Source organism: Peromyscus leucopus, chromosome 6, assembly GCF_004664715.2.
Source record: "Peromyscus leucopus breed LL Stock chromosome 6, UCI_PerLeu_2.1, whole genome shotgun sequence".
Lineage (NCBI taxonomy): Eukaryota > Metazoa > Chordata > Mammalia > Rodentia > Cricetidae > Peromyscus > Peromyscus leucopus.
The window spans coordinates 38,026,552-38,098,640 of NC_051068.1; the positions used below are offsets into that span (position 1 = coordinate 38,026,552).

At 42.2% G+C, this 72,089-nt stretch overlaps 2 protein-coding genes across 2 annotated transcripts in view; one reads left to right on the forward strand and one right to left on the reverse strand.

The window, feature by feature from the left end:
- Selenot (selenoprotein T) overlaps positions 1–6,299 on the forward strand; it is a 23,566-nt gene extending 17,267 nt beyond the window's left edge. Inside the window, exons 4-6 of the mRNA XM_028882170.2 lie at positions 1,034–1,121; positions 3,213–3,366; positions 3,776–6,299. Of these exons, the coding sequence (XP_028738003.1) occupies positions 1,034–1,121; positions 3,213–3,337 (213 nt within the window). The 3' untranslated portion in view covers positions 3,338–3,366; positions 3,776–6,299. The remainder of the gene's footprint in view (positions 1–1,033; positions 1,122–3,212; positions 3,367–3,775) is intronic.
- Positions 6,300–24,265: 17,966 nt separating this feature from the next.
- Positions 24,266–54,826, reverse strand: Erich6 (glutamate rich 6). Its single transcript, XM_028882171.2, has 15 exons — positions 54,592–54,826; positions 54,099–54,500; positions 53,455–53,512; positions 47,477–47,568; positions 45,850–45,912; positions 45,513–45,568; positions 45,301–45,417; positions 43,889–43,981; positions 38,131–38,288; positions 37,503–37,576; positions 36,244–36,380; positions 32,282–32,367; positions 29,392–29,547; positions 26,545–26,773; positions 24,266–24,530 (listed from the first exon to the last, which is right to left on the reverse strand). Exons 1-15 carry the CDS (start codon positions 54,824–54,826, stop codon positions 24,267–24,269), a joined length of 2,220 nt encoding a protein of 739 aa, XP_028738004.2. The 3' UTR covers position 24,266.
- Between the last annotated feature and the right edge of the window lie 17,263 nt (positions 54,827–72,089).

Consider the following 72,089-nt stretch of genomic DNA (forward strand, 5'->3'; position numbering starts at 1 on the left):
ATCTTTATACTTAACATCTTTTTTTTTTCCTGAGTCATTTACCATCATCAGAAATGGATCTAATTTATTTCTCTCTTGAATGAGAGTGTTTTAGATGCTTCCCTCATGAAGCGAAGTTCTCTGGGGAGTGCTCCAGCTCTGCCCTTTAGTTCTAGCCTTGGTACCATTAGCAGACTCCCATTTGGTGGTTCTTCTAGAACAGGCATTAGTTAACATAACCATCCTTAGGTGTCTCTAGGAGAAATACATCTTTGCCCCATTGTTAACCAGATGTGGGTTTGCAGTTCAGTGCTTGGGTGTTGTGTACTGTGCTCACTTATGTATAGCACATAAGTATAGTTGTCATTCTTGGTTGATCATAGAAGAGCCAAGAGGTAAAGATACAGATTTTGTGACAATGCCTTCTGTGTTCCTATGAAAAACTGTGACATCAAACACCACCTGGCTCAGTAGAATAGGCAGGCAAGCTCTTTCTTTCTCTTATAGACATTTACTTTCTGAAACAATGTGTTATAATTTATATCTTCACCATATCCAACTTTTCGTCCAGTAATTTTACTAAATTGAAGTACTTCTTTCTCTCTTTTTTAAGAAGGTAGATTTGCCTTTGAAGGGTAAATGCATGTGCTAGGGCAGTCTAAACCTACAAATGGTTTTAAAATGATTTTTTTTTTAAACTTAAGTAGGTTGTATGTAATCTACATAAAGTTGCTGGTGGTTGCATCACTGTTCTCTTGTGAAGACATTTTACATTATAAATTTGGTAAAGTGAACCATTCTAAATGGTATTCTTTTTTAATTTAACTTCAGTTATTGAAATGTTTTAGAAAGTCTATATATAAAATATGAATACTGTATGTAGGTTCTTTACCATATAAAGAGCTGTGAATTTTTCCTGGTATGTAGATAATTTGTGAGGTGATATTTTATATGGACACTTTTAAAGTATATTAAAAGAAAGTACTATCAAATGAAGGTTGAAACTGTCAAAACAAATGAATGTGTCTTATGTTTTGTGCTGTTTGATTTCTAGGTTTATGCATGTATGATGGTTTTCTTCTTGAGCAACATGATTGAGAACCAGTGTATGTCAACAGGTGCATTTGAGATAACGTTAAATGGTAGGTTCTGAGTAGTGTGCATTTGTGATGAGTTACATACTTAATAACAAACAGGCTTTTATTTTTCATGAGAAATTTCTTTAATGTCCATATAAAACAGTTTATATGATAGAGATTGAAAATTCAGGAGAAGAATCTTAATTGCTACTTGAGTTTCTAGAACTTCTAGATGATTTGGCTCCCATGTGTTTTCTGTCTGGCTAATAGTCTACTCCATAGCTTTAAAATAAACCTGTAGGATGATTCCTAAATGCATACCTTTAGGGTACTACAGACCTGTTTTGAGTGCTTTGCTTGGGAATCTTTAAGGTAACCTACTTCAAAATAAGCTCTTAGCTACCCCTTCTGGTTCCTGTGTGCTGCTTTGATTCTCCTCTGGGATTTTTTTTTTCTTCCTTTAATTGTTCCATCATTTGTCCTCCTAATTTGCTCAGAAACCTAGGGTAGCCTTCCATTATCCCCTCCACTCCATAGTTAAGGGATTACCAGGACCTCTCAAATCTGTCTCCTACATTGCTTACAAATCTACTTGTACTAATCTTCCCTGCTGGCAACCTAGTCCGTGTTACATGACTCCCGTTCTCTGAACAGCAGATTGCAAATAGACCTTTAACGATTTTCATTTTTGTTTTTTTTTAAGACAGGGTTTCTCTTTGTAATAGCCCTGGCTGGCCTGAACTTACTCTGTAGACTAGGCTGGCCTTGAACTTACAGAGATCCGCCTGCCTCTGCCTCCTGAATGCTGGGATGTTGTTGGTTGTTTATTTTTTGGCTCTGTTGGGGGCCTGCCACCTAGATCCCAAATAAATCACACAGAGGCTTATTCTTAATTATAAATGCCTGGCCTTAGCTTGGCTTGTTTCTTGCCAGCTTTTCTTAAATTATCCCATCTACTTTTTGCTTCTGGGCTTTTTCCTTTTCTTATTTCTGTATGTCTTACTTTCACTCTTACTCTGTGGCTGGCTGGCTGCTGGCTGGCACCTGGTGTTCTCCTCTCCTTGTTCTCTTGCTCTTTCTTTCTTTTCTCCCAGATTTCTCCTATTTATACTCTCTGCCTGCCAGCCCTGCCTATCATTTCCCCTGCCTTGCTATTGGCTGTTCAGCTATTTATTAGACCATCAGACACAGTAACACAGCTTCACTGAGTTAAGCAAATCCAATATAAAAGAATGTAACACATCTTTGCATCATTAAACAAATATTCCACAGCATAAACAAATGTAACACATCTTAATATTCTGCAACACTGGGATTAAAGGCATGCACCACCGCCCAGCTTGGGTTCTTTTGTTTGTTTGCTTGTTTGCTTTTTCTTCTTACAGTGATGTTTTTAATGAAGATTTCCTTGTGTCCCTTGAGTGACTAAAACTCCTTAAGCAAGTTCTTTTTCAAGATAAATGCCAGTGTATTAGTGTGAGCAAAGGTCCTGCAAAAATCTAGTTTGGGGATCAGCCAGCCGTGGCTGTGTATTTCATGTCCTGTTGCTTGTCTGATGGTTTCATTTGAACACAGCTATGCCCAGTTGTAAAATGCATTTCCATTGCTGCCCTCAAGATGCTGTGAGTTGAATGACTGACAGATACGCTTCCCTAGGCAGATGTTCAGTTGCTGCTGTGTTGCAGTTCGTTACCCCGATCTAAATTGCTGTGCCTCTTCAGTCTCTCATGCAATACTTCCTTGTAACAATAGCCTGTGTAGGCCCACACTCCTTTCTTGCCTTTACATTTCTTTTCACCTCAAAAGTTTTCTACGAGCCTTTCCTCTAGCTTAGTGGCCTGTCTTTATTTTTGTAGATCTAGTTTGACTGCTGTGCTTCCCTGGCCAGGCAGCAGGAGAGGCTGGTGTTTGCACTCCTGGCACTCTAGCGCTCTGGTTTTAATCTTCGGACATAGTATCATTTTGTGGTGACTTGGAATGCCCAGTGGTTCCTTTGCTGCAGTGAAAACCCACCAAGAGGAAGAAAGCAGTGCACTGCTATATCCCTAATTGTGTATGAAACTCAATAAATATTTGTGGGGTCGATGTCTATTGTGAAATCATCTTTAATGTGTTTTTGGGCCGGGTGGGGGTGCTGGCTGTTTGTTTTTGTAGATGTGCCGGTATGGTCTAAGCTGGAATCTGGTCATCTTCCATCCATGCAACAACTTGTTCAAATTCTTGACAATGAAATGAAACTCAATGTGCATATGGATTCAATCCCACATCATCGATCATAGCCCTACCTATCAGCACTGAAAACTATTTTGTAAGTAGTTTAAAAATACAGTAGCTATTTATAGGTTTCTATTAATTTTTACCACAGACACTAGTAGATGCTACATATATTAGCACTTCAATTTCCCACTTAAGATGGAACAGATGGATATTCCTTCAAACTTTGAACTCCTAGTAGCCAGAATTGATGTGTCTTATTATAGTTTGTAGATGCATAGCTTCTCCTTACTTTCAATTAATTAGTTCCTAAACATGCGTATTATTTTTAACATACATAAGGTATAAAATTTATGAGCAAATGTGTAAATGTGAAGAGGCTTGGTTGGCTCTTGCTTGGTAGTGTCATTCTCTTTTCCTTTCTGATCAGTGGGTTAGCTTCCCAAGAGTTGGTATAAGAGCGACTACTGAAATATAATCTTCTTTTTTTCTGTTTGTTTCAGACACTAAGGGATTTTGCAAGAGCAGCGTGACTGACATTATGAAGGCCTGTACTGAAGACAGCAAGCTGTTAGTACAGACCAGATGTTTCTTGGCAGGCTCGTTGTAACTCTTGGAAAACCTCAGTGCAAGACAGTTTTTCCATTGCTGGCACATGCTGAATTCTGCACATCCCTGGAGTGCAATGATACTGTGTAGCTTCCCCCGAGCCCACTGTTAATAGTTTCTTCTTCTTAATGTGGCATTACTACTTGTAACTCTTTTCTTGGTCATATTTGAGAAAATACAGAATTGAGTTACAACTTGAGTTTATTTCAAGATGTGTGTTAAGCTTGTTTGTTTTTATATGAATTTTCTTTTTCTTTACTTTCTTTCTTTTTTTTTTTTTTTATAGTTTAACGTCAGTTTTCTTGGGGAAACACCTGAAGTTCCCAAATAATTTATAAAAGTTTATCAGATAGCTCTAATTCGGTCATGCTTAATATATAGTTTTCAAAATACTGCAGATTGTGAACAATAAATTATACAGGATTGTGGGGGGAAATCCAATATCCAGAGTACTCTACTGTGTGTGTGTGTGTGTGTGTGTGTGTGTGTGTGTGTGTGTGTGTGTGTGTGTACATGCGTGTGCGCTCAAGTGTGCGTGTGCTTGTGTGTGTGTGTTTATCAGGAACAACAAAACCAACTGCTTTTAAAATCCTATTGTGTAGTTCAAATGTCTTGCCTTGACGAATCTAATGAATTGATTAATGGGCCTTTATACTAATAAAAAACTGAGCATATGTAAGGTAAATGAAAGTTTATTGCTCAGTGTACCTGTTAGCATTATTTTTAATAACCATCTGCCTAATGTTTTGTTTTTGACTTACAGATAATCTCGTAAAGGACATACTTTAGATTCACACAAATGAGCTAATTTACTGTTTTTAGAACAGTTTAAACTCACCTCACTAAAGAAAAAGTCAGTGAAACCTCTTTACAAAGTATGTATTATGTAAACAGAGATCACTTGTCTAGTAATTGAATTATCTTAACATCATATATCAGAATTTTATTGTATTTGAAAGACAAAATTAAAAATATTTTTAATGTTTTCATATTGTTCCAGAGTTCTAAAAAGAAACTTAGGGTTGATAAAGATAATAGGAATGATTTAGCAGAAATAGAAACATAATGTTGAATAGCAGCTACATAGCAGCCATGGTAACAGACAGGGGTGAAGTGGAAGAGCCAAATGTAACCCTGGATTTGTGAGTGAAGTTATAGAGCTAATGGAAGGATGTTGGTGCCACCTAACTCTTAGATGCTAAGAGCAGCTTGACTACTGGACATACCTTGAGGCATTCAGGCAGTGCCTCTTCATGTGACAGCTTGAAGTGGAGTCTACTGTGATCTTCAGATGACAGCAAGATAGTCTAGTGCTGAACTGAAGAAAAGGGATGCAATGTTACCCTCTGATTAGGATTATAGCACTGCTAGCCCAGGTGCTTCTGGTGATAGACATTGTCATTTAAACTCAAGTTCCTTAGAGGTTATTATTTATGTGTAAATATATATATTTTTGACTAGGTCTTAAAACCTTGTTAATATGGTTGCCTACTCCAGACTCCATATCTTGTAAAAGTTTAGCATCAGAGGGGCCTTTCTTCAAGTAATGGACGTTCCATTTATGACACAGTTAGCTCTATGGCACATAGACATTCAGAATCTAGGCCATGGATGTTCATGTGTACATGACAGGTCAAACTGTGAGGAACTTAAAGTCAGATCCAACTTTTTCCTTGTTTGCCTTAGATCGAGTCTGTCTCCTAGTTCATAGCTTTAACTCTCTGAAACATCTAGTAAAACTTAGCTGTTTTATCCATATCTCTGTTTTATTTTATGCTTAGTCATATTTAAATCCAGAATTTAATAGTCTACTCAACAAATAAATGAGATGCATGAATATAAAAATTATAAGGAAAAGGAGAAAGTAAACTATAACGTTATTATATTACTAACAATTCAAAATGCATTAGTTCCTTATAAATTGGTGTAGCTGTATAGTTAGAAAACGTCTGTGCTCTGTAAATCGGGAGACTGGACTTGTCAACAGGCTGGCTTTACTGCTGTTTTCAGCACAGTTGCCATTGTGGCAGGTTTTTGCATTAATTGGAAAGTTGGTAAAACATGGCTCTAAGCCTCCGTGTGTCAGATGCACAGAACACATGCTTTCTGCATGGGAGTGGTGTTGGGGACGGCACTAGCACTGGGTGACAGTTGCTTCAGCCTGAACAGCTGCGAGATGTGGTGAGACCCGGTGATGGTTCATTCTTACTTTAAAGGTTTTTTAGTTTGGAATTTTGATTGACTGGCACATTCTATCATTGTCATAACTTAAAATAATTCAGTTAGAGTTTTTTTAAACATGATTTGATATTCTAGGGCTTTTCTTTTTTAAAAAAAAATGAGAAGCAAGTAAGGAATTGTAAAGATTTGGGACTTCTTTGTGGCATTGTGAAAATAAATAAGCCAACGTGAAAGGAACCATGCTTTGTGTTATTAATTCTATACCAATGTTTTCCATAGTAAATGTGTTTAGGGAATTATGCATTGTAAAAGTTGTCATCCAATAATGTTTATTTATTTACTTTAATCCTGGCTTGATCATACACCAGACAGCTTGGGAATTGAACCTGGGTCCTCCAGATCATCAGTCACTGCTCTTAACTACTGAGCCACCTCTATCCGGGATACGATGTTTATTTCTAATGGCTCTTTTTGTTGGTTGGTTGGTTGATTGGTTGGTTGGTTTTTTGTTTTGAAGGAAGATTTCTTTGTGCAAACCTGGTTGTCCTGGAACTCATTCACTTTGTAGACCTGGCTGGCCTCAAACTAAGACATCCATCTGCTTCGGCCTCCCAAATGCCGGCATTAAAGGCATGCACCACCACCAACTGGCCTCTAATGGCTTCTTAAGCCAGCTAGTTTTTGTCCCCCACCTCTGACTCACACTAAGTCTTACCACTGTTAGACCTTAAAACTGCTTTCTTTAGCCTTGTAATTTGCAGGTATAGTGCTGAACTATCAACAGCTTTGTGATTTATTCCGGGCTGGAGCATAAAGAGATAGCATACATTGTCCATCTTTTACCCCCATCTTCCAGGTTTCCTGAGAAATTTACATGGTAACATCCCCAGATCTAAAGAGAAAACATCCCCTTTCCTGTCTCAACCAGCAGGTCTTAGAAGAAAATAAGGGTCACTCAGGGAAGAACACAAAGTAACCAGTTTTAGATGTAGTGTGAAGACTGGGAGCCTTGTGATCTCTCCCAGAGCTAGCAGGATGGGTTTCTGCTCTGCCTCTGTTAAGCATGAGCCAAGTAAAATACATTAAGCTAACTGTAGTGTGCTGCCCCACACTGCCTTTTCAGTTTCTGCCTAAGCATAACCAGGGTAGATGTCTGGCTGCTCATCACTGGAGATGCAGATTCCCCTGCTCTGAATGAGTCCAGTAATTTGCATTTCCTAATAGGCTTCAAGATAATGTTCATAATCAGTCTGAGCTACACACTGAGCAACATTGTACTTCAGGTTCATGATTGGGGGGCGGGGGAGGACACGACGGACGGACAGGGGAAATTGCCTGCTTTTTCAGAAGCACTTACTAAGTAATTTGGTAAAATGGTAACTTATATAAACAGAATGACAAGAATATTGTTTTTTAGAAAAAAGTTATCCCAATTAATATTTTAACTGCTGTGTATCCTTTCCTATGGGTTAATATTTAAGAGCTTTCTGCATAAAAGAATACAAATCTTTTTGTATGGATACATTTTTAAAGTGTATAAAGTGACGTGACTGTTCCATGGTATAGTTAAGGGGAAGGTTTTTATTGTAGATATAAGAGAATAGCCAGAGTCATCTAGAAGAGTCCAGTGCAGAGAGAGAAGTAGACTGAATGTAGCCAGGGGTATCTGCCGGAGGGGAGAATAACAGGGTATAGAGAATAGAGAAAACATAGTGAGAGGAGCAGAGAGAGAGAGATGGAACTGAGAAGAGCAGGTCTATAAGGCTGGGATGGAAGCATGGACTTTGAAATGTTTAACATGTACTTGTGATGCTGAGGGATCACAGAGGTCAGCATGTACTTTGATATGCTGATAAGTACCACAGGTAGCCATATGTCCCTTCTGCCAAAGATAAGGGAAATGGTTCCATTTGGTAGAGGGGAGCTGGCTTCACAAGTTCCTGAGGAATGCTGACTTTTATCTAACTGCCAGAAATTCTCCTATCGTCCAGGTTTATCTCATTTCTGGATATTTGGACTGCCCTTTTCAAGTTTGAGGACTTGGAGTTTTCTTTGGACCTAATAAAAGGAAATGGTCATTAAGTATAATTTAACTGGGTTGAATGACCAGGTTTTCTCAGAAAAGTAGGCAGCAGCATGCCTGCATTTGACTAGTGATGTAGTGACCTCAATTTTCATGTTAAAAATCTTTAAATTCTTTTGGTTCTGAGTATGAAAACATGCACATATTTGCTTTTATTTGAGTAATTAGCCATATTAGAACTCTGAATTGCTAGTGAACCCTAATCTGAACTATTTATACCCATCAGAAAGAAAAGGATTCATGTTTCATGTAACTAAAAAGTCTTATAACACTGACCTTGGAGACCTTGGGATTGTCAGAACTCCTTTCTCTGCTGGCCCAGACCTCCCCGTAAGCCCCCACCTTGGGCCTGCAGAGTGAATAAGGAACATAGCTGTGCTCCCTGTATGTTCTTTCCTGTCTTTGTTATTGGGGGATGGGGTGTTGAATTGGCTTGTTTTTTTATGCTGGGGATTGAACCTAGCTTTGGGTATGCCAAGCATACACCACCACCCAACTGCACCTCATGCCCTACCTTTCCTGTTTATTTCTTACTGGATATTCACTCCTTTGTTTGTTTTTGATCTGCTACTCCTTTACTTCCTTTTTCTTTTCTTTTCTTTCTTTCTTTCTTTCTTTTTTTTTTTTTTTTGTGGGGGAGACAGGGATTCTTTTTATAGCCCATAGCAGGCCTTGAATTCATAGAAATCTATTTGCCTGACTCTGCCTTACAAGTGTTGGGATTAAAAACATGTGCCCCATCACCTAGCCTCATTTCTGATTCTGCCTCCACCTAGCCACATTCCTAAATAAGATCACATTTCTATGGCTATGGTTTCTGGTTATGAGCTGCTCAAATCAAACATTCAGCTGTTACTCTATCCAACTGAGGGTTGTCTAGCACTTGATGGAGTCGGCACTTGAGTGCTTGGTTAAGAAAGGATTAGAGCCTCAAGGGCAAGTTGCTACTGACACTCCCTAGGGCCATCTGCTGGACTGTGTTCTGTGTCCTAGCAACTCTTAAGAGTATAGAAAACAATTGCAGGTTCTTTGTTTATTATTATTAAGTTGCTAAGAGCATATCTGTTTGTAGGAAACTTCTGATTTTACCTTCCTCAAAATGCCTAAACTATTGGAAAGTGCTGCTGAATTGTATCTTTTAGTAACCTGTAAAATCTAGAGGTAAGAGATTGTATTAAAGATACTAAATGAGGCTAGGGAGATAGATGACTCATCTCACTACTGTTGCAGAAGACTCAAGTTCATTTTCTAGCACCAACGTGGTGGTTCACAACCATCTGTAACTCCAGTCCCAGGGCATTCCAGGCCTTCTTCTGGCCTCCAAAGACGCCATAAACTCAGTGTGGTGTACTGCCATGTGGCAAACATACACATTAAATGAAAATCTTAAAGATAGGGATATATGTATGTAAATAATATTTTGTAACCCCAGCCTTAAGATTTAATGATAACACTAACTAGCCTGACCCCTGTCCTAACACTAAGCATTATCTAAGACTTAACATTAATGCTAACCCTCCCCCACACTTAGCCCTAGTTCTAATCTTAACTTAAAACCAATCTCTAACACAGATCCCTTAACCTTAACAGTAATCTTGGCCCTCGCCATATAACTCTGGTTCTAACCTTGCATGAACCCTATCCCATATCCTTAATCCTAGACTTGACCCTAACTGGAGTTCTAGATTGAACAACTTTTGGCCTACTCCTAACCCTAACTCTAATCCTGACCCTAGGAAAAAAGTTAATCCAAACCTAACCTGTAACCCTGATCATGATACCAGTCTTAACCCTAACACTAGTGTAGTTATGCTCTAATTCTAATGTTAAGACCTCCCATACTTTTCAGTGAAATCTCAATACTATTCCCTCATTTATTCCCCAAATTCACAGGCCCTAGCACCAGTACCTAACGTGATAGAAAAATTCCTTCCCAGTGTGCTTATGTGAGCTCCCTCTCCTCCCACTACACGTGTGTGTGTGTGTGTGTGTGTGTGTGTGTGTGTGTGTGTGTGTGCGCGCGCGCGCGCGTGCTGCAGTCTACTCTGGAACCAGTAGTAACCACACTGGTGGAGACATCAAATACACCATACTTAGGGGGTTAGCAATACTCTGGTGTTCAGGTAAGGTTTTCACCCCGAGGTTAGACTTATTCAGTGATCATCATATAAGGGGCCAAATAACCCAGGAGCAAAAACTCCAGGGCATTGGCCCTCATGAGCATTCATGAATGCTCTTTAGAAGTAAGTAGATAGATAGAACATATAATGAAAGTGTAACTGGAACTTTCTCATCTTGTCTACCTGTTCCCAAATACCTGGCAGCCACTTCCCAAATAATTGACTCAGGCTTAATATAACTTATAAATACTTGGCTGATAGCTCAGGCTTGTTACTAGTTAACACTTACACTTAAATTAACCCATATTTCTATTTATGCTTTGCCACTTGGCTCATGGCTTGTTGCCTCATTTTCTACACATCCTACTTGTCTGGTGACTGGCTTGCATCTCCTCTAACTCTCCTGACTCCACCCTTTCATCATTCTCTCTGCATCAAGCTGTCTCACCCAATCTCTTCTTGTGGTGTTATTGGCCAATCAGGTTTTTTTGTTTGTTTTGTTTGTTTGTTTTTGGTTTCTTGAGGCAGGGTTTCTCTGTGTAGTTTTGGTGCCTGTCTTGGATCTCACTCTGTAGACCAGGCTGACCTCGAACTCACAGAGATCTGCCTGGCTATGCAAGTGCTGGGACTAAAGGCATGCACGGCCACGCACAGCAACCTGAATTTCTTAATTATTCTAAACAGTTTGTAATAGCTTTTAAGGACTAGACCTTTACGTTACATTTTAAAATGAGTTGCATAGGTACAATACCTTAAATGAGTAGAGACATATACAGTATGTTGTAACAAAAATAACCTTAAGTTATATCAGCATACAAAAATTCATACCAGTGTAAAATATTTGACTAGTACTTGCTTTTTAGCTTAAAAGTTGATTCAGTAATTTACCCTTTTATCCTATAGTTGCTATATCATATCCCCCTTCATTTAGAAAGAGATCTCTGAATTTAACTCTTTTGTTTAGCCTTTTTTCCTGACTATTACTGATAACTTCTAACCAACCCCCCTTAAATGATAATAAACATCCATAACACATTTTGGGGGAATGTGGACATAGTTCTCTAGACTATTTCCTGTTGATTGTGGGTACTGGTAATCTTTGGGGGCCCCTGAGATAATGAGGATAATTGTTGTCTTGGCTGTAGTATATGGTGATATTTTGTGTCCCCAAAAATATTGTGCACTTTAATAAAGCTTATCTGAGGATCAGAGGAAAAAGCCAGCCACTATATTAAACATAGCAGACAAGCAATGGTAGCACACACCTTTAATCCTAGCATTCAGGAGGCAGAAATCCATCCAGATCTCTGTGAGTTCAAGGCCACACTGGGACAGAGCCAGGAGTGGTGACACACATCTTTTTTTTTTTTTTCTTCCTTCAGGACTGAGGACCAAACCCAGGGCCTTGCACTTGCTAGGCAAGCACTCTACCACTGAGCTAAATCCCCAACTCCGAAACACATCTTTAATCCCAGCACTAACTATAGAGGTCTGGAGGTCTGTACAGATAGACAGGAAGTGATGTAGCTGGGCAGAGAGAGGAAATGAGATGGCAGAACAGAAAGGCATATAGGTGGACATACAGGAAGTAGGTCTCTTTAGAGACTAAGGGCTGGTAAGGTGAAGATGGCTGTGGCTTTTCCTATTCCTCCGATCTCTCAGGTTTTAACCCCAATATCTAGCTCCAGGTTATTTACTAATAAGACCGTTGAGCAATTTGTTTACAGTAGTATTCTGTGAGACTGGATCATCTCAGTCAGCAGCCTGGAAGCCATTCTGGATGCTGGATCATCTGAGCCATCATTTTCTTTGGTGTCTGGTTCCCTTGCTCTGAAAATATGTAAACTTTTAAAAGTAACATACATATCTATATTAGTACATGCATAGAATGTGCATTGTACACAAGTCAGCAAAAGATACTTTTTGTGATGTGTTTGAGCTAGGATTTCAGGGGGTCTTCCTTGATCAAACCTGATTTTCCTTAACCCAGAATGAATCCATATCCTCTCATTTCCTATAGAAACAAAAGCATAACCTCTCTCCCAAAACAACATATCTTTTGACTTAAATTTTGAAATCAAGATACTTTAAAATATATAGGTTGGTTTAATCTAGCAGCTTCCATAATGCAAGGTCTCTTAGCAGCCAAAAAATTTAAAGACAACACAATAATATACATAATCCACACTCTGTATTTTCCATCTTTACATGACTTATATTTTTTTGTTAATTCTATTCCATTTTTAAGGACTTTCTCTACCTTTTTTTCTCTCCCAAGCCCATGTGTTGTTCGAATCTTAGATGGTCTTTTTTTTTTTTTTTTTTTTTTGGTTTTGGTTTTGGTTTTTCAAGACAGGGTTTCTCTGTGTAGTTTTGGTGCCTGTCTGTAGACCAGGCTGGCCTCGAACTCTCAGAGATCCACCTGGCTCTGCCTCCCTAGTGCTGGGATTAAAGGTGTGGGCCACCACCACCCAGGATGGTCTTTTAATAAAAACCCAGAGCCAGATATCAGGGTGAAAGCTGAAAGGTCAGAGAAGCAGAACAGCCAGCCACTAGTTCTTACCTCCATGAAATCCTCAGCCTAAAGACAGTGAGTTCCTTTTTCCTCACACCTTATATACCTTTCTCTGCCCTGCCATATTACTTCCTGGGATTAAAGGCATGTGTGCTTCCCAAGCAAAGGCATGAGATCTCAAGTGCTCTGATTAAGGTGTGTGCTACCACCACTGCCTCACTTCTATGACTAATCTGGTGGTGGGCTCTGTCCTCTGATCTTCAGGCAAGTTTCTTAGGGTACACAGTATATCACCACACCTATGTATATTTTTAAATATGCTATAAACCATTTAGATTTTTTTTTCTTCTGAATCTGTCTTTACTGCATATCTCTCTTTCTGACCACATGAGCCTTTAAACTGCTAAGCAGGAGTGGCTAGGACCAAAGCAGCAGCTTTGGTGGCTGGCTCTGCCCCACTCCTTGGACTGTGAGAGCTTTGTGGTGGATGGACCAGCAGGACCCATGTCTACTGCCCCAGCTCTGGGGAGTTTCGGGGTCCACACTGCCACCAAGTAGAATGGCGCTCACTGCTCATAAACCCCATTTACGTGTTCAGTAGCAGGACCTCCCAAAAGAGCTGCCAGTGCCACCAGTTCGAAGCAAGAAACTACATCTTAAAGAAGCCATGCCTCTGTTTGCTGGTAGCAAACAGGGCCTATCTGAGGAAAGACAATTACCAAGAAGCCATGTTTGACTCTGTTGTGTTCCTAGAATCCTTTTAGGCTTTGTCAGGTTTTATGTGGAAATTTTGGCCACATGTTGGAATGCCATATATAAATGGCATTTCCTGTCCCAACTATTTGTTCCCAAGTACCTGGCAGTCACTTCCCAAATTACCACACAGAAGCTTATATTAATTATAAATGCTTGGCTTCTATCTCAGGCTTGTTACTAGCTAACTCTTACACTTAAATTAACCCATAATTCTTATCTATGTTTAGCCAGTTGGCCTAATACCTTTTCTCAGTACAACATTCTCATCTTGCTTCTCTGAGTTTACTGGTGACTCTCTGACTCCACCCTTTTCCTTCCCATCATCCTTAGTTTAGTCACTCCACCTATACTTCCTGCCTGGCTACTGGCCAATCAGCATTTTAGTAAATGAATTGAGTGACAAATTTTTACAGTGTACAAGAGGATTATTCCACAGCAGTCATTAGCGTCATCTATTGTTTGCTCCTTTAGCAGAACAGGTTCTTTGTCATTAACAGTCAGGTATGGGTTCCGTCCCATGAAGCAGCCTTTAAATCTAATTTTTTTAAAGTGATGGGTTAACTACTGTATCATTTATACCACCATTGCACCAGTTTATTTTACAGACAAATCACTATTGTAGCTCAGAGGTTTCCAGTTGAGTACCAGCTTGTATTCTCCATGTTCTATGTCATAAATATGTGGTGGCTTCAGCAATAGGGTCTTACTGTCAGGCTGTGGAAGGTAACCAATAGCTTTGGCAGTAACCCATAATGTTTGGGGGGACATGGGGGCAGCTTTGGACTCCTCTGACCAATGACTTAAAAGGATGTAACCCATACTTGGTACTGGGGGTTTTGTTTAGTAGCATATGATGGTCTAGTTGGGGTATAGTCTCCCCTATTATATGGTAATTAAATTTAGCCTCTTTTTATATGTGTATATATTTTGAGCATCTTCAGTAGAAGGCTTTATTCTGGCTTTTCAGAAAGCATTTTGTGTTAGTTATTCCTCCTCACATTCCCTTCTCTCCCCTGCCCTCCTATCCCCCACTCCATTTAATCCTAATTTTCCTTTCCCTTTATATTACTCTATTTTGTTCACAAGGGGTAATTTTTTCTTAGTAAATATCTTTTTTTTAATAGTTTTTTTCCCTCACATAATATATCCTGATGACTGTTTCTCCTATTCCTCTTTGTTCCTCCCAGTTTCTCCTCACCTCTCCTTCCTTCTGGACCCACTCCTATTCTGTCCCTCCTAAGAAAATAAACAGGCTTCTAAGGGGTAATAATAAAATATAACAGAATGAAATATAAAACAAAAACTATCATATCAGAATTGGACAAGACAAACCCTATTTTTATTATGTACACATATTTTAAAAGTGACTCCAATGATTGAGTGGCTTATGTTAAGTGGTTGACAAATCTTTGCTTTTAATCTTAAGATTGAATCATACAATGTCACTAACATTTTACTTTGTTTTGTCAAAATTTACCCTTTTTTTATAAAATTTGTACTTTATATTGTGTGTCTGAATGCCTCTGTATGTGTCTGTGGTGTGTGTGTGTGTGTGTGTGTGTGTGTGTGTGTGTGTGTGTGTGTACATGCACATGTGGAAATCAGGACAATGAGCAGGAGGTAGTTCTTTGCTTCTACTTTCCGGGTACTGGGGATTGGACTCAGGTCATCAGACTTGGCAGCAGATGCCTTACCAGCTGAGTCCTCTTGCAGGCTGTATCATGTTGTTTTAATCAGGTATGTGCCACAAATAATGTTAACTCAAAATAGTTGTTTACTTTCTTTCTTTATACACAGGACCTTAAGGTCATAGGAAGCGAAGTAATAGATTTCCAGGCATAAAACCTATCACAGTCCAATAAATTGGAGGAAGAAAGAGGAAAGCATATGTTCAAAGAGAAAAAAATGAAATATTGCAATGTTTCCAACTTAAAGCAGAGTTGGGGCTGGAAAGACGACTCAGTAGTAAAAGGTGCTTGCTTCAAAGGTTTGGTGACCTGAATTCCAATCTCTGGAGCTTACCTAATGTGGGGGGCCAGCCCCCACAATTATTTACCCCAGGGACTCTTGAGGAATGAGGGATAAGAAACTTAGGTAGAAATAAAGAGAGGAGTGAAACAGAAAATACAGGATAGTCTCGGGTGGGCCTGGATCCTTATCCACCAGCCGTGAACTTTATTCCAAAGGGCTATTTATAACAATGCCAAGGGGAGGGGCAAAAGACCTCCCCCTTGCTAGTTACAGTCAAGTGTAGGCGCTTACAAACTCCTGGTACTGAGGCCCATGATCAAATCATCCTCTTATGCAGTCCTGCTGGGTAAAGCCAGTCGAAAGCCTCGATGGGCTCCAACAGCCCCCCCTTAATATTTAAAAAAGAACTCCCCATTAAGAACTTGGAGCAATCTTCATAACTGTCATACCTCCCAGTACAGGAGTAGAGGATGATAAGGATGGAGTTTCCCTTTTGCAATGGGTCTAAGGTGATTACAGCAGTCTTAGCTGCATCCAGCCCTTTCTAAACCAAAAAAAAATTCTTGATGCAACTATAACAAATTAAAGACTCTCCTAGCTTCACCATTAAAATTAACAGGTTAACACAATTATAACATAAATATTGCTATACATAGTTACAATACTCTCAATCTTACATCTTAAAGCAAACTCTTAATAGAACCATTTGAATTTCTAGCTAACAAAACATTTGGTAAACTTCTGATGCATTCACATCAAACTTAAATATTTCCTTAACTTCACCAAACCATGGTGCATTAATATCAATAGGTTAACATACTAACTGCAACATAAACATTACTATTAACAATTATAATTCCTACAAACTACATTCAACCTTAATTCATGCATAACTCGCCCTTTTCTTTATAATTTTTTAAACTAAATCTCAAACCTAGTTAGAGAAAACCCAAATTTTTCTATTTAAACAGTTCCATTTTTACATAATTGGTTCCATAAATCATCAGCATTAATAGAGTCTATATACATAAGTAAATTCAAACTGTCCCAATGTAATGAAATCATTACTATCCATTTCTGTTTTTTTTTTTTTTTTTTTTTTTTTTTTTTTTTTTTTTTTTTTTTTTTTTTTGGTTTTTCGAGACAGGGTTTCTCTGTGTAGCTTTGCGCCTTTCCTGGAGCTCACTTGTTAGCCCAGGCTGGCCTCGAACTCACAGAGATCCGCCTGGCTCTGCCTCCCGAGTGCTGGGATTAAAGGCGTGTGCCACCACCGCCCGGCACTATCCATTTCATAAGTTCAAAAGTTCAAAAAAATAAGTTCTAGTTGGGCGGTGGTGGCGCACGCCTTTAATCCCAGCACTCGGGAGGCAGACAAAACTACACAGAGAAACCCTGTCTCGAAAAACCAAAATAAAATAAGTTCTGGTACCAGGTCTAAAAGTTCCTCTGAGCACTTGAAATCAGGGCCTGGCTTGTCAGCTGCCCTTAAGTCTTTGTATAGCAAAAAGCTGCAAATATGAGGAGCCTCATAACTGAAACGTTTTTCAGTTCAGGCAAGTCTCTCTGAAACTTTTATTCAGGATTTTACAGTTTTTACAGTCCCAGTCTGTCTGTGCCTCCTATAACCGGGCCATTCACAGACCCCTGTGTTCTGAGGCCAGAGAGCCTTCAAACATCTCACAGCTGTACAGGTTCAAGGCTACTTCATCCTCTATGAGCTGAACCATGGCCCTCCCACAGCAACCCTGGCTCTGGGAGGGTCCCATTACCTGCTTTGTCATCATCCTACAGAGCTCAGCACCCTGGTCCCAGAATCCTCTGTTACTTGGGTGCTAAGAAATCACTGAAGCATCTTTTGAATTAAATTGATTTTTTTTCAGTCCTTGGAACCAGAGCCGCACAAATACTGGGCAACTGTTCTGTGAGCACCAGGCATAGAGGCCAAACACCCAGACACATACAAAATAATTAAAACCAAAACACAGCACCAGCCTTTTGAGGGAGGGATAAAGAGCTGGCTGCGTGTAACTAATTGCCAGCTCTGACGTGGCCCAGTGGATGTTGTTAGTCAAGACTCCTTCTGTTAAATCCATGCTGAATCTAGGCCACCCAGAACGGTCCTTAGGCAACTACATAAGGTTAAACCAAAGAAAATGAAGGTAAAGCATCTTCTTATTGCTTGGGCTCAGAAGGCCAGAAGGTTTCTTTCATGCTCAAAGACATGGCACCCTAGGGCTATTTTGGTTCCCTTCCAATAAAAGCTACCAGGAACAAAGGCCGTGGGCATCTTCTGCCACCCCCTTTCCCAATGTGCCTTCTTGGTTCTCCACTGTATCTTTTCATTCACAAAACTCTATGAAAGTGGGACTTTCTTTCCCCTTCTACTTTTCACCCTGCCCACACACAGATCTCCAGCTTGCCTGCTCTTTTTTCTCTCCTGGACTCCAGTAAATTGTCTTAAATTTTCTTCTGAACTCATTTTTAAGTTCTCTCTCTTCCTTTCTCTGTCTCTGTCTCTATTTCTCTCTCTCCTGTTTTTGTTTTTGTTTTTTGAGACAGAGTTTCTTTGTAACCTGTCCTGCAATTCACTCTGTAGACCAGGCTGGCCTTGAACTCACAGAAATCTACCTGCCTCTGCCCACCACGTGCTGGGATCAAAGGTGTGCACCATCACTGCCCGTCTCTGAGCTCATTTTTAAGTTCTTTTATTAATAGGACTAAGACTTGCAAAGGAGACGTGCCTTGGAAGAGGATTATTTTGCCCTATCTCTTGGTTCTTGTTTTGTTATAAAATAGGCAAACACACACACACACACACACACACACACACACACGTGCGTGCACAAAACAAACAAACAAAAACACCAATGTAACCATGATAACCACGATTTGGTGATGGCATAATTCAGGAACTGGATTATGTTTCTTTCTCTGTTGAATGTTAAAGAGTACCAACATAAAGTAGTGTATAGAACTGAACAATATCCTTGTCTAATTTGGGCACTGAGGAAAGATATCAGGTAGTATGGGCATAGGGAAATGTAACATATTAATTTATTTATTTAGGAGAGATTTCTTTTTGGGACAAGGCCCAGGCTGGCCTCAGACTTGTGGCAATTCTTTTGCTTTCATTTCTCAAGTGCTGGGAGTACAAGAGTACAGCTCTGTACCTGGCTGTAATTATTAGTGTTTCTTTAAAGACATGAACACTGCACTCCAGATCATCTATAATTGAATAAACAAACCCAAGCAGACAAATTTCTAGGCTACCACATTATTCTAGGTAATTCATTCTGAACCAATTCTCTATCTTTGGACAATTTCATGTGGATATAGTTAAAAATGTGTTTATTGTATAGTTTAGGAAGCTCATGTATTTTTAGGATAAGGACAAAGAAATTCTGAGTTCTAGTCTTGGTGATCTGATTCTCCTATCTACCCTCAATACTTCAGCTAAAGCCTCTGTTAAACCATAGAACTGCTTGCTTCTCACCAGTCAGTACCTGATTTCAGTGTGCTTTCTGTTTTCTTATTTGTTTCTGGCTAGTCTTTTTTAAGACAGAAGAATTTAAGATATTAAAAATATATGAAATATTTAGTGAAGGTGCTTTACCACCTTGCTTTATTAAATCCTATCTGTATGCAGCCCCATCACATTCACCTCCACTGGTATGCTCTAGTCTGGACTTGACATGGAGCATTCCCAGCCTGCCCTACTGTACTTACTCTGACTTCTCCAAGACCTTCCCTCTCTCCATAGCTGAACCTTTCTTTTTAGGTTGAATCTGGTTGGAGCCAAGCCACCCTTTTCCAACCCCAACCCCAGGAACACCTGTGAAGTGTTTCTTCCCTCACATCTTCCTGGGGACCAGAAGTAGTTGGCCAAAGTTGGTGTTGCCTGGTCATCTCCAGTTCCCTTTTGAGGACTTGATGTTATGAGCTTGTATTCATTTACTTCCAAAGATTCTGGGCATTTCTGGCTCTGTGGTCATCCTTTGAATCACCTGTGTCTCCTGAATCCAGTCAACATACTCAAGGGTTAATTGTTATGTCAGGGATGGAGTTCTGTGATTATTCCGAAGTCAGTTATTTGGTTGATTGGCCTTTTTTGCATTCATTTTCCTCTGCCTCAATCTGGGCTGGGACAGAGACTGTCATTTTGGTTTTCCTTGAACATTTTTCTTCCATTACACTTACCTCACTATTTAGTCACAGTCTCCTTTTTATATCTCCTTTTCCCTAAGGACAAAGAAGGAAGACTTCTAGTTGTGTGTCATTAGTAGGTGACACAAAATAGGCCCTGAGTAAATGTTTATTAAACAGATAACTACATGAGCGGAGTAAACTCCAGCCAGGGATAAACACACACTTGGGCTACATGACCAACATGTTTGCCATGTTTCTGATGGATTTTTTTTCACAACGGCATAACAAAATGAACAGAAAACCAGGTAAGATGGGTGTGTGTATATATGGAACAGCACAGACTGAGGTGGGTGCTAGGCTTTGAGATGGATTTTGGTTTATTTGTAGCCTATACTCTCAGCACTGAGGAAGAAATACATTGATTTTTGCTCCATTGTGGAGGCCCACAGAGGCTTCCTAGTAAGACCTAACTCAGGGTCAGAGAATCTGAGCTTGCTTTACTCAGCAGGGCTGCAAAATGGGATTATTTGGCCAAGGGCATGTTTACCAGGTATTTGGAAGTGTCTACGCTTGGCTGTATGCTTTGATCTTGCAAGGGGAAGGTTTTTTGCCTCTCCCCTTGGCATATTATAAAAAGCCTTTTGAATAAACTTCTGGATGACTGGGTATTGATCCAGGGCCCTCCCAAAGTTATCCTATGTCTCTTTCTATCTTTCTACTTAATATTTCCTCATTTCTCTCTCCTCCACCCAAGAACCCTTCACAGATCAGAGCTGGACTCAGACTCCCACACTCCATAACTGTGTGTATCTCTGTGCATACTTCACTTGGTTTATTCAGAAAATCTTGGGGAACAATTTAAAGTTTAGAAAGGCACACTTTTTTTTGTTTGTTTGTTTGTTTGTTTTTTGTTTTTGGTTTTTCGAGACAGGGTTTCTCTGTGTAGTTTTGGTACCTGTCTTGGATCTCACTCTGTAGACTAGACTGGCCTTGAACTCACAGAGATCCGCTTGGCTCTGCTTCCCGAGTACTGGGATTAAAGGCGTGTGCCACTACCACCTGGCAGAAAGGCACACTTTTAATAGTTGAGCAAGGGACTTGATGAGGTCAAGGAACAAGAACAAAGGTAGCCTGGTTATTACTTTCTTGCTAAAGATGGCTTGGTGACCAGAGGTGATGATTAATTTCGTGTACCCTTCCGCTTCCTAATATGATTTAATAAAAAAAAACTGTTAGTGAGTATGCACCCTGAGGAATTAAAGTAGAGATGACTGGTTGTTTCATATATAAAAGTTTAGATTTGTGATTCTTTTAAGATTTTTTTAATGATTATCTTTTGAGATAATTACCTTTTGAGATAATAAAATGATTGATCTTTCTTTGTAACCACAAAATGCAGTCTGCCAGTAAAAGAGCTGACTAAGAAAATTACCTTGTTTCCTTACACTTTGTTAATAAGTGATTGGACATGAATGTATGTGGGTCCTTGGGAATAATTTGTTTTTCACCTGTAATATGTAAAATGTTTAATCATGTAAGGGAAATGAGAAACATGCTGTTTTTAGTTGTATTTATTGTAATCATTCACTTAAAAAGTAGAACGTAACCACATTGTAATTTTTATATTCCTTGAAAGATTTTGCTGGGGTGTATAAGCTGGAAGGGGAAAAAAAATAGAGTTAGAAGGAAAACATCAGGAAATAGGTGAAAGGAAAACATCAGGGAATGTTTGCTGAAGGTGTGTGGTGTGTGGTGTGTGGGGTGTGGGGTGTGTGTGCGTGTGCGTGTGCGTGTGCGTGTGCGTGTGCGTGTGTGTGTGTGTGTGTGTGTGTGTGTGTGTGTGTGTGTTTTCCCCTTTCTTGCCAGCCCCAGGAAACTGTTTCACTCCCTCAGAGAAAAAAGTCAGTTGTGTGATTAGCTGCTGACTCCACACCTCCTCTTCAGTTCCTGGCCTGTTGAGAGCTGTCTTTTCAGCAGGAAAGGAAGTGAGTCTAGCTTGTAGCTAATGCATACTTAGGTACAAATTATTAAATGAAGTTTTAAAATGTAACTGATGAATTAATATTTGATCATTTGTTGCCTTTACATTTTACTAAATCATGTATTTCTAGTAATATTTTGAAACTGGCTGAATGTTTATTTTCTGGTAGGTATTTTTAAGAAAGATTTATTAATTTTTATTTATGTGTGTGTGAGAGAGAGTTTATGTGTGCCAGATGTGTGAAGGTGCCCACTGAGGCCGAAGTGTGTTGCTCTCCTGGAACTGGAGTTGTAAGTGGTTGTGAGCTACCTGACATGGGTGCTGGGAACTGAACCAAGTTCTCTGCAGGAGCAGTCTGCACTCTGTAGTTTGACTTTTCTTTGGGCTGCCAGCTCACAAAAAATAACACAGGGCTTATATGCTAATTATGAAAGGTCGGCTGTAGCTTGGGCTTGTTTCTAACTAAATTAACCCATTTCTATTAATTTACTTTCTGCCTTGTGGCTTTATTACCTCATCTCTGTACTGCCCATCCTGTTTTCTACATCTCCTGGTGTCTCCACCTTCTTCTCAGTGTCCTCTCTGCCCAGAAATCCTGTTCAGCTTTGTATTAAACCAATCAGAATGACACATCTTCACAGTGTACAAAATGGTTATTCTGCAGCAGTACTCTAAACTGATGAGATTGTCTCCAGCCTCTGTGGAGATATTTTAGAGGCAAAGTTTCATAGTGACCTATAAATTTGGCAGATGTGTTTACTTTTTGAGAGGCTGTATTGATTTTGAAAATCTTGCTTATTGTAAATGATTTTATGCAGAATATTGTCCAGTCCAAGTGATCAGCTTTGAAAACATACATACAAATAATTTTATATGGACTTAACAGGTTATAATTAGGAATATATATATATATGTATAAATATATATGCATGCAATAACAATTACTGAAAAAAGAGGCCATAAATTTGAAGGAGAGTGGGGAGAGACATTTGAAAGAGTCTGGAGAAAGGAAAGAGAAGGTAGAAGTGTCTTAATTATATTATAATCTCAAAAATAAAAACTTAAAAGCATAATAGTGGAAATTGTATAGTTACAAGCATTAAAAAAAAAAAGATGTGACTCTAAAAAGTCACTTTCCTACAAAGACAAGCAGTGGGAATTAGCAAGACAGAAATGAAAGAAGACAAAACAATCTCAGTCGTAACAACGTTACCAGAAAGCAAGCCAATGGCATATTTGGGCGTGGGGGCAGCAGTTAATGGGTTAACCAGGCCTCTGTCACCCACAGGCCAACTGGGATAGACCATGCTTCCTCTTATACTTTGAGAAGATGCAGGCCATCATTTTATGAAGTCATGGCAGAGTTTATGGTGATGGCAGTTTGTAGCTGGAACTTACTACCTGGCACCAACCAGGAGGCTGAGAGCTCAGGAGGGCCACCTGGAGCCCACAAGCCTCACCCCTGCAGTTCTGCCCATTAGGCCCCATGTTCAAAAGATTCTAAAACCCCCGGAACTGTACCCTTTGCTGGGGGTCAACTGTACAAAACATTCAAGTCATAACAGATTCCACTGAGTTTCTAGAAAAACAACCTGATTTGGTAGTTATTAATAGGGTGGGGGAAGGGTAGACTTAACTCCTTTTTGCCACACAGTGCCAAATCTGGTAATTAGGAATGTTACCTGAAACTTACTCCCTCCCACTCCTGAATTGCTGAGAAATCCAGGATGTTCAGCAGCTGTGGGGTCCAGATGTCCCTTATATGTCTTTAGAGTCCACAGTGATTGAGAATGGCCCCCATAGGCTCATATATTTGAATGTTTGTTTCTCAGTTGGTGGAGCTGTTCTGGAAGGATTAGGAGGTGTGGCCTTGTTGGAGGAGGTATCATTGGGCATAGGCTTTGAGGTTTCAAAAGCCCCCACTGTCTGAAACTGTAAGTAAGCCCTCAATTGAATGCTTCCCTTTATAAACTGCCTTGGTCATGGTGTCTCTTTGCAGTAGTAGAACAGTGGCTAGACAGGGTCCTCACTGATCTGCCTTCTGTTTTTCCCCCGATTGAGGAGAGGGGACTCTGCTATGTTATCTCTAGGGATTCAGTATTGTCTCACCAAAGCAAATGGGAAATAATTATTTTTGTGCAGTTTAGCTAGCTCGTTAATAGGTGAGTCTCAGCCTGATGCTGACCAGGTGGAGAGGGAGGAGACATACTTCTCTTTGGTGGGAGGCAAACATTCTGGCAGATGCAGGGTTTGCTTTCCTAGACTGCAGAATCAGGTGGCAGATCTTCTGGATTTCCTGTCTGTCCCCTCACAGGTGCCGTGGGCGGTGACTCTGAGAATTATTCCTCCTCTAGACATCCCTTTCAGGGGCTGAGAAGCACTGGTCCCCACACCATCCCTGGTGGAATGGGTGCCCAGTACCCTGTATCTCTTTATGCCATGCTTCTTTTCTGGGCTTGAGGAAGTAAGTTACATTTCCAGCTGGCAATACACCAGCAGTGACTCACAGTGTGTCCTAAATGTATACAGTAAAGCATTTCTTAATATTTCCTGGTCATTCGATCCAGTCTTTGAAACCTCATGTTCCTTAAAAAACTCTTAACAAAACAAAAGAAAGCCCCGTGACACTTCTTTAATCTTTTTCTTTTATTAGCTTTTTAATTGTTGCTATTATATTTTTCTTTATGCCAGAATTATGACAGAGGGTAAGTAGTTTTAGAGAGAGTGAAGAGAGGTAGGAAGGTTGCTTTAATTTTTCCCAAGCCTGACTTGAGGGGAAGTTCATGCACCCTTCCAGCTTATGGAACAGCCGCCGGATCTTTATTAAGCTGGCCAGCAGCAGCAGGTCGTCTCCACTCAGGAACCGCAGGGCTGGGATCTCCTCTAGGTTGTGCAGCTTGTTGGCAAAGAAAGAGAGAGAGGAAGCTGAGTGCCCAGGAGCAGAAACAGGCAGGTGGGAGGACCAACTGGAGCTGGGACAGTGGGACCATTTTACTCTGAATAAGGAAAGAAACTGTCATGCTGTGGAGTCTGGAGAGAACAAATAGTGCCCTTTAGACACTTGCAAAGCTTCCCATTTATTCAGGAAATTTAACCAGTGTCCACTGAAGGGGGCGTGAAGCTGCCTTAAGTAGTCTCTCCCCTAGAAAGTGTCTAGTGAGGCAGGTTGTTGAGGATTGCTCTGAAGGCCCAGGGGGAAAGGGCTGAGAAGGATGTCTTCCTAGAGAAGGTAGCAGGGGAATGACTAACACTCCTTTTGTTCTCTACAGTGTGTCTCAACCTCCAGGACTCCATTCAGTGGACCTCGCCACTTCCTCACAGTCTGAGGATTCAAGGCTGAGGTCTCCTAGCAGCTACAGAGGGACCTGTCAGCTTCAGAGCCACCCAGGAGGGCGCTCAGCCTCAGAGGAGCAGGCTAGAGAGCAGCAGAAACACAGCCTTCTGCTGTAGGGGGTGCAGGGGGACAAAGAACACAGTACCTTTGAGTTCCCACGTCTCCCTCCAAAGAAAGGGTAACCATGGAAACAATGGGAAAAGTAAAAACTCCTTAGCACTGTGTTCTTCCTTTGGCATCAAGAAGACTTTTCCATATTCAAATCCATTTCCAGTAGTGGAGGAGAGAACCATGGGGCTGCAGAGTGGTGGGGAGGGACGGTGCCTGAGAGAGGACATTTGTGTGTCTTAGAGGAGAATGGACTTGCCATGAGTGTGATGTACCAAAGGGAGGCCAGACATGACTGTGTACTCTGGAATAGCTGACCACACTGTACATTTTTCTGACCAAGAAAGAAGTTTGTTAAGAGCTGAACCAGGCAGATGGCCAGATTGATTAACAGGGCCTAGAATCATATTGAGCACACTTCAGGTTGCTTCTGAGGTCTCCATCTTGTTTGATGGTCCTGCCTGTGCTGAATATTGAGATTGTATTTTCTTATGAAATACATGAAGTTAGGGAGTTGAAGGCACTTGGGAAGTTCGGAGAAAACTCCCCCTTTAAAAGCAGGCTAAATGAAGCTTCTCAGAGTTTAAGAGGTGTGTTCCAAATCATTGTGCCTATGGAAACACAGCAACGTCTGTGACTCTCTCTCCACATCTATGGGGCAGCTTTGTTTGCTCAGTACATAGTCAATGCCAGGCACCATGGGTAGGATTTTACATTTCCACAGACTCCTCACAGCAACTGCGAGGCAGGAATCATTACTTCATAGCTGAGAAATGGGAGCTAAGGTTCACTCATATAGCCAAGGGACAGAGCTGAAATTTGAAACTACAGACTGTAACTTGATGTCTGTGTTTTTAACCCCTGCGTTATGGTCGTCATGGAGTGTGTGCCTTGATCAAGTCAGGGCAAAGCACAGGATAAAGGAAGAGGAGAGAGCCTGTTCTGTCCTTTGGAAGCTAATTGTCAATGGGAAAGGCAGCCCCAGTGGCCAAAGAGGCAGCCAGGCTCAGCCAGTGCAGGACAGGGGACAAGTTCACGGGCAGCTCAGAAGGTGGTAGATGATGACTGGGTGAAGACCTGGGCAGTCTAGCAGTGTCTCCTAGGAGTCAGGCCTTATATTTCCTCTTAACATGATTAGGACTCAGGTTTCTGGCCCACCCTAGTGCTTTCTGCCATAGCAGAGAGGAAACGGAAACCTCACAACACAGTCTCTAAAACAAAACTGGCAAGGCAGATGAATGTAGTCACACAGTGAACTCTGGGAACATGCTACTGGGACTTAAGTCGGAATTGAAAGAAATTTTAAGAGAGAAGAAAATGTAAGGTTGCTTCCATTACACAGGGAACCTTCATTGTGAATTCCAAAAATTCTCAGTGGACAGAATAGGCATGAATATGTTCGATCAGTAATAGCATTAACATAACTCTTAAAATCTAAATGATTTAAACTATTTTTTAATGCACTTACTATTACTTTGGTTCCAACGCTGATCCTTGCCTGTTGGCCCATGGCTAGAAAATTAATGGAGACCTTGTCTTGTTCTAGGATACGAATTCCAATGTAACGGTTCAAAGCCAGAAAGATGGGTTTAAATGAGACAAAGGATGGGGCGGGCATGGAACTTGACCAGTTCCAAGTTCGTATTCTGTTGCCAGCTTGATCTAAGTATTGGCCTCCTAAGACGTTGATGTATACCCTGGAAGGAAATTAGAATAATCAATAGTAGAGCTGTGTGTGGTGGCTCAACACTTAAATCACAGCATTCAGGGGGCTGTGGTGGGATGATTGCCAGAGTGAGACCTTGGTTTAAAAAACAGACACAAAAAAGCCCTACCAATAGTAGCTCCATAATTCAAGGCTGAATTAACCCTGTCACTTCCTAACCACAGCATATGAGTGGTGGAATCCTTAGAATAACTTTAGAAGTAATACACATTATTTGAAGTACTGGGTTCAAATTAAAGCATACTGATTAACTGAGGTGGGTCCAAAAAAGGCTGGGAGTATGAGGAGGAAGCCCTGGAGGTTTCATCTTGGAAAAGAAAGAATACAGAGGGGAAGCTGTTCCTGACAGAGAAGGGACCAGTGCTTAGATTCATCAGGCCAAAATGCAAGACCATGGATGTCAATTTAGGGAGTGCCTGGATTAGTCCTTGTTCAAGAGAGCTGACACAGCTAATAGTCAAATATGCCCTTCCTTTTATCTCAGTTTTTCTGGGGGTTAGAGGGTGCTGGCAACTGAATCTAGGGGCTTGGCCATGCTACACATGAACTCTCCCACTGGGCTGCACCACCAGCCAGTGGATATGAGGCTTTTGGGGTCTGGATGTGGAAAGCAGGGCTCAGGGGTACTTCTGAGTTCACTGCAATGGAGAAAAGTTCCACCGCAGAGCAAAGATGTGACTTAAATGAAGTGGGCTTCTCCAACAATGTGGCATTGCCAGGACCCCATATTTACTACATTACAATTAGTCATGCTTGCTCTGAGGTTTTGTGGCACTCATCACGATCTACTGCGCAACCTCGTTCCCATTCTCCCTTACCCTTTTCAGTGGAGGTAACCATCCCTTCCATGCCTTATAAAGTTTAACTGTGTGAACTGCCCGTGAGGTTCCCCATGAGTAAGGTAACCCTGTTTCTCCAGCACTCACTGACTGGATACTAACCTGACAGCAAAAGAAATGAAAAACCAAGAGGACACCTGACTGGATCTGAAAAGGGGGTGATTTCACACAGTAATATTTGACTAAGTTGCTCTGAACCAGTTCTTTAAGGATAAAGATTCAGGATATGCCTGCTGGGGATGTCTTTCTGTATGCTGTGAAAGTGTTGCTCTGATTGATTGATAAATAAAACGCAATTGGCCAGTAGCCAGGCAGGAAGTATCGTATAGGTGGAAAAAGCAGAGAGGAGAATCCTGGGAGGTGGAAGGCTAAGTCAGGAGACGCTGCCAGCCACTGCCACCACAAGAAGTAAGATGTAAAGCTCCCAGTAAGCCACGAGCCAAGTGGCAAGGTATAAATTTATAGAAATGGGTTAATTTAAGATATAAGAACTAGATAGCAAGAAGCCATGGCCATATAGTTTATAAGTAATATAAGTCTCTGTGTGTTTACTTGGGTCTGAGCAGCTGCAGGAGCCAGGTAGACACAGGAAAACTCCAGCTACATATGCTTTCAAGGAACTTCAGTCCACAGAGAAGACAGACTTGCACAGAGGCAGAGAGAAGGGGCTTTGGGAATGTCAGAGATCTGTCAAAATACCCAAGAGCTGAGGATCCAAAATACCAAGGGTTGAGGATCCCTGAAATTGTCTGGTCTCTACAGCTGATTGAATTAATATAGGTGATAATTATTATAACACTCCACCAAATGTGACACAGACTTACTATTGAATCCTGAAGGATAAGTAGACATTCCCCATTACACCTGGTGTTACTACCATGGACTAGAAATATAAATACTTCACTGTGTCCCCATTTTGTCAGCACTGCTAAGGTCCAAACTTTGCTAGTTATTGGCAGAGTTTCCCAATTGACATTATATCTATGGATAATTTGAAAAGCCAACTATAGTGACTTACACTTGTAATCTAGCACTCGGGAAGCTGAGGGTCACAAATTTCAGGCCAACCACTCTGTAGAGGGAATTCCAGCCTGGCCAGGGCTACAGAATAAGGCTGTGTCTTGTGTGTGTGTGTGTGTGTGTGTGTGTGTGTGTGTGTGTGTGTGTGTGTGTGTTTAAGCCTTTCTGAAAGGCTTACATTTTATTTGAAGTTAGAACCCAAATTTTTCTTTCAGATTAAATGAAATAATATGAACTTATAGAGGGTATATATTGATAAATTAAAGGGAAATCACGATCGTTCTATAGAGATTTAAACCTTTCTCTGTATTATTATGTGTGTATGCATGAGCTGCACATGGTGGGGGCTGCCTGTGAGCACAGCCTGCGTGTGGAGGTCAGAGAGAGACTCCGTGCTGTCAGTTCTCTCCTTTGACCTTTCTGTGGATTCCAGGGGTTGAACTCGGGTTGCCAGGCTTGCATGGAAGTACCTGTACAGGCTGTGTGGCTCCAGAGGGTGGCGTATTGTTGCCTGACATGGCTGCAGGAAGCTTAGGAGCTATGAATGTATCTCAAGCAGTAAGCAACACAGTGAGTGTGTCTCTGAGTTATATTACTATCCGAAGACCACTAACCTAAATCAATCTTCCTAAAGCCATTGTTATTATCAAAGAGAAAAGACATATGATTAAACAACAACAGTGAAAAAATAATCAAAAACCAAATTGGCACGGAGGACGGAGAAGCCTACCAGACATTCCCGTTCGGATGGTAGCAGGAACTTCTCCCAGAGGAGTCGAGCACTGCCAGGATAGCGGGGCTGCTGGGCGTGTCTTCTTGGACAACACAAGTGAAACCATTTGTCTTGTTGGGCACTTGGATAATGGCTAGATTTCCAGATGGATAGCTGAGGTCAGATAAGGTCCTGTGAGCATTTCTAGTGACCCTGGACTGTGCGTGGAATCAAATTAATTTATTTAGAGCTTTTTGAAACTATGAAGCATTCTGAAAAGGTCTCTATTTTAATACAAAAGAATTGTATGCTTTTATATGGATCAAAATATATTTATAAAAGGTAAAAATGCCCAACAAAATGGTAAGAAATAGAATTAGAAATATGGAAGAGGATTATGCATCATGATAAAATTAAATTTATCCCCAAAGATGTAAGGTTGGTTAAACATCTGAAAATTAACAAGTAAAATAAACCACATTAGTAGAATAAAAATCAAAAAGAGTGTGGTCATCTCAATAGGTAGAGAAAAATCATCTGAAAAACCTTTACTGCTTCATGATAAAAAGACTTAGTAGTCTTTAAATAGATTGGAACATCTTCAGCCTGATAAAGGGTAGTCACAGAGATGCCACAGGCTGACATTCTACTTAATGGTATGCTTTCCTGTTCAGATGAGAACCTAAACCAAGTCCATGCCCATGACATCCAATGACTAATATCCTTATTACAATTTTATTTATTTATTTGTGTGTGTGTGTGTGTGTGCGCGCGTGTGCGCGCCACAGTGCATATAGAGGTTAGAGAACAACTTGCAGGACTAGGTTCTCTCTCCACAATGTGGGTCCTGGCAAGTTGAACTCAGGTCATCAGACTTGGTGAAAATCCCTTTACCCATCATCTTGCTGGCCCCTTCTAGTCAATTTTACATGAACGTCCTAACCATGGAAAGTTTAGGAAAGGAAAATGTCTAGATTGGAAAGGGAGGTAAAAAACGTATTTGGGATCTGTGTACATAGCCTTAGGGATACCACAAAACAAAATTTTAGAGCCAGTGAGTGAGTTCAGGTGGACTGTAACTGTAAGCTGCAAGACGAAATCAATTTGATTCCTTCATGTTAGCAGAGACCATTTGAAGATGAAATTAAGAAAACTGTCCCACTCACACTAGCATAAAAAAAGCACACTAAGCATATCTCGATGGCAATCAGGTCTATATGCAAAGGCTGTTCAGAGACAAACGTAATTCCAGACTGATTCTGAATCATTCTGAAAGTCAGCCACAGTCTCTAAGAGAGTTAAGAATTAAAGTCACGACCTGAAACAATTACTAATAAAAGTTGAGCAAGTTATTTAACAAAAACAAAACCTCGATTCTTCCTCATGGGGGACTACAGCTTTGTCATTTGCGACCATGAACGAAATGTTTCTGGTTTCTTGTTAGGATTTGACTAAACATTTGGGACACTGACTGAAAATGACTTTGTTCCACAGGAAGCACTTGGTTCATGAAAAAGGTTTCTTTAGCTGGGCAGTGGTGGCGCACACTTTTAATCCCAGCACTCGGGAGGCAGAGGCAGGTGGATCTCTGTAAGTTCGAGGCCAGCCTGGGTTACAGAGTGAGTTCCAGGACAGGACAGGCTCCAAAGCTACACAGAGAAACCCTGTCTCGAAAAACAAAGAAACAAACAAACAAACAAAAAAAGTCTCTTTGTTTTTTTCTTTTTTCTTTTTTCCAGAGATACTGGGGGGCTTTTATACCAAAACTCCATGGCTTGGCTATCTGAGTGGCCTATGATGAAGTGGCTAATGACCTTTGGTTCATGAGTGTATAAATTGGTCTGTAGTTTGGGGGTAAAAAAATATCAGTGCTAGAAATGTCCACATTTCTTACCTAGATTTCTCCCAGGTATTTAATTCAAGGAAATGAGTTGTAAGTGTGCAGCAGGGGAGGCAGATAGCTGTCCACACTGCTGAAATGAGTTCACAGAGCTCAGCACTGCATGGTACAAAAAGTGCCGTGTCTCGATGTCTGCTGCATGTGACATCCTCTTAACATTACATAAAAGAACAGCTGCAGAGTGAAGTATGTGCTGGAGCTGATTTCAAAGAACTCTGTATGCAGGTAAGCAAATGGACTGGAGGGCAGCGCGAGGGGAGGTGCATCTCCAATGTTATCCGCTCTTCTCTGGGTGGTAGAGGTCCGGGAGGATGTATTTTTCTGTACCACCCCCATTCTCCTTCTTTTCTGTCTGTCTTTTCTGTCTGCCCCTCCCTCCCTCCCTCCATCCCTCCCTCCCTCCCTCCCTCCCTCCCTCCTCCCTCCCTCCCTCCCTCCCTCCCTCCTTCTTTCATTTTCTCTTGGGATTGACATTAAGGCCTAGCACATGTGGTCTGCCACAGACCTCCTCCTCAGCTCTTTTTTGATTTTTGACTTTAGGATAGGTTCACTTGAAGTTGCCCAGGCAGGCACTGCTTTATCTCCTACTTCAGCTCCTCCACCTCAGCCTCCCCAGCTCGGCCTCCTCCACCTCAGCCTCCCCCAGCTCGGCCTCCTTCACCCTTAGCCTCCCCACCTCAGCATCTCTCACCTCAGCCTCCTCCACCTCAGCCTCCCCCACCTCAGCCTCCTTCACCTCAGCCTCCCCCACCTCAGCCTCCTTCACCCTTAGCCTCCCCTACCTCGGCCTCCCCCACCTCGGCCTCCCCCACCTCAGCATCCTCCACCTAGGCCTCCCCCACCTCGGCCTCCCCCACCTTGGCCTCCCCCACCTTCGGCCTCCCCCAGCTCAGTATCCCACCTCAGCCTCTCAAGTAGCTGAGACTACAAGCCTATGCCATCAGGCCCTGCCTGTTTTTCTTCTTGGGAAGTAAAGCCAATACAATCAGGTATGGAAAGAAAGGATACAATATTTGTGTTGTCCCATCTGGAAAGGAGGTGAGAAACTTTCTTCCATTCTTGTAGTGCTTCTCCAAGAGCTCGTTCCTCATGACCTACGTGCGCAGCAAACAACAGTAACTGCTGGCTGCTGAGCTAACACAAGGAGCACTGTAGTGCACACTATGTCTTCACTCAATGTGCTTAGCCCTGCTTCAACAGTTACATGGGATGGTCAGCAGCAACAGTTCACAGGTCATCCTGAATACCTGCAGTATAACTTAATAAACCACTTCTCATCACTTACCTATTTGAAAGTTTTCTTTTTTGTATCACTTATATTACCATAAAAAACAAAAGGAGACAAGAAAAAGTCGTATCACAATGACAACATTCACATCCTTATTGCAACAGTTATACATATCTGTGGAACTGCTTAGCTGAACAACAAAGGGGTAAGTATTATTTTACATATCTGACCTACTTGGTTGCGGAATAATTGTTTTGTACACTGTGAAGATGTGTCTTTGCCAAGGAGCCTTCTGATTGGTTTAATAAAGAGCTGAATGGTCATTAGCTAGGCAGGAAGAGGTCAGGCAGGACTTCTGGGGACAGAGCTCTGGGAAGAAAAAAGGCGGGGTCATGAACCAGATGCAGAGAGAGAGCAAGACATGAGGAGGAGAGGTAAAAGCCATGAGTTACATGGCAGCGTGTAGATGAATAGAAATGGGTTAATTTAAGTTATAAGAGCTAGTGGGACAAGCCTAAGCATAGGCCATTTTGTAATTAATAGTAAGTCTCCATGCCATTTTTTGTGACCTGGTGGCCCAAAGAAAGATCTCTCTACACTACTTTATTCACTTTTTTTTCTGTGTTGGGGATTGAACCTAGGGCCTTGCACATGTTAGGCAAGCACTTTCTACCAAGCTACATCCCCAGCAATAAGCCAGTGAAGACACAGGAAGAGAACTATTAGGCTCCAAGGTCAACCACTTTTATATGGAAGTTCAATGTAAAAATGAATTTGTGTCTGATAATATTTATGATAAACTGAGGATTTGGTTTAATTCTATGAATCCTGATCTTAATATATACTAAAATAGAACAAGAATTCCTAGGGTGAAAATGATCTAAGTTTTTGGATAAACATTGTCATTTACTTTGAAAACCTATTGTTCTATCCACAAATGATGGCCTTGTTTTTTCTTTCACCTTTGAAGCTATGAAATATGGAATATTTCCAGAGAAGCACTACAGGACACTATTTTTAGCAGTAGGTAATTATGAAATAAACACCATGTCATCACCACACAAGCTCAAAAATGGAATAAGAGACTCCAGTGGTCCCATCCTAGTGGGCCCACCCCAGTGTGCCCACCTCTGTGGGCCAAGCACAGTATCAACACTCTGCCAAGATGCATCTGACAGTATGATTTTACGATAATTTCTGTGTATTTTTTGTGTGTTCATCATTTAGCTTTTCCCATTTTATAATGCTCCATATATGATGTGTGGTGGTTTGAATAAAAATGGCCCTCATAGGCCCATCGGGAGAGGCACTATTAGGAGGTGTGGCCTTGTTGGAGTAGGTGTGGCTTTGAGGTCTCAGATGCTCAACCTAGACCCAATGTGGCAATCTCTTCCTGCTGCCTTCAGATCTGGATGTAGAACTATCAGTTACCTCTGCAGCACCATGTCTGCCTGCATGCCACGGTACTTCCCACCATGATGACAATGGACTAAACCTCTGAACCTGTAAGCCATCCCCAGTTAAATGCCTTCCTGTATAAGAGTTGCTGTGGTTATGGTGTCTCTTCACAGCAATAGAACCCCTAACTGAGACACATAGGATCATCTGTTGTAATGTCTTCTTTCTTCTCAGTGCAGTGCAGTGATGTTCCCTTGTACATGGTTTTTTCTATTTCTATTTGTCACTACTCATTGTGGGCAAGAGAACCTGGGTTTCTCCCACTTTTGACTGCTCGAACATTCTTATGTGTACATGTTGGTATTAAGTTCCTGTAGGGTATAGTTCCACTGAGATGACTTTACAATTCTGTGTCACATCACATGTCACAGGCAAATGCTGGTCAGCTACTGTTTGGTCCTCTCCCCAAAGCTTAGCACTATCAGAGTTTATGTTTTCACCAGTATTGTTAGTATGGACTGAATTTTCATTTCTCGGTGATTAAGAAGGGTTGAGCAGGCTTTCATACGATTCTAGTCACCTGCATTTTCTCTTGTGAAAAGTTTCTATTTGAGTTTTGGGAAAGGGCTCACTTTTCTATAAGATTCACTTTTTTGTTTGTTTGTTTTGTTTCTGAGAAAGGGTCTTACTATATAGCCCTGGCTAACTTGGAACTCGATCTGTAGACCTGGCTGATCTTGAACTCACAGAGGTCTGCCTACCTCTGCCTCCCGATGCTGGGATTAAAGGTGTGTACTGCCACACCTGGAAAAATTAACTTTTTCATCTTGATTTATAAAAATTCTTCATAAATTTACGATAAGACTTTTATATGCCAAATGTAATTTAAACGATTCTTCATTTTTGGCTTGTTTTTCATAATTTTAATTTTAATAATCAAATCCTTAGCAAATACTGCTTTTAGATATAACTCTATTCTATGATGTTAAAGAAATACTTTGTGGCAGCACAAATTGGACTGAGTTATAAAATAAAAGAGACAGGAAGTGGGGAAGGGTTGGAGGGGGAAGAGAATTGGATCTGGGAAGAATTAGGAGGAAGAGCTGGAGATAAATATAATCAAAACACACTGCATTCATGTATAAAATATGATCAAAATATACTGCATGCACATATGAAATCCCCAATGTTATACATTTAAAAAATGAAAGGAAGCTTGGCAGTGGTGACATACACCTTTAATCACAGAGGCAGAGGCAGGTGGATCTCTATGAGTTTGAGGCCAACCTGGTGTACAAATCGAGTTCCAGGACACAGCCAGAGCTGTTAAACAGGGAAACTCTGCCTTGAAAAACAAAACAAAACAAGAAAACCTTTATAGTTTGTATGTTGTATTTCAGCATTTAATCTCCTTAAAATTGGTTTCTACATGTGGTATGAGGTGGTTTTTCCAAGTACATTAATAGAGCATATGGCCGCCCAGTCCAAGCTGACCTGGAAGTACTCATTAAAAGACTTGCTTTCTTCACTCCTCTGCAGTGGGCCCTGCTGTCATCGGTTATGAATGCATGCTTGCTGGGATCTGATCAGCGACTCTGCTGTGGCTCTGTTGACCCTTTCCCCAGTATCTCCCTGGCTTAATCACTATATTCTGTAGAGGTCTACATCTTCCTTTGGTTTTCTTCCAGAGTGTCTTCGTAATTCTGGTTCTTTATACTTCTACATAAATTTTACAATCAATGTACAAAGACTCCCCTCAATATTTGTAAAATACACTCTTCTTAGAACCTGGTGGAAATTGCCTTGGGACATTTAAGGGAAGAATGGCCCCTAAAGTTCTTCCTCTTTAACTCCTGGAGCATGGAGGTGCAGTACAAACAGAACACTTCAAATGCTAACACAGTTTTGAGGAAGTGGTTAGGACTTTGGTGATTTTTCTCCCCTCTTTCTAAGAGTTCCAGATGGTCTTTTTGTTTTGTTTTTGTTTTTTTGAGACAGGGTTTCTCTGTGTAGTTTTGGTGCCTGTCCTGGATCTCACTCTGTAGACCAGGCTGGCTCGAACTCACAGAGATCCTTCTGGCTTTGCCTCCTGAGTGCTGGGATTAAAGGTGTGCGACACCACGGCCCGGCTCCACATGGTCTTTAACTTGCAATGGTCATATTTTAAGGCCCAAAGGCTTTAAAACTAAGAACATTAGTAAGACATAAAGTGTAGAAGCAGTTGTAATCCCAGGTCTGTACCAATTATTTCTAAGAGATAGCAATGGGACATCCATGAGAACTTTATATGTTTTAAGCAAAATTGGCTTAAAAAAATCAAAAACAAAAATTGAAAAAGAATTACCTTTCCACATGTTTTCCTGGAATCACAGCAAAAGATTGTGATGTTACTAATCTGAATATCATCTGTGTCTTCAATGATCTTCTTCTCTGGTATATCCACAGAAAGCTGGTAAGAAATTGTCTTCAAGTGCTTTGAATCTAGTGGGAGAAAAAAAAAATCACAGGAAAGTACATGCATGCTTTGCCTTAAAAAAAAACAACAACTTCATAATAAAATAAAATTAAAACCCTGTTGAAAATGCATTGATTTATCACACTTTTTTAAAAAGAAGAAAAGTAAGGACCTTTATTAAAATTAGGGAGGAGGTTTTTTGGTTAAAATAAAATAAAAATTAAATAAAATTTAATTTAATTTAAATTAAATAAAATTAAATAAAAAATGAAAATTCCTCTGAGTTTTCATTATGTGGAATTTCTAGGTTTTGAGTTCTTTCTTTCCTTTCTTCCTTCCTTCCTTCTTCCCTCTATCCTCACTCCTTCTTTTTCTTTCCTTTTTTTTTTTTTTTTTTGAGACAGGGTCTGAACTTGACTGCTTGGAACTCACTATGGAGGCCAAGCTGGTCTCAAACTCCCAGAAATCTGCCTGGCTGGAGTGCCAGGATTAAAGGTGTATGCCACCAGGCCTTTAGTTTCAGTAAGAAACAGTGAATTTCAAGAAATCCCCTATAATATTAGATATTTAGTTACCATAATACAAACTGAACTGACTACCTAAAGTGCCTTTTCAATAACAGAAGGAACTTGATGCTGACTGAGAAAATTAAAATATTTCTTCTAAATCAGATGGCCTGTGAGGAGGCCATGAAACATATAAAGCTATGATTTCTGATGCTAAATTCAATTCTCCTTCAACTGCTCCAGTTCTGTACCCACACGGACCAGCTCTGGTGAGTACAAGAAGAAAATATTTAGATGTCTTTTGACAGGTTTTCCCCATCTGAGTTTGAGAAAATAGTGCAAGGTATGCTTCCTAACATAAGAGACACGAATTTGATAACGCTCAGCCACTATCTAAGAAGGGCTCTGAGGATGTTACTAGTTTATTTCAGCCAATAATGATGAGACAAAGGACCAAGAACTTTAAAGCCAAAGAGCCTAAACCCCCTATTTCTTGACTCATTTCACCAGATACAGGCTTTATGATACTTACAAATGAACATTTCCAATATTATTTTAACAATTTTATGCCTTGGCTGAATGTCTGAGCTTTCTGATGCTGTATGGCATCCATGACAACAACCTCCGTGACAACAGCCTTACCGTCCTCAGATGACGGGGTGCTCTGTTCATTTGATACTATTGCAAAATGTCTGGCCATCTGACGTTCTTGTTTCCTACAAAATCAAAACCATCAAACATAAATCTGAATTGTAGTTGAAAGTGGGAATAGTGTACTACAAATTTCAGTGGCTCAAGTACCATCCTTTGTTATTTCAATCTGCTATCACTTATGAATCCAGCTTCTGTAATCCGAGCATGTGAGTGGGTTTATAGGGCAAATTTCTCTAGCATAGAGATTGTGGATTGTCCTGATACTTTATGATTGACAATTTACACTTTAAATCAGTGAGCTCACTAGGTTCAGGTCTCTAATGCCATCATCATTATTATTGCTATTATTATTTAGTATCTGTATATGTGGTACTAGGGATTCATTGCAGGGCCTTATGTACATACACAAGGGAAGCATTCTACCACTGAGCCTCTTGGAACTTTTGAATCTCATAACATCCACTGGGAATTATAATGAGCTTGCTTTAGCTCATTTTTATTTCTTTATAAGAAACACACCCTCATAATTATATATTTTGAGAAACCAAGGTTCATTTTATAAAATACTCTTCAGTTAGCATGTCTTGTCTGGCTTAGCACCAGGGCCTTGCATTACCTCTGAATGGCTTTTTCCTTTGCCTTGAGTCTATCAACCTCACTGCCATGGGCTGCATGAGGATTAATACTTATTAAGTCCGTTTTAGTTCTTTTGATGTTTAGCCTTTCCTCATTGATGTAATCAAGAAGATTTTGTAACTGAAGACAACAGCAAACCTGAAAGACAAAGAGGCTATGGATAATAGGTGAATAGGATCAGAGGGGTAAAACCCTCAGACCATCACTGAGGTATGGATAACAAGAGGCCATAACTCTTTTCTTTTAGTAGCTTTGGTAAGATAAAGTTTACACACTGTGATGTAATTCATCTGCTTAAAAGAGTTATTTCAGCTGGTTTTTATTATTTTCAGAGCAACCATTACCAGTCATTTCAGATAAAACCTGTACCTATTAACAGTCATCTCCCCTCCTCAGAGCTGCCACAAATCATTAATCTGCCTCCTCTTTTGTTTTTGAGACAGCAACTCATGTATTCCTGTCTACTTTCTATGTAGCCAAGGATGACCTTGAGCTTGTGATCTCCCTGTCTCCACCTTCCAAGTATTGGGAATACTGCATGTGCCACCATGTGATGAACCAGCCTGCCTCCATCTTAGGCTTGAAAGCCATCAAACTAAGTTCATTTCTATTTATGATTAAACCTGTTTCTCAAGGTTTAGGCTAGGCCACACCTGTAACCTTAACTACAAATGTATCAGGAATGGCAATCATGTCTTTGTTTCAAAATGCTAATAGCCATCTTACAACCCTACCTTTGTTTCAAAAGGGTTGTTATGACTACCTTCTTATTACTACCTGTTGTTAAGATCCCCTTGAAATCCTGTCTTTGTTTCAGGAGGTCATTTTGACTAACTTGTTATGCTTATGTTCTGCTCCTGTAATCCCACCTGTTTTGCCGCCAAGTCCCCCATTCAGGAACCCCTACCTATGAGCTATTAAAAACCTTGTCTTCCTCACATCCAATTTTGACTTCTTGAACCCTGCCTTAGCGGTAGCCAACCTGTGTATGCATGAATAAAAAAAAAAGCTTGCTTTAATTAATTTGGCCATGATGATTTGGGTCAAGTGGTCTTTCTTTCCTCCCATCTTTGGGATTAACACTTCCCCCACTTATTTGGTAGCAGAGATAAAACCCAGGGCTTTGGGCATCCTAAGAAAGCATTACCAGCTAGGCCCCAGCCCTTAACCTGCTTTCTGTCTCTCCACATTTGCCCATTTTTCACACTTCATGCCCCTGGAACCATGCTAGTTTGTGATTGTCCTTTTCACTTAGCATAGTGTTTTCAGGCCTTATCTACCTTGTAGCATGTTTTAAGACTTCTATTTTGTCTGGCTGAATAATAACTAATTGTACTGATACATGTTTCCACTTTTGTGTATTAAGAGTCAAGAATGATTGTTAGAAGTTTTGTATAGATACATGTTGTCCATTTTCTTGGGTATAAATATAGAAAGAAAATTGCTGGTACCTTTGTAGGTTGGTGCAAAAGGGATTGTAGTTTTGGACCACAACTTTTAAATTATTGTAACCGGGCTCAAGTGCATCTTTATTAATCAAAATATAAATTGTTTCAATAAACACTTTTTTTGCAATGAGAAATAAGTTGGTTTAATCCTGTGGCATAAAAACCCATGTTCACCGGGCAGTGGTGGCACATGCCTTTAAGTCCAGCACTCAGGAGGCAGAGGCAGGTGGATCTCTGAGTTCGAGGCCCGCCTGGGCCACAGAGTGAGTTCCAGGAAAGGCGGAAAAGCTGCACAGAGAACCCCTGTCTCAAAAAACCAAAACCAAACAAACAAACAAACAAAAACAAAAACAAAAAAACCCTTCATGCTCAACAAACTCTTAGGAAGCATGTTCCACATTATGTTGGTTGTGGAATAATTTCCCTGCAAAAAGTTGTCAAAATACTTAAAGAAGTAGTAGTCAGTTGGCAAGAGGTCAGATGAATGTGGTGAATGAGGCAAAATCGTCTAGCCCAATTCACTCAACCTTTGAAGCTTTGCTTATCCAATGTGCAGTTAGGTGCTCTCATGGAGAAGAATCACACACTTTGAGTTGACCAATGCTGGCGGCACATGATGCATGTTTTTGGTACATCTCACTGGCTTACTGAGTGTACTTCAGATATGTATCTGATCCACAGCTTACGCTCTAGGTTGCTGTATTCCATGTGGCTCTGGCTCTTTTGGCCCACTGACCCACGTGGACACCCCCTTTCTCTTCTTCTGGTTTTCTCTTGCCTTGCAGCCAGCCTGACCACCCCGACAATTTTCTACTTTGATACCTGTCCCCTATGTGGTTTAAAATCTATATAATTTGTAACAAAGATGGTTTCCTGCAGAAAGTTTTGTCTTGTTGTTAGAAAAATTTTGTCTATTTTGTATGGATGGATGGCTCTGTGCCTGTAAGGCTTCTTGCAGATATGGAGCCACACAAAATTGTATCAGGCTCAGTTAAATGTGTACGTGTGTGTGGCCAATGCATGAGTTTACTATGTTACCTGTGTCTTGGTGAAAACTCAGCTATTACTATTGCAACTAGCTGCCTAGCTCAGAATTTGCCTCTGGGCTTTCTGGTCACCAAATCTGATGTAATAACAGAGATTCATATGTCATTTGGATATAAATAATATTAAAGTTGTTTTATGCTCTTCTACTTTATTAAAAAATAGCTAACAGAACCCCAATTTTTACGGTTAAAAATCTGTTACACAAAGTTAACTTAGAACGTGTAACTCCAAATTGCAGCTGTTCTGGGAAACAATACATGGTCTGCCACCATCTTAAGTGAGGCCATGTGGGCAGTCACCATTTTGACTAGGGTTGGAAAAGAGGGATGTCATGTGACTTCACCACCGTCTTGATTAAAGGTGACCACATGGAGTGGGCCTACCAGGGAGACAACACATCTCCAAGATATTTTGGATTAGGATGGATTTTTGTATGAGAATTCCTGTCCTGTCCTGAAAATGAGGCTTAGGAAAGATAGGATATAAAACAATGTTGGTTTAATGGGGGTATTAAAGCTGTACCTCTATGCATTCATAAACAGTGACGTATCTTTTTGGCACCCAGATTTTGCAACGTAAGAGTCATCCACTTGGTACTGATTTTAGAGACACTGAATTGTTTCCACTGGTGAAACTTGGTTTTGTCTTCTGCAAATTATGGCAGTGCTCTATGTCTCTTCATTCTTGAGATAATAAGGTACTTTAGTTGGGTATTACCAGATCACACAGTTGAGAGATCTTAAACATCTTTAAAAGAAAATGTTAGTTTTACAGTTAAGATGAAAGGCAGGTTTTTTTTGGTTTTTCGAGACAGGGTTTCTCTGTGTAGCTTTGCACCTTTCCTGGAACTCACTTGGTAGCCCAGGCTGGCCTCAAACTCACAGAGATCCTCCTGCCTCTGACTCCCGAGTGCTGGGATTAAAGGTGTGCGCCACCACCGCCCGGCCAAAGGGCAGTTTTTTGTTTGTTTGTTTGTTTGTTTGTTTAGTTGGTTGGTTGGGTTTTTTTGTTTTGTTTTGTTTTGTTTTTGGTGGGTGAAAATGGATGGGTGCAGAAAAACCTCCACCTGGAGCTTGCTTTAAATGTGACAGGGCAAAAAAACCTGCCTTTCACTTCAGCTGCCGTCAAGTCTCTGTCCAGACTGTGGACATCCAGGACATTGGGGAATTAATTGCCCTGCTTTGCCTAGACAAGGTAGACTGGTCTTCCCAGGTTCCCACTCCAAAGGAAAATCTGTCAGATCTTTTTGGTCCGGCAGCCGAAGACTGATACTGCCCAGGGATCTCTGTTCCCAGTGACCACCCATGGAGGAACCTGGGGTAGCTATCTAGGTAGCCAGTAAGTCCCTGTCATTTTTAATAGATTTGAAGCTGCTTGGTCTGCACTTCTGTTAACTCAGGTAAAAGTTATCCTTCTCAGATTTGATGGTGTTTGACAACTATTGATAGCTTCACCAATTTAACAGTCCCCTCCCCTGAAAGGCTATAGCCACCTTGATAGTTCATTAGCTAAGCTTTTTGTTAAAAAATACAGACAGGCTTGTCTTGTTCATAGCCTTCATAGTAAAGGACAAACAGGTTTCAGATGTAACTTTTCACTAAAGGAACACAGAAAATGATTTAAGATGTATAAATGCAAGTTGTAAAAGTATAAGTGAATGATCTAAGGTGTATAAAGATGTTTTGGACTTCTGTCCCCTTTCTATACTATTACTACACTGGACTTTCAGAGGTTCAGAGGTTCAGCACTGATAAATGGAGTTCTGATGAACCGACAGAGCACTGACTACTTACTATTCAGTCACAAGTTCAAGATTTTTAATTTCCTCTGGTTGTTTTCTAAGTATAGACTTAAAGGTGAGTCTCATCTGGCTAAAACCAGGCTCTCTAGATATAGGAAAAATGTTCATGCCTTTTATCCCAAAACTATAGCTTTTGCTGTGACACCAAGGTGTAAATCTGTTCCTGCTGTTCAATAGACACCTGCATGTTCCCAGGGAAAGAGCGCTGCTACTGTATCAACAAACCTGGCCTGCTGGAAACTATTATTGGGTCACTCTACAAATTGTCTGAAGAACTTTGCCAATACAACCAGGGCACATCTCCGTTTCGTTCTTTCTGGCAATCTTCACTCTTCCCATGGCTGGCTCCTTTCATAGGACAAGTGGTAATAATCTGGTTTTTTTTTTCTCCTAGCAACTTGCCTTCTTGCTTCTTCCAGGAACAGATTTGTGAGGTTTCCAGGGTGACAATTAATTGAATGCTTCTTCACCCATACCTCCCACTGAGCACCAACCGACCAACTCCCAACTCCCCTCTCCCCACATCGTCCCATGCCAACAGGAAGTAGCCAAATATGAACAGGCACTCACATACCCATAGAGGTCGGGCTGTTTGGTTGGAACCTCCAGCTCACCCCTGCATGATCTAGAAAGTCCCATTGCTGCCTCTCTCCCTCCAAACCCTGCCCTCCCAGAGAATTTCCAACAAAGAAAAGGTGCCAGTTCTGCATTCCTGGTGACTATGGCAACTTCCTCCCCTGTTGCCGCCAGCTGCCCAAGTCTCCACCGAAGCATTCTAGCTTCCGACCATACTTGGGCACAAACCCAGCTTGTGGCGGACACATCATCACCCCTCACCTACAGGCTTTATAATCTCTGTGCTTCAGTTTGGTGTGCGGCTTTTTGAGCCTTTCCAGTCGCTCTGGGACTGGACAACCTGCCAGGAGTTGCCTTGCTCAAATAAGCCTGTTGTTATACTTTTTCAATTCAGCTTGATCTGGCTTACTGTGTGAGTGAAGAAACCTATTATTAGTGGACAGAAAACCCATCCCTCATCTCTTTTGTGAAAGTTCTTGAGTGACCACAGGACTGAAAGTTCGTTAGCAGTTCCTCCCGTCCCTCCCTCCCTTTATCTCATCCTCCTCCAGGGCCTTATGTATACCAACCTGGCCTCAAACCTTCAGCCTTCTTATTTCCATCTCCTGAGTTCTGGAATGGCATGTGTGTCCCACAACACTAGGCTAGCCATAGTGTTAGCTTCTTCACAGCTTTATCAACACATTATTATCAATCTTAAATTATAGCTGGCCTAGTGAATGTGATGGTCGTGATTGGCATTTCCTTAACAGCTGATACACAATCCTTAAGAAAAATTATATAAGGGAAAGAAGCAGGGGGAAATACTACATATTTTAAACAATAACACAAGTTCCTCGGTCAAACCTTATGTAGAACTAACTTACACGCTTTTGTCCAGAGTAAATGTCCGCGTCAGAAGGGAACGATTTTAGATCACTTCCACAAAATTCACACTGGAGTGCTAGCTCTTCTTCGTCCTTCAGAGAGAGGGAGAGAAAGAGAAAGAAAGTGAAGAAGTGCCCCAAGGCCCAGCAGCTCAGGTGGAACTGGTTGTGGACAGTGGACGTCTAGTAGGACAACTAAGGCAATGGAGGACGTGCCAATTTATCTGAGAACACTTGGTCCTTCTCTGCTGACAACACCAATAATACTAGATTAAAGTCTGTTCCAATAACCTTATTCTAACTTGGTGACCTTCATACAGACCAAACAGAGTGATATTCCCAGGTGCCAGAAGTTAGACGTTCAACATATCTTCTAGGAAGACACAATTCATCCAATGATAATGCGCACAAAGCAAATACAGGTGAACCTTTGCCATATTTAATGGCATTAAGGAACCAGTTAATGCCTGTGTTTGAAAAGCTAGATAAAGGTTTCGTTAGTAGTTCCAGTGAGCCGGGGCACCACCTTCCACATCAGAGTGCTGATGGAATGGTTGGTAGAGTGATCCTTCCCACACCTAGATAAAATATGATGACCATGTGAAGAGAACACACATTTCTGAATCCCTGTGATGGCTTCTTCTGGGATATACTAGGTGATGTTTTGTGCCTGGTAAGGAGACCCCAGCAGTGCCCCAGTATCACAGCACATATGCGGGACTGATGAGACCCTGTGTGAATGCACTGAATGGCAGCTCATTGCCATCATGCACAGCAGTTGAACTGTGTGGTACTCACAAAGGGCAACGCATTAAACACCATGCAACATGTCACCAACAACTATTTGCTGAGCTGTCTGGAAACTTGAAAGTCACTCTATCAACTCTTCAGACTGGACTTTTTACCTGGACGGAGCACTTTCCTTCCTCTGAGTCGGAAGGGCTTATATCCAGAGAAATCTCTTGAGCTAGTGGGGTTATGGTTTTCCTCTGACTTGCAGAGATGGGCTTGACCATAACAAAGGCCTTGGGGCTTCTTCTCCAGAGAGAAGGACCCAACAAGAAGCCAGTGAACACTGAGGCAGAGAGTGGCAGGGTGCAACTACCAGCCAATGATGGCCACATATTGCCCTCCAGTACTTAAAGCAGAGAAGAGTGAAGAAAGAGACTCACTACAGTGGTGGCCCTGTTGACATCCGGATCCAGACTTCAAGCCCCCGGAACCACAGGGCAGAGGTTCTTTTGTTTTATAGCACTCAGTTATTAAGACTTAGGAAACCACCCAAGTTCTTGTCCAAGTACGGGACCTTTTGCTTTAATTCTTTTAAGGTATATTCACATCTATTGTACCAATCACTGTGAGTCCCCATATAGCCCTTTACAGAAATAATAAAACATATGAATTAAAGTCACCTTGATGTCAATATCCGGATAGGGAAGTTCTTTTCTATATGACAGAATGGGCGGCGGCCCAATGCTGGGTAATGTTCTTAGATGAGATTCAAACAATTTTACAAATTCTTCACTAAACTAAATATTAAGAAGAGAGAGAAAAACATTAAAGATTGAATAAGTCACTTTACAATAAGAACAATGCATTGGTTATTATGATAAATAGCTCTTACCTCTGTCTCAAATAAAATACTTAGTTTGCGCTCTTCAGGATTAATTACCCACTTTCCTGAAGAGAAAGGATAGATTTAGATGGGAAATTGTAACCATTGTGCTGTGTGTTCTGTTTTCCTGTAGTTCAGAGATTCTCCCCCATCCTGACCTCATAACTCATCATACATACACACACACACACACACACACACACACACACACACACACACACGTACCCAAGCCCTTCATTTGTACTGTTTGCCTGTACACATTCTCAACACTGTGCAAGTTAGGTTGGTTCCTTACTGACAATTTGTCTTTTCCAGAAAAAAGGGATGAAAACAAGCATCCATTTACCTCTTAACTTAGCAGCCGGAGTTTCTGGTTGTACCACCTTTGTTTCAAGGGATGGTACTTTTTCTAAAAACAAAACAAAAAGTATACATGTATTTACCCTCAATCTTGAAAAAGGAGAAACAAGTTAAATAGAAAGAAAATATATCATAGAAAAATAAGTGCCTATGTTTGTTTCATTTTCAAATGTCTCCCCTTTCCTAAACAGTGATTAAATAGAGATGCATATAGGGTCAACTCTTTAGGAAGATAATGACACACAACTTTTCACACACCCGTGCCGCTTTGTTGGTGTCCTAGTTAGCTTTAACTACCAACCTGACATAGTCTAGAGTCACCAGAGAAATCAATCGAGGGATTACCTAGGTCAGATTCACCTGTGGACATGTGTCTTACTTTTTTATTGCTGTGCTAAGACACCATGTTCAAGGCAACTTATGGAAAAAAAAAAGAATTTATTGGGGGCTTACAGTTTCAGAAACTGAGTCCATGACCATCATGGCAGGGACCATAGAAGAAGGCAGGCAGTCATGGTGCTGGCACATTAGCTGAAAGTTTACATCCTTACTCAGAGGCAGGAGCCAGAGAGAGCCAACTGGAAATGGTAGGAGCTTTTGAAACCACAAAGCCCACCCCCAGTGACACACTTCCTCCAACAAGGCCACACCTCCCTAATCTTTTCCAAATAGCTCTACCATCTGGGGACCAAGGATTCAATATATGAGCCCATGGGGGCCATTCTCGTTCAAACCACCACAGCATGTCTATGGAGGGTTGTCTTGGTGGTTAATTGAGGTAGAAGGGCCAGCCACTATGGGTGGCTCCATTCCTTGGCCAGGCTGTCCCGGGCTATGATAAGAAAGCTAGCTAAGCATGAGTGAGCAAGCAGCATTCCCCCACGGCTTCCCCTTGAGTTCTGGCTTGAGTTTCTTTCCTGACTTCCTGGAACAAACCCTTCCCTCCCTATGATTTCTTCTAAAAACTTATACTGAGTAAGTTAAATGTTTAATTTTTTTTCTTGTAGTACTGGGGATTGAACCCATGGCCTTTTGCATTCTAGATAGGCACTCTTCCATAGCCTCTATACATTCTAAACCACAGCTTAAATATTATTTATTGATGGTTTGAAAGGTTTTTAAAAGAGTGCATATGTCATTTCTATAATAAATGTATATATATATATATATATATATATATATATATATATATGAAATAGAATGGGACTCTCTCTTTCAAGACAGGGTTTCACTGTATATCTTTGGCTGGCCTTGAACTCACAAAGATCTGCTTGCCTCTGCTTTGTGAGTACTGAGATTAAAGGTAAGCGCTACCATACTTGTCTTAATGGCAGATTATTTCTTGATGAACAAAAACATGCCATTTATCAAATACGATGTACCAATGATGTTAAATATTTAAACTCATCTTGGTGATCAACATTCCTGTGTCACTACTAATTTTGCTAAGAGATAAAGTGACTAAGGCTTGATGAGATTAACAAATTTCCCAACATCTCAATGTTTATGTATACTCCTGGACTCAGCATCAGCTCTACTGCCCTTCCACGAGGCTTCAATTTCCAATTTGCAATCCAACCCCCCAGCAAAAGCTAAGGAACCGAACTACTCACGTGGTTGCTTCTGAGCAGAAATTTGTTGAAGCCAACTTTCTTCTGTTTGTACTGATATTTGAACTCTTTCATACAAACTTGGGTACATAGTTCTGAAGTTTAGATCACAGTGTTAGTTTGCGTATAATTATATGGTTGTTAACAAATCTACTCTATATAGTATATTTTTAGTTAAATAACATATGCCCATAGAAAGTTCTGATGTTTTCTTTGAAATATTTCCTTCCATTCCTGTATTTTCAGTAACGTTAAACATGGCCTGTGAATCAAATCAATTCTTTGGAAAGTCTTCCTTCCTGAAAGTCCTCAGATTTGAGGTCCATGTGGGACAGTGAGGAGGACTGACCTTTTGGCTAAGAGTTTTATTAGGAGTTATTTAATGCCATAGACAGACAGGTGTGGTGGGGGTTCTAAAGAGAATTCAGGCCCCCGAGGTTGAGTGGTAAAGGGGAGGCCCCAGGACAAGTTGTTGATGTGGAAAAGTAGACTGTAGTGCAGACTGGTTGTCTCTGATTCCCATCAGAGAGTGGGGCAGGTTTGGCCCTCAGTGACCGTCCATCATACAGGATGTGACCTGTCACTCCCAGTGCATACAGTGCATGTTAAACATTCTCTAAGGAGGTGAGAAGTACAGACTCATAGGCAGCCGCAGGAGAGTGACTGCATTTGTTTCCCAGCAGCTGTGAAGGTAAGAACGAGACTACTATAGGTGAACACAGCCTGAGTACGCCCAGCTCAAACCAGACACTTTCTAGATCCGAGAGCTTTCTAACACCATCTTTCCCCTGGAGGGCTTTACTAGCACTGTGCCTGCGTGTATGCGGAATACTTATCGCTTGTGCTAACGATGTGCACATTTGAACATTTACATGAATTTAAGTTCGCATAAAGTGTTTGTTTTATTTAGTTTAAAATTAATACTGGGCTGGGCTTGCTGGACAGACAGTCTAGCCACAATGGTGAACTCCCACTTCAGTGAGAGACTGTCTCAGAAAAAACAAAGTGGAAAGCAATACAGGAAGATATGTCTGGCCTCCACACACTCATGGAGGATTGACTGTAACTGCACACAAACATGCATACACATACTGCACACACACATGTGTGCACACACAAATTATACAAACTTTTGTTTGTTTGTTTGTTTGTTTGTTTTTCAAGACAGGGTTTCTCTGTATAGCCTGGCTGTCATGGAACTTGCTCTATAGACCAGATTAGCCTTGAGCTTAGAGATTTGCCTGCCTTTGCCTCCTGAATGCTAAGTAATTATATGAACTTTCTAAAAAGTGCTGATGTTAAGGCAAATACATTGTAATTCTCTGAGTAGTTTAATCAGTTATTTGAGTAATCATGGACATGATAGGGAAGTAGGAATTTGATAACTCTAGTGGTAACAAGTAAACATTGCTTTTCATTATCTCTTGCTTCTTTGCATTTTAATGAAATGATTGTATCTTCTAAAATGTTTCGGTTAGTCAGTTTAGCACTGTTACTTTTTCACCACAGTCCAACTGGGTCTTCTCCTGCCTTTTTGATGCTTAGTTCCCTGGCACATTGCATCAGTAAAGTGCTTTTGTTTTTCAGTTCTGAAGTAACTGTGTCCTGGAATAGGCAAAGAACTCCTCTGTGGGGGCCACTTGGGCAGGTCTCTGAGGCAATGCTGTTTATCTAACCTTCCTGAGAGACGAGCTGCAGGGACTACCAGGGAAGCCACGGGAGAGGAAAATCCCCTGACATTTACTTATCTCCATCACAGTGCAGAAGCTAATGAAAATGAATCCATCCTTCATTGAAGTTGCCTTGCCTTCTTGAATCTTCCACCAAAGACTGTTTATGGAATCTTTAGGTGGAAGATAAATGAGGATGGCCAGAGAATTCACTTTGGGCAGAGCATACTTGGTAGGAATGAATCCTGCTTTGCCTGGGATGTTTTGATTACCTTCACAAAGGCTAATCCAAGCCTTAGTGTTTCCTTTTCATGGGCAAGGGAATGGGGGCCCGTGGTGACAAAGGGGCAGCTACAAAAGTCAGGGAGGTCCCAAACTTGTCATTTCCATCTGTGTTTTATTGTTCCGTTTCTGTGAAGAGACACCATGACCAAGGCAACTCTTACAAAAGAAATCATCTAATTGGGGGCTGGCTCACAGTTTTAGAGGGTTACGCCATGATCATCATGGTGGGAAGCTGGCAGACATGGCGCTGGAGCAGTGGCTGAGAGCTTTACATCCTGATCTTCAGGGAGGGAGGGAGGGAAGGAGGGAGGGAGAGGGAGAAAGGGAGGGAGGGAGGAAGGGGAGGGGGAGAGGGAGAGAGACTGGGCCTGACAAGGACTTCTGAAATCTCAAAGCTCATCTCCACTGACACACTTCCTTCAACAAAGCCACATCTAGGCCACACCTCCTAATCCTTCTAATCCTTCTCAAACAGTTCCACTCCCTGATGACTAAGCATTCAAATATGTGAGCCTATGGAAGGGGGGGGGCATTCTCACTCAAACCACCACAATCAACCTTCTAAAGTTTGCACCATTTCAATGAGAATAGCAGTAAGGCAACTGAAAATAGAAGTTGCACTGATGTTGGTTGCATTTTTAGGGCATTAAAAGAAAAACACCACCCATAATCTCACCAAATTCAGTAAAGAATACTTTGAAGTTTGTGTGTGGGTTTAGTTTTTAAAACATCTTAGATATGTGAGACACGAGGATCTTGTCTGAAAAAGAGCACTTCCCATGGACTTGAAACCACATAGCTGAAAACCAGGACACATGGCAGCTCAGCACAGTGTCCTCTTTCCTTTCGCTGATCTTACCAAAAAAGCAGACTTTAAACATCCCACTCTAAAAATGTGCTCTCATTGGTATAGAAGTAATACCTCCTTGAGAGAAGGAAATGAGACTATAGGTCAAAGGAAGACCAGAGCGGAGAACACAGAGGCTCAAAACAAGAGAAAGCTTTTCCAAAAGGGAATTTCTGAGAAACTCCTATCTTCATGCAACCAAACAGAAAGGAGAGAATGGTGGATATCACCATAGTAAGTCAAGAAATGATCCTGGAACAGCCAGCCAGGAAGGCTCCTTGCTCTCCTTCGAGGCAATTGGCAGCGGTTTTCCTTCTTTCTTCAAGGAAATTTTATGTCAATTTTTTGTGTATGAGTGATTTGCCTGCATGTATGCCTGTGGTGCCGTTTGGAGACCAGGAACTGGCTGGAGTTACACATGTTTGTTAGGGACTGTGTGGGTACTGGGAACTGAACTTTGGTCCTCTGCAGGAGCATCAAGTGCTTTTAACCACTAGGCTATCTCTCTAGCCCCAGTAGTTTTATTTCTAAAGCAGGGTAAAGAACAGCTTGCTGTTATTGTTGTTGAAAAGTAGTCATATTGCCTGGGCAGTTTTCTTTCTGGATGAAAAACAGGGCGGAGAACACAGTTACTGATGCAACAAGCTTGAGAAGGAAGGAAGGAAGGAAGGAAGGAAGGAAGGAAGGAAGGAAGGAAGGAAGGAAGGAAGGAAGGAGAGAAAGAGACAGGGGAGAGGGGCAGGAGGGAGGGAAGACAGACAGACAGACAGACCATTCTACCATAAAGAACTTTAACCAGATAGTGCTGCATCCTTCACTTCACTTGAATAACGGTGGGGCCACAGAAGTTGGCTGTGCTGTGCTCCCCTCCACTGCTCAGGGTCACTGTAAACCCTCCCACTTTAGCAAAGTGAGGTACTCCGGGCTGGAAGGTCCCATTTTATCTGCCCACCAGCCATTCCTTTATAAATGCAAATGGATAACTAAGGATTGCCAGTTACTTAAAAATACTAACAGAAAAGATAGAGAACAACAACAAAAAAGAACAAAAGCACATTAACATTACATATTACTATATCATTGAGTCCAAGTCCTTCAGAGACAATAAAGAACAGTCAGAAAGTGTTCCAAACACAGTAACTGGGTCTCAGAATTACAGTCATGAACCACAGAATAAAAATGTCCATACACAGGCTGTACACCAGCACTCAACCATCAAACATCGTGAGGATACTGAAAATGTGAAAGGGAGGAAGAATGATGGAGAATCCCGAAGGGAAGAAGGGAGACAAAGGTGAGGGTGAGGTGTGGGAGGCAGACCGCTCACTAATCCTGGGTCTGAGGTGTGAGCAAGGCAGTCTCTGGAGCCCTGAAGGACAATGCTCCCAACGTGCCCTCGTATGCTAGGCTGTATTACTAAATAAAGCTCGATGGCAACATGGAGACATTTCCAGGCAGCCAAGAGCTTAGAAATTTGAGCATCTCTCTCATGATGAGAACTACATGAAAAATATTACCTAAAGAATTCCCTCAGCAAAGAGAAAGGAATGAAAGATGGAAAACCGGGAATCAAGGGAATGTGGCCGTTGACACAGCCCAGAAAAAGTGAAGGCAAGTGAACACACCTGAGTGGGAAACCTTACTTTTTAGGCAACAAGTTTTGCTAACATCAGATTTCACATTTCTGTCCATGGATCCAATCGAGGACTTTCTTTTTTGTTTTTGTTCTTTTTGTTTTGTTTTCAATTTTCTAAAAACCAAACTGTAAAGTACCAATGGTCAATTGTAACTAACAAAACAATACATATATTATAAAATTGCAAATTAATATGATTTCATAGGAATGTGTAGTTAATGTGATCTACTCTTTCCCTTTATTGTAATTTAATTAGAAAACTAGATGAGAAGAAATAGAAGAAAGCAACAGTGAATTTAGTGTTAATTTTTTATAAGCCAATACTAATGCTGATTACAAAAAGTAGAGGTTTCAATTCTTTACCGTTCTAAATCCTAGGAAATTAAAAGTAATATAAATGCCAATAACAAAAAAACAAAACCAAAAAACTGGAGAGGAAGCTGATACTTTTGAGTCAGAAGTTGATAAATCAAGTGAAAATGTTATTTAAAATGATAACTGAAGGGGTGGAGAGGTAGCTTAATTGGCAAAATGCTTGCCTTGCAAACACAAGGCTGTTATTCCTACCCCCTTCCCCCCAGAACACATGTAAAGAAGGTGGGCATGGCACTTAACATTTGTAATCCTAGCAATGGGGAGGCAAAGACCAGTGGGGTCCCTGGGGCTTGCTCGCCAGTTAATCTAACAATGAGAGACACTGTCTCAAAGAACAAAAGGTGGGCAGCACCTCAAGATGATACCTTAGGTGATCATTGGCCTATGTATTAATATAGACACATGGGAACACATGTACTCCCCCACATGTGCGCACACACGTAGTGGAAGGAAAACCAGGACTACTAACATTTTGTTAACTGTATCTGGTGGGTCAGAGATGGTGTGGAGATTTTCAGTTTTATATGTTTGTATACTCTAATTTTTTTAGACCACACATTTCATTAGAAATTTGAATAAAATGTATAAAAACCATAAACATTCTGTCTCGGTTGTGTGTGTGGGGGGGCTATGTGCATGTGAGTGCAGGTGCCTGTTGAAATCAGAGATGCTGGAGCCTGGAGCTGGAGTTACAAGCAGTGGTGAAATGCCCCAAGTGGGTGCTGGAACCTCACCTCAGTACATTCCCTTAACTGCTGAGCCATCCTCCAGTTCCAGCACTTACTATTGCATGCATGGTCTATACCTACTTTGTATCCTATTGATAAGCAGGCACACCACACTTACAGCTGGGTAATAAGATGAAGACAGGAACTTCATCTTTATCTCTTACAAAGTGCCTACTAATGTAGGAGTTCTTGTTTGTTAAGGTTTTTTGTTTGTTTTTGTTTTTTGCCATGTAAGCCAGAGTGGGCTCGAACTTGCGATCCTCTTGCCTCCGACTCTGGAATGTTGGGATTACAGCATGTACTAACATGCTTGCAAAAAAGCAAAAATAACAAAACTTTTTGAATAAGGAAGTTGTACGTGCCTTGTGTTATTCATAACAAATCTAAAAGGGTAAACATTATCTGCTTTAAAAATATGATAATTGAAAACATTTTCTTACCTATCTACAGTCACTTCAGACAAGTCTTTCTTAAATGTTTGAAATATTTTAGGATAAGCTGTTGAATGAAACATTAAACTATTTAGCCACTCCATGCCACGGGTTCTCTAAGGGAAATTTTGTCCCCAGGGAACACTTGGTGAGGGCTAAAGAGAGTCTGGTTGTTACATGGATGTGCCTATGATTTATTTACATAATCAGGGGTAGAAAAGGCCAGCAATGCTGGTAAACAAAATATCCTAGAATGCATAAGGACACCACCCTTTCCCCAACAGTAAAGACATACCCACAGTAAAATGCGAACTGTGAGAGTTTGATAAGTGTTTTTAAATGTTCTGCTTCCCTTTTTAAATAAGACAGTGGTGCCTATCTTTTAAATAAGTTCGGTGCACAGGAGAGAGCTGTGTGTAACTGCAGAACTGTTTCAGTAAGTTGCCCAGTACCCTGCAGGCACTAGTGCCCGGGAGTGACCCCAACTTCCAACTTTTACTAAGCGATTCCCCTATATCCTACACCAGGAGCCGTCACGACACTCAGCCGAGACTGGATAGTGTATGTGCAGTGGGCAGCAGAGGGAGGGGTGCACCGGCCGCCCCCAGGCCAGCCCCCCACCCCCACCCCAGGGAAGAGAAGCCCGAAGCTACTTTTATGGGACGAGGCTTTGCTGGAAGCAGGAGAGCCCTCGCCCTCGCCGGGCTGCAGCTCCTCCTCCTCGCTCCACGTGGGGCTGGACAGCTCGCTGGTCGGGGTCGTGGCGCTCAGGCTGGGGGTGACCACGCTAGTTAGGCGGGGACGAAATAGCTCCAAGTCATCGTCGAAAAGGCCTCCATGGAAGTCCGTGGTCTTCCAGAGGTCGCCATCGTCGAAGAGCTCCGCGAATGGGTCGAGACTGTACTGCTGCTGGCTCGCCGCCGTCACCTCCTCCCTCCCCTGCTCTCTCTGCTCTCCCTGCTCTCTCTGCTCTCCTTGCTCGCCCTGCACCCCCTGCACCATCCCCTCCGCCTCCTCCTCCGCCTCAGCCTCCGCCTCAGTCTCCTTCTCCGCCTCTGCCTCCTCCGCCTCCGCCTCCGCCTCCTCCTCTGCCTCCGCCTCTGCCTCCTTCTCCGCCTCCTCCTCCGCCTCCGCCTCCTCCTCCACCTCCTCCTCCGCCTCCGCCTCCGCTCCTCCGACGCCTCCGCCCCCTCCGCCCCCTCCGCCCTCTCCTCCTCCGCCTCGGTCTCCTCCTCCGCCCCCGCCTCACCGCCTCCGCTGCCGCCGCCTCCGCCTCCTCTTGCTCCTCTTCTTCCACCACATCCTCTTCCCCTATGGAAGCCTCCTCTGGCTCCTTCGGGCTGTCCTTCGTGGGTTCCATCACGCTGCGACACGGAGGCATGTCTGCCGGGGCCGTCGGGGAGCGCGCGCTGCTGTTGAGCGTCTGTCTCTCGGGCAACCGCCGACCCTTCCCCTTCGGGGTTTAAAGCCGCAGGATCCCTTTTGCGCGCGGGTCAGGGAGTGGGGACCCAGGCAGGACCCCGGCCAGCTCCTTTCAGCAGCAGCCCCTCCCAGACAACAGAGAGGCAGCCTCCCTCTGAGCCGGCCCTTCCCACCTTTTAAAGAGGAAATGGCATCTGGAGATGGACACCCACAATACCACTTGGCATGGAAGGAGCTGTGCGGTTTGATTTTTAGTAGAAAGATGTCTATTGGAAATTCCAGTAAAACTGTTTGCAATATTAGACATCAGCCTTTGGTATGTAGTTTGCCTACTTGACTTATGAGAATATTGCCTTGTATTGTTTAGTGAGAGTTTTATCCTTTCTTATATATTTTGCGGCTGAGATATGTTGGGTCACTCTAGCCCTGGTTTCTCTATTGCTTGTTCCATCCTTCTGTCTTCAAAGTAGAAAACACCTGAGATATCTGGCCACCACGGACCACCTCTTGCCTTCTGGGGCTTTGTTTTCAATTCATGGTACTTTAAAAAAAAAAATTTTCGAAATTTTTTAGTTTGCTGAAATTTTCCACTTACTCACAAATGTTTCTAGTTTTTTTTTTTTTTTTTTTGTGAAAAATTTTCACTTACTCAAAAATGTATCCAGGATAATATAGTGGGTATCTGGTTGACTTGTTCATTAGATGCTCAGGGTCAGGCCTACAAGTCACTGCATATGATTTCTGCCAGCCTATTTGTGGGTGGAAACTGGGAACAAGGATGCCTTTAAGATATTTGTGGTTATTGAATGTAGAATAGTGGCCTGTACCTATGACCAGATTTCATCCGAAGACCACTGGGAAGGTAGGTAGAGGAACTGGGTTTAGCTGCAGCATGGCGTCTTTGCGGGGGTTCTCTCAGAGGACAGACTTCCTCCAAGTGGTTTGGAAGACCATCTAAGGAAGTGTTTCTGTTAGAAGTCAGGACATCCCCAAGATGTGAATTATGTGATGGCACAGTGGCCTTAACTTTTATTTTCATTTAGACAAGTCGAAGTGGCCCTGCTTTGTTTCATTGTGTCATACTGCCAGAGTCACCCTTCTCTAGTGTTTGTTCCTGTAGATAATTTCTGTCCAACAGAAGAACACATGGTCTCGATTGTCCAGCTGGTCGTAACGTTGAGGTCTAGCTATGGGTTATGGGGTTCTAGCCAGAGTGTTTCACGGCAAGGGCTTGCTATTAGGGCTCTAAAGTGGATGAGAAGTTAGGCGTGTCATTCACTGAGCAATGTTTTAGGGCTGTTAATTGAAGTCTATATCTATTAAGCACTAATCGGAGCCAGGTCTCTGTTGGATGCAGGGCCAGGACAGTAGGCAGAAGAACCGCCTAAGTAGCTGGCAAAAGTACCTAACTACCTGGCAGGGTCCAGCCAGAGAGCTGGCATTAGGATTTAGACAGGGGAGTGAGAGGCACAAATTGTCCAACACTCCAGGGGACAGGGCAGAAAGAAACGGCACAGAGGTGGTTTCTTTTTTTTTTTTTTTTTTTTTTTTTTTTTTTTTTAAGAAATTGGGTTTGCTTGTGTGTACGCTTTATACACTCGACAGAGCAGATCTCTGTGAGTTCAGCCAGCCTGGTTACAAGTGAGTCCAGGAGAGGCGCAAACTAACAAAGAAATGTCTCTAAAAAAAAAAAAAAAAAAATGAAGGCCAATGGAACACTTGTCACAGGCTTGTGAGGCAGTCCAGATGTTTGGGTGGCTTTGGAAAAGGGTCAAATTGGGTGGACAAGGACATGAAGAGCACGACAGCGGGTCCAGGACAGGAAGGCACTCCAGCCGAGGGACCTGGGGAGGTGGGGGAGTAAGTAAGAGAAATGGAATTGAAGAAGAAAAAGTCCTTGGCAGACAGTTTTTTTGTTGTTGTTTTGTTGTTGTTTTTCGAAACAGGGTTTCCCTGTGTAGCTTTGTGCCTTTCCTGGAACTCACTTTGGAGACCAGGCTCTCCTCGAACTCACAGAGATCCGCCTGGCTCTGCCTCCCGAGTGCTGGGATGAAAGGTGTGCGCCACTACCGCCCGGCTTGTTTTTTTGTTTGTTTGTTTGTTTTTTTTTTGTTTGTTAGTTGGTTTTTTTGAGACAGGGTTTCCCTGTGTAGCTTTGCGCCTTTCCTGGAACTCACTTTGGAGACCAGGCTGGCCTCGAACTCACAGAGATCCGCCTGGCTCTGCCTCCCGAGTGCTGGGATGAAAGGCATGCACCACCACTGCCCGGCTTGACAATTTTAAAACTTTGGGAATGGGTGTTAGGTATGAGCCCAGGGCCTGGGGTATGCACCTACAACTGACCTTGAACTCCTGCAGTGAGAGCACTCTGGTGTTATGAGCGGTTTCAGCTCCTCACATTCAGCTGGCCCTCTATGTAGAGAAGTGACATGTGAAAAGGACGCAGCTGTGCTTGTGACTTTAGAGATCTCAGAGGACAGTCAAACTGTGGGGAGAAATGGGAGTCAGGGTGGGGATTCTTAGTCAAGACCACCTGCCTCTGGATGGCTCCTGTGACTGCCACATGTCCCCAGTTACACTGCAAGCTACATGTAAAGAATATTCCGGGGTTGGGGTTTAGCTCAGTGGTAGAGCGCTTGCCTAGCAAGCACAAGGCCCTGGGTTCGGTCATAAGCTCCAAGGGGGGAAAAAAAAAAGAATATTCCTCTTTGGATGTGTTCAGCCTCCTTTAGGGACTCCCCTTCCAGAGATCAGGGTCTTGTTTCCCTAGGTGTCACTGTCTGTCATTCTGACAGGGGATCACTTAGCACTCTCCCACTCCAGGATCTGAGACTTGCGATTGGACAAACTCCATGACTGAGGTAATCAAGCCTCTCTTCCCTGATGTGTAAACAGGAAAACCAGTCAGTACCTTCCTACTTAGCTACTCTTTTGCTTTTCTTATGGAAAATTGACCCTGTGTTTTATTTATTTTGTTTTAGGTCATATAAATCTGTTCAGAAAATATGGATAACTTCTATAATCTATAAAATAATGTCTTGAGAGCTTCTGATGAGCACCCATACGTAATTTTTGTTTGTTTGTTTTTGTTTTTGTTTTTCGAGACAGAGTTTCTGTGTGTAGCTTTGCGCCTTTCCTGGAACTCACTTGGTAGCCCAGGCTGGCCTCGAACTCACAGAGATCTGCCTGCCTCTGTCTCCCGAGTGCTGGGATTAAAGGCGTGCGCCACCACCGCCCGGCTGTATTTTTAAAATCCACATTTTCCTGCCACAAATATGTAGTAGTATGTAGGTGTTTCCTCTGTTGTCTTGTGCAGTTTGTTTTCCCTTCTATGTCCTGCCATGATACCCTTACTTTGAGAAAGGCAAGACTTCAATTTCTATACAATTCAAATTTCGTATCGATGTGCAGAATACTGTAGACATTTCCACGTTGTTGAGGTATCCTGGGTGTAGCGCCCTTGTCGTTTTTATGAGATGCACTCTTGCAGTGATTTCCTGGTCCTAACTTTTATGATCTTTCTGCCCCATTTTTTGCCATGTTCCTGAGCCTTAGGTGCAGGAATTGTGTTGTGGATGTATCCTTTGGGTGATGGGCACCCTATAATTTCTTGTTGTCTTTTGACCAGTTGTGGTTTTCTGTAATGACCTCTGTCTGCTGTGAAGAGAAAGGGTGAAAACTCACTTACCTGTGGGTATAAGCATAAGTATTTAGTATTATACTAATAAGTATTAGTAATTATGCTGGCTTAATAAAGTGACAGTAATAGATTATTCTCTAAGATCCATGACTTCACTAGCCCCAAGTAGTTAGCGAGTTTTCCAGTACCAGTTATGATCAGGCCTTAAGTCCAATTAGAGAACTATTGGTTACCATGAAGAAATGAATGAAACTATTATACCCTTAGGGTTATCATGCTATGCTCATCTTTGTATGGTTCATAGGCATTACAGCTGGGTAGGACTATTGGTTGCTTTCTTGCTTGGAAGCTTGTATAGCATCTTTCAGTACTATGAAAGCTAGTCCTCAGAGAGGAGGCTTTCAAGTCACATCTGGCTGGGGGTCCTCCAGAGTTGTGTCTGAAGTAGATAGTGTCTCTAGGGACTTATTTCCAACCTCTGAGAGGCAACATGAGTGGCCTATATTGTTCGGGAAGTCACTTGGACTCCTCTGACAACTGGAAAGGGGCTTTCTTGTGCATGATGTCTGGGCTTTTGCTAGGAGTTTCATAGATATTTTCTAGACGTTCATAAAGAAAGCTCATTTCTTCAGAATGTTTTTCTTTTGTTGTTGTTAAGCATTGCTCTGATTCACAGTGGAAGAGTGATATTAAAGGACCACAGCCAATTAATGAAGAGTGTGCCTGGCTGTGCTAGACTAAGAAGGGCATATCTGTAAATGTCAGGTCCTCTGTTTCCCACCAGCCCCATCCAGAAGGTGATTTCTGAAAGGCCACATCTGCCTCTTGGTGAGCAGTGACGTCTGCTGTGTCTTTGTTCTTGCTATGATATTGGATACTGCTTGGGAGGGTTAATAGGGAAAGGAATCAGTCCTCTTCCACTTTCTGACTCTCTACATCCATTTGCTTTCTGTTCCTGGAGTCATATCTTGTCTCTAGTTCTAATGTCATGCCCAGATTCATCACCTCTATGGCTTCAATGCTTTGAGTCTGAAAGCCTAACTCTGTTGTCTTTGGCTGTCTCTTCAATGGAGAAGAAATAGCTGACGCTAATGACTTCAGGATCATCCTTTCTCCTCCTTTTCTCTTGCAGCTGGGTAGGACTATTGGTTGCTTTCTTGCTTGGAAGCTTGTATAGCATCTTTCAGTACTATGAAAGCTAGTCCTCAGAGAGGAGGCTTTCAAGTCACATCTGGCTGGGGTTGTACTCATCCATGGACTAAGAACACTGAGTTGTATTTTGTTCACTTAAAAATACTTGTTGAGTGTTACTGCACTGGTACTGTTCCCAACTTTGGGGAAATAGCAAAACAAGAGTTCTGCGGTCACTCACAAGTCCTTTCACTGGAAGGGCCGCATGGCAGTTACGACATCAGCATGTAGTCAGTTCTATGGCTCAGAACAAAGTCTGTGGAGGAGATGGGTGCAGAGTTATGCGCAGGAATTAGTTTTCCGTAGAGGTGACTGACCGTGGATGATAACAGGCTCACTGAGCACCCCTGGAGGGGAGTGGGAGAGAAGACATGAGAGATGGCTACACCAGAAACTGTCTGGGAGATTGATGAAGCCCCCAGCAGTACTCGGGAAGGAGTTAGCCATCGCCTGATGTCACCTGGTAGGATTATTTACAATCCAGAGCTCCAACTATTACAAAGGGAAAAGATGCCCATTACAGAAAAAAAAATGGGGAATGCATGGGAGAGGGTGGGAACTTAAAAAGAAACCCACTCACGGCTGTCCTGAAGCCAATGCTAACATTTGCAGATATTTTCTCCCTGTCATTTTTCTCCTTATGTTTACATGGAGTTTATATCTTGCCTTTCCCCCACTTAACATGACCTTATAAATACACTCATCTGTTTTATTAATCTAGTCAAGTATAAGTACCATGAAATTTCATTATGCTTTGCATTTGGTTAGAGAATTAGTCAACAAATATTCAGTCTTATGCTTTAGGCTCTGATTACACGACAGGAATGTGATAGGAATGTGACAGGAATGTGATAAGGCCCTTCACTTGTGAGCCTTACATTCTGGAAGGGGTTAAAGCAGGAGGCACATCATTAGCTCCATCTGGGCGATAATCAGTGTGTGCTATTGTAAGACACTGAGGTTGCCCTTAATATTTTATGTGGGGCAACCTGTTAAAATCAGCCACAGGAAGCCGGGGTGCCAAGCTCATGTCCATCATAGGGGCTCTTGTGCTGGCTCATCATCCCTCACTACTTTGAACAGCTGGTTCCTTCTCACTCAGACCTAACTCAAATGTCACCTCATAGGAACCCCCTAAGGCTTCACCCCCTAAGGCTTCACCATATCACCCTCTTTTATTTTTTGAATTTCTCCTCTAGAGGGCCGCTGTCCTGCTGACTCCTGACCTTAGCTGCTTTAAGACTCATTGCAGACTCCTAACCATGGAAAGAGAAAAACTGCCCAGGGAGTCACAGCAGGTTGAACACCAAGCAGGTGGACGCTATTATCTGCCCAGGCTGCTACCAGAGTACCATAAACTAAGGGGCTTAAAGAACCCTGTTTCTTTTTTCCTGGTTTTAGAGGCTGAGAGTCCGTGAATGAGAGGTTTTCAAGTAAGAGGTTTTTTGTTTGTTTGTGTTTGTTTTTTGTTTTTCCGAGGCAGGGTTTCTCTGTGTAGTTTTGGTGCCTGTCCTGGATCTTGCTCTGTAGACCAGGCTGACCTCGAACTCACAGAGATCCGCCTGTCTCTGCCTCCCAGTGCTGGGATTAAAGGTGTGCCTCACCACCGCCCGGCTCGTAAGAGGTAATCTTATCAGTCCAGAGCCCTATAATTAAGACATCATTTAATAGCAACAATTTCCTCAGAAATAATATAGCCACATTAGGAGTTAGGGCTGTGTGCAAGAACCTAGGGCAGACCTTAGCACAGTAAACAGAATCTTCAATTTAGTTTTGGTTGTCTATGGTCTCACAGTCAGAGGACAACAAAAGTATGGAGACTTCACATGTACGTGTCTTGTTAAACAACTTCCCAGTAATAAGAAACATAAGCAACAGGGTGAAGAGAAGAGATTTAATAGCTGTGGGTGATGTGTTCGTTACCTGAGTGTATTTATAGACGAGAAGGAAGTGGCCCTATGGTCACAAGCTCTTGCCCAGCGGACTCTGCCATGTTGTCCATCCACTATCCCAAGTTTCCAGCAAATGAGCAATTTAATGAAGGACCAGTAATTCTGTATGCATCAGGGGAATGTTATGTATGGGATGATTTTAGGGCACAGACTCTGTAGATAGCATAATATGAACAGATTCGTACTGTTTTCTGCTTATAGCTTTTACTTTCACTCTTTTGATGCAAATGATTTAGGTTTCCATTGATTTCTCTTAAGACAGAGTCTCGCTGTGTAAGTGAAGCTGTTATTGAACTCACAACCCTTGCACTCCATTCTTCTGAGTGCTGGGATTGCAGATGTGTATGCCATGTCAGCTTAATTCCATTCTTTGATCTAAGTCCTGATGGTGCAACAGGCCCTGGCACCCAAGGGTAGCTTGCTGCAGTGTTACAATCTGGCGTTATTTCTTAAGGTGAGTTTAATGATGAGGCTTAAGCGTCATCGTTACATGTGTTTTAGGAGTATGGAAGGGGTCACACCTTCACTGCCCCATCATTGATGTGGATTTGTGAATGGGTCAGCAAGGCCGAAGGCCATGTTCCTTATGTCTCTCACTTACTCTTGTCTTCAGATCCTGTGAAAGTCTTGTTTTCTTTAAGTCAGCTACTACATCCCCTGTAGCCTGATAATCCTCCTGATGTGTGCTTCCCGCTCTGTGCGTTGCCCACCTAACGCCTACTTACCTTTTATGATTTCTGGGTTACACCCCAGTACCACCGTTTTCTGCTGTTACTCCTGCTGGAGAGCACAGATCCCATGTAGTTTCTGCTCGTGTGTTTATATGTATGCACTGTGTTGTTACAATGTTGTCACACCACAAAGATAGGCAGTGCATATGTCTGGTCCTCTTTCCCTTGTCAATAGCCCGGTTGGCACATCATCAAGTCAGAGAGCTCACAACACGATTAAACTGTGTTTTTAGGTAAAACTTAGCATAACCCCATATTTCACGGGTGAATAACTGGGACTCGAAGCCTACGGTTCTTCTCAGCTCACAAAACTAGTCGCAGCCTAGGAACTAGAATTTAAGTCCCTTGGGTCCCATGGTAATGTTACTTTCACAAAATCACAAGAACTCCGTGTGTCCTTGGCATCCTTACAATCAACCCAGAAGAATTTCTTAAAATGCAACTTGCATATATAGAAATGTATACAATTTACAGGTCTACAGCTTGACACATTTTATACGTGTTGAGGCATATTTTAATGATTAAATACTAACCATATATATATATTAAGCTAAACATCTCCATAAGCTGTGTGGCAATACAGTCAGCCATTGTCTTCCAGTGAAACACATACGTCCTCACTTGCCTGACTGGTGCAAAGCTATCCACACAGGCCGCCACTCTGAGACCTCCACATAGGATGAGCCTGCTCTTCTGGTTGGTAAGTGAACACTGGGCATGCTTCACCATGCCCACCAGGTTATAGCAGTTAGCCTTTTCTTTTCTCATGGCTGCTGCCTCGGTTGACTAGGCTAGGCCTTGTCAGTACACTGCCTCACAGTTCTAGAATCTCAGTCATCATGCCTCCATGGAGTGGCATGGAGTGGGAGCAGCGTCCCCTTTCAAACACAGATGTGCTGTCTTGGGAGCAACTTGCCATTCTGAACAGATAGTTTCTAGAGACACCCCTAGAGGTTTCCAGGAGCTCTATGCAAGCCCTTGGGGAGGCTGGTACATGGAACAAATCGTCAACAAATTCCCCTCCTCCCTTCAACGCACTTGTTGGTGATAGAACTTTGCGATTTCTCCCCTCACATCTCCTCTCCTTGGCTCTGCGTTGGTGAAATTGGCACCAGCAAACCACAAACAGAAGCTGGAGAGCACCTGTGCAGAGGGAGGCTTACCTATGAATATCATGTGACTTTCGTGACAGAGCCTTGGCTGATCCTTGCGGGGTGAGAGGCCACTGGAGCAGAGACAAGCCATTGCAGCCGAGGGCCCTTCGACTGAACACTGAGCCACCCAGCTGCATGTAAAGATCTCTCATGCACTCAGCAGCCGGCCACAGGGACAAGCCAGGCAGCTCGGATCAGCACCACTGACCTCAACTCTGAAGAGTGAACGAAGTCTAGTGCTGTCCTGTGCGAGCTTGCAGGACAAAAACCGCTGGATCTGGGGGAAAGTCGGTTATGTAGCACTAACCTTAAGTCTGTGGCTGATAGCTCCAGCATCTGGAATCTTCCAGCCCTGTTTCTATTGTCTATTTTCCCTGCTTGTTTTGTTGTTATTGTTCATGCTGCCTTATCTCCTTGCATACTTGATTATTTATGTTATATGCTGGATGTGATTGGCAAAGAAAAAGTTACAGAAAACATTTCAGGGCAGCATAGGCAGGAAACAGAGGGGACACCTGAGAAGAAAGTGTCCTCTCGCTCGACTTGTCTGATTTCCACCTCTCCCTGGTCAATGCCCAGGAATTCTGACATAACTGACCAGACTGTGTGCAAAAGGACTGTGCTGCTCTTTCTGACACACTTCCCTGCAGATGGTTGAATCTCTCCCGCCCTCCTGTTCCTGAATAATCACTCAGAGGCTTAGTATTAATTACAAACTGTTTGGTCTATGGCTCAGGCTTCTTGCTAGCTAGTTCTTATGTCTTAAATTAACCCATTTCTATTAATCTATGTATCACCAATGGCCAGTGGCTCACGGGTACTTTCACATCTTGCTTCTTGGGTGGCTCACTGGCTTCTCCCCTACTCCACCCTCTTCTCCCTGTATCTCTGCTTAAATTTCCCGCCTGGCTCTATTCTGCCTTGTCATAGGCCAAAGCAGCTTTATTTATTAACCAATAAAAGCAACACATATTCAGAGTACAGAAAGACTCAGTCGAGGCTGTTAAGGATTTGGGAACCCTGCCTTTTATCTAACCGCCATGTGACCTGTTTATCGCTAAAATTCTTTTGAGTGGTTTGTGTCTACCAGGACCCCTTCTCCACCTAGGGACCTGCACAAAGGACACAAAAGTCTTTCAAGGCTGAAACTGGGCATAAGAAAAAGGCTTTCCCTACTATCTCAACTTAGTTGCCGATTTCATTAAAGCCCCAAAGCATGCAGCCTGCTACTTCTGGGCCACTCGGGGCACCCTCTCCTAACACCCACACTTGGCGTTCTTTGCGTAGGCCTTGTCTTTCTGTTTACTCCATAAGCTTGCTAAGTTTGCTCCAGCCCATCTTGAACTTTGTTCCTGGGCAGACTGGCTGCACCACGCCGCAGCCTTGCCCAGCCCCAGGCTCCCCAGACCACACTGCAGCAGCCTTCAGCTGCATTTCCTGCTTCTGGTGCCAAGCTGAGGTTGAGGATGATATAATGTTCCTCCAGAGAGAATTACACTTGCTTAGGAAGGCACGTAGGCATGCTTATAATAAGAAATAATGTAGAATCAACCCAGCTCTGTTTTGGCAACTGCTGTGATTCGAAGCTTAAGCAAGGCTTCACCTATGTCTGTGTAACCCTTGGGTTGAAAACACAGCCCAGCAGGCCCTCCATTGGAGTAATGGTGGCCTCACCAGCCCCCTTTCCCACTCTTGGTTGGCGCTGACCCTCATCTTCTGTTCTTAACCCATTCAAAATTATAAGAGATTTTGTTCAGACCTTCAGTTACTATTTAAAAAATCTATATATACCTCAGATAAAAAGCACAGAGGCACCTGTCTGGATCTGGGTTTTCCTTCTTTCTATCAGTTGGCCTTGGTCTTGGTGTTTTATCGCAGTGACAGAAAAGTTACTAATCAAAAGGGCATAACCCATCACTTTTGGTTTGCTAAATGCCCAGTCCTCACTCCTCTGCTGATTCCAAGGGGATTTTCTGGAAAGCTACACAAAGCTCTATAGTTAAACATCCCCATGCAGCAGATTTCACTGGATTTTACTATTCAAATCTATATGCAGCTTGTTATTTTATAGCTTTTAAAGCATTTTTTTTTTTTAAAGGTTTTTGTTTTTGATTTTGATATTTATTGAATAAGAGATGTGGGGGGTGGGGGGGGGGGGTTTAAGATTTTTTTTATTTATTAATTTGTAAGAATTATTTTTATTTTATGTGTATGAGGTTTTGTCTGTATGTATGTGTATCACATGTGTGCCTGGTGCCCATGGAGGCCCGTAGATGGCTTCAGATCTTCTGGAACTGGAGTTACAGAAAGTCATGAGCAGTCATATGGGTTCTGAGAATCAAACCCAGGTCATCTGGAAGAGCAACCAGTGCTCTTAACAGTTGCTGGATATACGATCACACTGAACCCTGAGTTTGTGTTTGCATTAAATAAATCAACCTTGGGTCAGGAGGTGGAGCCAGCAACTAGTTGACAAAAAGTAATCATAGAGAGTCAGAGGGAATCTGGAAGATGGATAGAGAGACGCACAGGAAGTAGGAGGGACTTTGAGTGTGTATGGTAGTCCTTTATGGTTTAGAGCTATGGAAGAGACTCTCTATGGTGATATTTTATTTATATTCAAATGTTATTTGTATGTTAATAAATAAAGTTGCCCGGGGGTCAGAGCTATTAGCAAGTCATAGGAAAGCAGGGCAGTGGTGGCGTACGCTTGTAATCCCAGCACTTGGTAGGCAGAGCTAGGTAGTCTCTGTGTGTTCAGGATACAGCCAGTATTGGATACACCTGCCTTTAATCTCAATACCAATCAATAGAAAACCTGGAGGTCTATACAGACAGGCCGTGAGGAGGTGGTCATGTGGTTGGGTTTACAACCAATGAGAAGGCAGAACAGAAATACTATAAAAAGACAGACACACAGGAATTAACGCTGGTTCAGAGAGTAGGACCACCGAGGAGGAAGGGTAAGGTTTTAGCTCTTAGCTCTGACCTCTTGGCTTTCTTCTTTGCTTTAGTTCTCTGTTTCTTATTTAATAAGATGGTTGGTTACATCTACATTTGGCACCCAACGTGTTGGCAAGGGTTTCTACCTAAAACCTGAGAAAAGATTCTAAAACAGAGCTAAAAACAGCTTCCTAATTATCTCTCTCAAATGAGCGGCAGCTTGCTGGTTTGAGCTACTGGTGCATTCCTAGCGTGAGCTGTATGGCGGAATGAGCCTCTGCAAGTGGCACATTAGCTGCATGGTGGATTTAGCCTTTGCTAGTACAAAACAAAAAAGGTTTCTGGGCTACATGCTGCTTGGATAAAAGCATAGACCCATGACAGCTCCCAGAGCTGGTGGTAAAGGCACCACAGCCATGTTGGGAAGCTGAGGTAGGCAGAGCCAGCAGCCATAGCACCATTTCAGTCTTACAAATGCTGCAGTTTAAAGCAATAGATTCACAATAAGACAGATTTAGATGGAACAAGACTTTAAATGCTTTACAATGTGTGTAAAAATGTACATAGGCTTGGAAGAAAGAGGGAAAGGATCATAGACAGTTATATAAAGAAATAGAAAGTTAAAAAAATAAAGTCTTTATTGGTAAATAGAATGATAGAGATTTAGTTAAAAACTACATTTGATGGCAGTAGCAAGAGGCAGATCCAGTGAGATGCAGATGTCCCTCAGGGCCACTGCCTGAGAAGCAGGCAGTAACTGTGGAGCCATAGTTACTGGCTGAAATAGCAGTAGATTCTGCAGCAGTGGAGCTGGTGATAAAACAACACGTAACCACTGAGCCATCTCTCCATCCCCTAATGAAGATTTAATGAACACAGATCTTTGTTTGATAGGACAAGACTAAATAGTTCATTTCATTGTTTCCCTTTAATATATATGTTTTTTCTGCTGTGTAATATTTTTAAAATTTTTAAAAAAAATTATGCCTGCATGCATGTCTGTGTGCAGGGAAGGCCAGAGTGGACGTTAGATCCCCTGGAATTGGAGTTTCCCACTAGTTCTAGGTGTGGGGCCTAGGAATCAATCTCAGGTCCTCTATAAGAGCAGCAAGTGCTCTTAACCACTAAGACACCTCTCCTGCCCCACATATTCTTTTTTATTCCCCCTTTGGTTTTTCAAAATAGGGTTTCTCTGTGTAGCTTTGCACCTTTCCTGGAACTCACAGAGATCCACTGTCTCTGACTCCTGAGTTCTGGGATTAAAGGCGTGTGTACCACCACTGCCTGGCTCAGTCCCATATATTTTTAATGTGACTATATACCATTACTTACCAATTCTTCTGCTAATGAGTATTTGGGTAGTTTCCAATTTGGGGGCTATTATGAACCAGGCTGGGAACTTTCTTATATATTACTTTGGTTTGTATACACTCACATTACGTCACTACTTTAGTTTTGGTTAGGGAAAGAGTTCACAATCACTAACATCCCTGTCTCAGTTCTTCTGGGATGCTACGACAAAGAGGAATACACCAGGCCGCTTATAAAACATGGATATTTCTTCCTCTCTATTCTGGACAGAGGTCAGGCCCAGGGAGGTGGCGGCCACTCAAATCAAGACCCAGTAGCATGTGGCTCATGCAGGGCAGTTTTGGAGTCTGGAAGTCTAATGCAGGGTACCAGCGTGGTTAGGCTCTGATGAGGATCCTCTTCCAAGTTGCTGACTGCAGTCATTTTGTTGCTTGTCCTGTGGTATAAAGAGATCAAGAAAGCTCTGGAGTTGCTCTGATAAGGGCACTAATTCTACTCACAAGGCATCTACCCTCACAGTCTAATTACATTCAGAGTTCCACCTCTGACTCCATTGTCATATGGGGAGTAGGATATCCACATACACAGTTGTGGAAGGGACACAAACATGTAGTCTAGGCGACCCCTTTTTCAAGTCAAGAATTGCTCATTTGTATATGACAAAGAAAAGAATGGGCACTACTCCATGACCACAGTCAACATGGCTTCGGAATCCTACACCGGTAAAGTGACTACCCAAAATTCAGCCTTTCAGTACACTCTCTTATTTAGCCTTCTAACTGCATTTTTCTTCATTTTATAGATGAGAGAACTGAGGTTCAGAGAGCTCAAGCATCCCACTCAAAACTACATGAGCGTGGGATGACAAGATGGTTCAATGGCTGAGGTGCTTGCTTCAAGGCTGGTAACCTGAATTGGATCTCTGGGACCCACATGGTGGAAGGAGAGAATTGATTCCCACAAGTTGTCCTCTGATCTCCACTCACCTATACACATATATACACATGCAAAGAATAAATGAATGAATGAATGTATGAATGAATAAATAAACAAATGTAATAATAATAATAACAACAACAAACCTACACAGGCACAGGTAGCTACAATGGAGCCCAAAGGCTCTAGCTGCTAAGACAGAACTCTTTGTTACTAAGCTATTTTGTCTCTCTGTATCATCCTTCTGGCCATACCAGGAGAGCATATCTTTCCTACCCACATCTAAGTGGGCCTCATCTCACCATCTTAAATTTAAGCTTCTCTTTCTCTCTTTTAAAAAATATTTGTTTGGCCGAGTGGTGGTGGCACACACCTCTAATCCCAGCACTTGGAAGGCAGAGGCAGAGGCAGGTGGATCTCTTTGAATTCGAGGCCAGCCTGGTCTACAGAGTTCTAGGACACCAGGGCTACACTGAGAAATTCTGTTTCAAAAAACAAAAACAAAACAAAACAAAAACAGTTTATTTTATGTGCATGAGTGTTTTGCCTGCAAGTATGTATGTGTAATCACCTGTGTGCAGTTCTCACAGAGGCCAGAAGAGGGTGTTTGGACCCCCTTGAACTGGAGTTACGGAAGGGTATGAGTCACCATGTGGGTGCTGGGAACTGAACCCTGGTCCCCTGCAAAAGCAGGAAGTGCTCTTCACCACTGAGTCCTCTCTCCAGCTCCCAGTTTAACCCTCTGCTGACTGCACATCTCCTTGCAACTGCATAGCCTCTTCTATTATTTCCATAGTTTCTGAGGCGTTGCCTTATCACAGCACCTCGGTCCTGCCCGCCCCCCCCCATGTTCTCTTTGCCTTGTCTGACATTATCCACCCACACTGAGGTCATCATGACATCTTTGCTGCTAAACCCGCTGGATGCCCTTGGTTATTGAGTGAGCTATGTCTGTCTCCTCTGAGCAGGTCCAGCTTGGCAGCTCACTCTCTCTGAACTTTGCCATCTTCTGGCTTGAATATCTTCTCACGGTCCTCATCTTGTCCCCTTAATTCCTCTACTCAACTATGCTGCTCTCTGAATCCTTTTCTATGACCTTTGAACAGTGAAGTGACTCTTACCTCATCCCTGGGCTCTTTTCTATTTTAATCCCATGCCTTTCCCCAGAATCAGTTTACCTTCCCAATGGCACACTTGCCATCTGGACTTGGAGGATCCATATGTGGTCCTCTACCTTGGCTCCAGGCTTGTCCATCAGAGTGCCCACTCCATTTTTCTACTTGGTGCTTCCTGAGAATGTAATATTCTTTTCTGAAATCAACTCATAATTTCTCCCACTCCCAACTTGCTCCTTCCCTGGTGCTGGAAAAGAGAACCTATGAGTTGTCTAATTGAAAAAGTCATCTTTGACACCTTCTGATTTCTAGCCACTAATCATTGTTTGATTAGTCTAATTAATCTAATCATTCACTAAGATTTTATAAAAATTTCTTCTAATTTTCCCTCAAATGCCTTCAAGTCTAGACTTTATTTATATCCATCCTGGATGTGTTAAGTCACTTCCTGAAGGGCTATTTAATATCCTTCTGCACCCCTCAGATTGCAGCTGCATGATAATTCAAATTGCAAATACAATCTTAATTCTTCGTTATTTTTGAAACAGAGTCTCACTATGCAGCCCCAGGTAGCCTGGAACTTGCCGTGTAGAGCAAGACTGGTCTTGAATTTACAGGAACTGTCCCTACCTCTGTCTTTCCAGCTTTAATATGTGACCAACCCACCTGGTCCCAACCTCAATTATTTTCCTGTCTTGAAACGAAACATTGGCCTCTTATGAGAACAAAGTTGAAACAATGAACACAAGTTGTGATACCTTGCAGGAGCTGGCTCAGCTCTTCAGCCTCTCCTTCCCTTGGTCTTTGCACCGTGACCACACTAGTTAACTGCCTGACCCCTGTACCCGCCTGCATCTCCATGCCCGTGACCCTCCCCACCAGCGCCTTATCTCTATTGCCTCCACCCTGAACCTCTGTGGACTTCCACTCAGACGTTGCTTCCTTCCAGGAGACCAGGATGGTTTGTTGTACGCCTCAGACCCCCTCCCTAACAGAAACTGAAGCTCCGAGAGGGCACAAGACCACCCAGGTGTGTGGTTGCCTAACCCTGTTCCCAGCACTTGGCAAAAGACCCATCCCCCCTCTTACCCTCCTCCCACTCCTGGAAACCTTCTCCTTCCCAACAGTCTCCCCACCTCCTCTCTAACTAACTCGGTTAATTAGAGGTAGTTACACACACATGGTTGTGAGTATTCTGCTGGATTATGGGCAGTTTACCAGTGGCTGCACCACTGAGGAACATGCCTTCTCCCCTAGCAACCATTAACTGACAATAGCCTCTCAGCCAGGGGCTGGGAGCTCATGAGCCCGTCTCCTATCATTGCGGGAATGTTGACGGATGTGTGTCATGAAGATCTTGTGCATGCAACCACACCTATGAAGCTGAGTGCAACAGCCATGTCCCAGACAGAAGACAGCATTCCACAGCACTCTTCCTCAGTACCCAGCGCTTACATCTTCCGGCACCCTCTTTCACGATGTTCCCAGAGCCTTCTGGAGGGGAGGGTAATATAGATATGCCATTTCGGAGCAAGTACTCACTTAATAGTATCACTTTTTCCAATTATGAGTTTCTGTATTAATCACCACTCGATGCAAAAAGAAAGTTCTTTGATCAGTACTTGGAGAAGAGCACTAACCTGTGGGTATAAACATAAACCTTTAGAATGTAGTTTGATGCATCTATTTAGTGAAATAACAGAAGTATTTCTGTTACACTACACTTTGTGACTTCTCTAGTCACAGGCTTTTGACCAGGTTTATAGTGCCAGGCCTGAGTTCCCTCCTGTGCTATGAGCCTCAAAGGCCAATCCAAAAGTGATTGGTTACCCCCATAATATTCATTCCACTGTTGCACCAGTGGACACATTTTTGTCTGGGAGATCAGTACTGTGCAATGCAGGGTCCACCACTGGGTAAGATTACTGATGACATTTTTTTTCTCCAGTGGCCAGCATAGCATCTTCCAGCACTGAAAGTTAGTCAGTGGAGGGGAAGTTTTCAAAGTGGTTCCAGGTTGATTTATCTTACCTGCAACTACAGTGTACCATGTCTTCAGCAATAGGGTCAGACCATGTAGTGCTGGTTGGTAAACAAGAGCAATGGATAGCAACAACTTGTATCATTTCAGGAGCCTCTGGGTCCTCTCTGACCGGTGATGTACAGGGAGGTATCCCACGTCTAGAACTGGAATTTTTGTTTAATAACGGATGGTTTCTGGAAGCACCATTATCCATTCAGGATACCTC

Bases quoted from the DNA above. Each gene is read 5' to 3' on its own strand.
- Erich6 (XM_028882171.2), bottom strand. From the start codon at position 54,826: ATGCCTCCGTGTCGCAGCGTGATGGAACCCACGAAGGACAGCCCGAAG. The intron at 45,569-45,849 runs GTAAATGGATGC...CTTTCTCTTCAG, and splicing joins TCCGGCTGCTAAGTTAAGAG to GAAAGTGGGTAATTAATCCT. The intron at 38,289-43,888 runs GTAAGTTAGTTC...TTTGTCTTTCAG, and splicing joins TTTACTCTGGACAAAAGCGT to GTTTGCTGTTGTCTTCAGTT.